This window comes from Lytechinus variegatus, chromosome 2 (assembly GCF_018143015.1).
Source record: "Lytechinus variegatus isolate NC3 chromosome 2, Lvar_3.0, whole genome shotgun sequence".
NCBI classification, from domain to species: Eukaryota; Metazoa; Echinodermata; class Echinoidea; order Temnopleuroida; family Toxopneustidae; genus Lytechinus; species Lytechinus variegatus.
In genome coordinates this window covers 21,491,479-21,563,567 of record NC_054741.1, presented here as the reverse complement: position 1 = coordinate 21,563,567, position 72,089 = coordinate 21,491,479, and the positions used below count along the sequence as shown (strand labels likewise).

Genomic DNA, 72,089 nt, shown 5'->3' with positions numbered 1-72,089 from the left:
AATCTGTGTTCAAGATTTTAAGAAAAAAAAAGATGTAAAGAATAATAATTCATGTACATGTATACTGCTACATCCTTTCACAAGGCCACTCTACATTAAATACAAAAAGGTATACGTGGACATATTTCCTTTCCTTTGACATTTCATTAGATCCATCTTTAAAGGTCAAGTCCATCTCAGAAAAATGTTGATTTGAATCAATAGAGAAAAATCAGACTAGCACAATGCTGAAAATTTCATCAAAATCGGATGTAAAATAAGAAAGTTATGTCATTTCAAAGTTTCGCTTATTGTCACTCAAAATAGTTATATGAACGAGCCAGTTACATCCAAATGAGAGAGTCGATGATGTCACTCACTCACTATTTCTTTTGTTTTTTATTGTTTGAATTATACAATATTTCAATTTTTATGAATTTGACGATTAGGACCTCCTTGCCTGAAGCACAAAATGTTAAAATAATGGAATTCCACGTGTTCAGGGAGGAATGAAACTTCATTCCACATGACAATGACGAGAAAATAAAAATATTTCATATTTCATATAATAAAATACAAAAGAAATAGTGAGTGAGTGATGTCATCAACTCTCTCATTTGGATGTAACTGGCTCGTTCATATAACTATTTTGTTGAAAATAAGCGAATCTTTAAAATGTCATAACTCTTATTTTACATCCGATTTTGATGAAATTTTCAGTGTTATGCTTGTTGAATTTTTCTCTTTTTATTCAAATCAAGTTTTTGTTGGGGTGGACTTGTCCTTTAAATAATCAAATGTTGTGATTTTTGTGGTAAATGCATGTCTATTCAGGTAACAAATATATTAACAATATTTTCATATAGTCAAATTTTAATCCGTCATTACATAAAATGTAAAGTTGATGCATACAATTATTAATTCAATATTTAAACTTCATTATCACTTTCTATTAGCTGTAGAACTATCTTTTTTTCTCTCTCACTTTTACCATTGTCTATTAATTTGAATAATTCTTCACTATTCTTATATTCCAACATTCATTTTCACTTAACGCTTTCATAGATCTACCGGTGTATTTTCTGCCATTGTCCTGAAATAATACTCTCTAGAAGTGGGATTTGATTCGAGTTAAGCTTTTTAAAGGTTGTGGTGTATGAATGCCTTGAAGGGTATTGGCTTATGCAAATACATGTATCACCTCCAGGTTTTGGGGGTTTTTTTTAAATTTCAATTCTGTATTCACTGAATATTACGTTTTGCCATTCTCTTAAAGGGGAAGTTCACCCTGACAAAAATTTTGATGTAAAAGTAGCAGAAAAAAATAATAAAAGTTATTAGAATTTCAATCATTTTATTTGTGACATCATACATGTATGCGAGCAGCATTCCTTCATGTACATAGCGACTGGTAAAAAATCAATGAAATATCCTTTTCTCAAAAAATTGAAAATGGGTTTTACTGTACCTTCAGTATATCAATAGACAAATCATTTCACATCCGATCATAAAGAGAAAACAAAAATAAGTCATCAGGAACCATTAAAAAATGAAATTCATGCATTTTATATTACATAACATATGGGGTAGCTGCTCGTTTATGATGTCACAAATCCAAAACTTAAATTCTCATAACTTTCTCCATTTTCAACAGATTTTTCTGCTATTTCTACAACAAACTTTTCTTCAGGTTGAACTTCCCCTTTAATCCTGCCAACAATCTGTGAGCAACAACTAGCAATAAAAAGACTGATACTCCATCCTGTTTCTGAGCAAGAGAACAATATTCATAATCACGGATTATCACATTCATTTACACCATTTCATATATAATATCAAAGACAAGCATAATTACAAGACAAAAGCAATAAGATTGAGTTCTTTGTTTAGATTGGAATATTTCATTGTATCAAGATGAAATATTTTTATCCGAACAAATGAAGAATTCGAGAAATCACAAGATCATAGTCCACGATGGTAATAATGCAAGCTTCTTAGAAAACCTGAACAAGAATCTATATTTTAGCTTTTGAAAGGGGAAAAATATAGAAAATTACTTGATCTTATTTTGTCTCGCAGCACACAATTACAGTATGTGAATATTTTGAATTGAGAAAAGGAACATATAAATGCAAATAATGTACTAGATTCACAGACTATTTGTTGGTTGTATTTTTATTTCAAATGTATTTTCTTCTATAGAAATTGAAAAGCTTCAAGGTAATGCATACATCCAGCTTCAAACCTGAGCAAGCATGAGCCTGATATTATAATGGATGGCTGAGAAGAGAATTGCAAATGATCAAGCTGAGTCACAATGCATGCCTGGGGTCAAATTTTGGACAATAATATGCAAACTATCTTTGAACCTATTCACATTGATCTGTTCTCACGGTACAACGTTTCAGCCCCTCCGCAACCGAATGCCTCATTCTTTTCAACAAGATCCCGTTTTCAGAATAAAATTGTTGGCAAAGCAAAGTACACGCCTTATTCGTTTGCTTTTTAAACTGTCCAGGAACATACATTGACAGGAAAATTCATCTTGATTTCTATTTGTTTTTATGACAAGATCAACATAATTATTTCTTTGACACACGATTTCCCAAATCTCAACAAATTTGCAGCTTCAGAAGTTAAATTGGAAACAAAATTGAAAGCAATCATTCTAATACTTGGTCTATTCTTCTTCAGAAAATATTAAGGGAAAGAGTAATTTCACATTTCAAAATTTGGCATATCACAGAACATCATCAACACACATTTCAAAATAAACAAGGACTAAAGAATCCTCGTAATTTTGATAAGTACCTCATAATGACAAATTGACAAGTATTTTGCCATGGCGCTGACAAAATAGTGAAAATCAGGTGGATATAAAAGCACCTAATCAGAGCAATAGACCTCAGGAGGCTATGGGTTTTACAAATGCTTTTCATTAGGTTTTATAAAATGGAAAGGATGTCTTGGGTTGTTTAATCCATGCAACTAACCTTCAGATGAAAACGTGTTTTTCTCAATAGCTTTAAGTCTAATTACTTCATGAATCCCTTCAAATGTATGATGAAGCTCTAATCAGGGATTTTGAGCGAGTTTCAAAACTCAAACACAAGATACATGTGTATATGGGGGGGAATCAAATATATAGCTGTACACATGCGTGACCAAAAAAACGTGTTTAAAGGTGTGTTTTTGTAAGTTTTGGAAGGGGCGGCGCATGCTTGTTTTTATTCTTAAAGATTAGCCAAACGTGTTTAGGGTATGTTTTTTCCCCAAGCATTTTCCGCGGGGTCATATTCTGGCGACAACTTGTTTAAGGGCCAAAATGTGTATTTTGCACACAGAGAAAAACTTGTTTAGGGGGTGTTTGGAAATAATTTGTGTGATTAAGCGCAGAAAATATACACTTTCTGTTTTAACGGTTCAACCACCTCCTTTCTCAAGCACCTTACGATGTTAAAAGCTTTGAGATTGAATTGAAAAATAGCAATGTGGTGATTAAAATTGCACACACCAATGATAATACACTGGATGGCATCAAACACGATGCAGAGACATCTCTACCCCAGTGTTTAAAGGGGAATCCAGCCTTGGCCATAGAATCTTGTGTTGGGAAGGAGAAAAATGAATGAAACAGAATGGTGAAAGTTTGAAAGAAATCGGACAAGCAATAAGAAAGTTATAGCTGCTTTAAAATTGAGATCACTAATACCATGTATAGATATCAAATTGGCAACTGGGTAAGTAAATTATGACAAGGGGCAAGGACAACTTTCCCATAGGCCATGTACTTTATTATCAGGGATTTGTGGTTTTCTCCTAATTACCCATTCCCCTGGGGCAGTAATCTAAATATAACCCAGGTAGTATATTGTTTTAATGTCCTCATGAAAGAAAAATACAATTTGAAATAAAACTTTTGGGGAAAATGACATTTTAGCCATAATATGTATTGAAGTACATGGAAGAGTAGTCCTTGCCTTACATCACTATGACATCACATAAGCGGCCAATTTGAAGTCTCCATAGGTATAGTGATTACCAATATTTACAACTTTTAAAAATTCATAACTTTCTTGTTATTTGTCCAATATTGTTCAAACTTTCACCTATCAACTTGTCTGATTTTTCTTTTTCTTATAAAAACAACTTTTTATTTGGGTTGGATTCCCCTTTAAATATGATTTTTGTATGTATGTTTTTATCTATCAGTTCTTATCTTGATGGTGCATGGCAGTGCCTCTTATATGCTTTTCACATTGCATTTCCTTAACCCCATACTATCCTTAACCCCGGACTATTCTTAACCCCATACTATCTTTTTTTCGATTCACTTTTACCATGTTTACCACGGCAATTTTATGCTGTGTAAACGCGATCAGTGTGATCCGCGAGCCGTGTTGAACACGGCTTTTTTGATCCGCCAAAATCGTAGGTTTCAACCCGTGAGCCGAGTCAGACTCGGCAATTTTTTCGTGTGTAAACAGAAAGCCGTGTCGAACTCTCTTGACCAGGTCACTGCGTGCGCTTTCACTTTTGGCATTGTTGTTGTTCGCACAGACAAGATTCGATTCCGGCGGTGAATTTCCCGCGTTTAATTTGCGACGTCATAATTCTTCTTCCGTTCGAGATCCGCGAGCCGTGTTGAACTCGCCTTTTTATATGTATGTATAAACGCGATCTCTGATCCCTTCTTCGCAGTGGTCAACCCGGCTCGCGGATTCAACACCCGATCCGAGTCAATGTGTAAACACGGTAACTGTCTTTCTTAACCCCATACTATCTGCTCAACCGTGATTTAACCTCGGACTATCCCTCAGCTCATGAATACTGATGATTTTACCATACAGAGCGTGATTAACGCACAATTCGACTTCTGTGATTGGTTAAAGGTCAAGTCCAACTCAGACAAATGTTGATTTGAATCAATAGAGAAAATCAGACAAGCACAATGCTGAAAATTTCATCAAAATCGGATGTAAAATAAGAAAGTTATGACATTTTAAAGTTTCGCTTATTTTCAACAAAATAGTTATATGAACAAGCCAGTTACATCCAAATGAGAGAGTCAATGATGTCACTCACTATTTCTTTTTTTTTTATTGTTTGAATTATACAATATTTCAATTTTTACGTATTTGACAATTAGGACCTCCTTGCCTGAAGCACAAAATGTTAAAATAATGGAATTCTACGTGTTAAGGGAGGAATGAAACTTCATTTTACATGACAATGACGAGAAAATCAAAATATTTCATATAATAAAATACAAAAGAAATAGTGAGTGAGTGATCATGTCATCAACTCTCTAATTTGGATGTAACTGGCTCGTTCATATAACTATTTTGTTGAAAATAAGCGAAACTTTAAAATGCCATAACTTTCTTATTTTTCATCCGATTTTGATGAAATTTTCAGTGTTGTGCTTGCTGAATTTTTCTCTTTTTATTCAAATCAAGTTTTTGTTGGGGTGGACTTGTCCTTTAATGTTTAGCCCCACTTTCCTTAGCCCTGTTTCGTTTTCAGTTTTCACACTGCATCTCTTAGCACCGCAATTGTGGTGCTAGCACCACAATAAGCCGGCTAACCCTGCTTTTTTGCAGGGCCAGATAGTACCGTACTATTTACCGTGCTAGCCCACTTTGCTAAAACGTAGTGTGAAAACGAAGTGGGCTAAGCTTAACCCCGGGAAATTGGTGGGGCTAAGACCCCCCCCCCTTAGCCCCACCAATTAAGGAAAAAAAGTACAGTGTGAAAAGCATATTATTGGATCTCATTATCTTTTGACATATTTCAATTTATATAACAACTATCTCATAACAGAGACCATTCACAGCAAACTCTATGCACAATTATGATGGGAGTATATAGGCCAGAAAACATGGAAAAGCACTTCTAGTCGCAGTCTAAACATAGACTTGACCTTCGTCTTGGAGCAGGTCAAGAGATCTGTTTCAAATAACTGGTAAATGCAGATAAGCATTCAAATTTGCTTTGAGGTAAAGGTAAAATCTACATGCACATTCCATACAGATTAACTCCTTTTCTAACTTCAATATGAAAAGCATATCAATCATGAACAGACTCATTTATTTATTTTTAAAGGGATTTGTTGAGCTTTGTACATATGAATAAGTATACATAGCTTATAAGTTATATTGTGATAAGCGTGATAGTGTACTAAATCATGATAAATGACAAGGACAACCCCCCCCCCCATGTTCCTACAGTATGTGCTTTCAATGGAGCATATCCTGATTTTATTTGAACAGCAAAAGTAACTGATCCTGCTTCGGGCACATAAGAACAGATCATGTGATAGCACTTGAGGTTATAGGATATCCACCACTTACACAATATATAACAGCAAAGTTCATATCTCTCCTTAAAGGGAAACACTACAATATAGATTGGAACTATAAGGAGGCAGTTTATTGTGAGTTTTAGACAAATGAAAAGCAACCCTTTGTAAAAGAAATATCTTTAAGGGGGTAGAAACAAAACTTTAATTTTGGTTTTGTCATTCATTAAAAAAAAACATGTACGTAGGCCTATCTGTATATGACCTTAGGTGGTCTTATATATACTTATATCATTATAGGTGGTTTCAGACCGCCTCGAAGTTCGCCAGTTCCAGGTATTCTCTGATCGGGAAATTTACCCCGATCAGAAAATACCAGGTATTTTGGTAATGTGAAAGCAAACTACGCGTAATTTCCCTGAAAGAAAATACCCGCTAAATAGTAGGTACTTGGCGAAATTACGAGAACTTTCGTGGGGATTTTTCCAAGGTCGCAGGTATTTAGGCGATGTGAAAGCAAATTACGGGAACTTTTATCCCAGCGTGTCGTTGGGCGCGGCGGCGTGGGTGGCTGCTGGGCAAGTGATTTTGAATCTCCCGCCTTGCCTGCTTATCAGACCACACTGCGCATGCTCGTAACTTCGGGAACTTATCCCGAAGGATGTATTTCGGGGCGGTGTGAATGCAGGAATAATTAACGGGTATTTTTTAGCCTTAAAAAGTTCTCGTAATTTAACGGGGATTCTTGTGATCGAGGCGGTTTGAAACCGCCTACTGTCATTATTACCCTGACCACAATGACATCAGTCAAGAAATTAGGGTAGATCTCGGGCATAAGATAGGAAAAGTGTTGTAGATGGTACACCAAGGTTGACACAATGTTGATACAGGTAAAGCTATTATAATTACCATCATCATCAAAGTCAGAAAGTATGAAGGTCTTTCTTGCCTGTTATGCATTGAGCTTTGTTTTTGCACTGGGGTACAATAGCATAATCGAACTGAACAAGCAAAGTTAATTGCTTTTTTGTAACCTTTGTAAAAAAAATACAAGTGTGCTCCCTCATGAATTAATGGAAGCATGGTTTGAGGAAATGGCAGAAGAATTATTGATACTATACCTACATCTATCTCAATGCTAAACTAAAGCAGTTTACATCCAAAGCTGCATCAAATCAAAGGACTCTGGGTTTGTTCAACATCAACTATTTTACAAATAAAAATTTTTTATCCTATTAAAAAAAAAATATTGGCATCCTACTCCTGTGTGACGTTCATTACAAGAATTTGACTTTCATCAATCAATTAAGTGCATTATTCATGTTTTCTAGGCATGAAGATACACTAAAGACTCTACATGTAATTAAACCTGGATGCTGATACAGAGAATAATTGATAGCAAAGCAAACTATATCTATTTGTACTGGGAAAAACAAGAGAATATCATAAATGAATTATTCAAACAGCAAGCTACTTCCAAATGTCAGCAATCTGCAATTTAATGTAAGTATAAGGGGCCCAGATATGCCAGCAACTGTGTGCAAATGCCAGCAAATACATCTAGGATTAGTTACAAAATTATAATGATACATGCATTGAATTTTTTTTTCTTGAGAGAGAAAGACTAAGAGTAAAGGCTAAAACTAGCTAGATTGAAGCTTGAAGCTTGATTAAAGGGAAACATTGAGTCCCGTATCACACATCATTAAAGTTGCCTGTAAGAATGACTAGACAATATGAAACATCCTTACAATGTTGAAAGCAAAATAAAGAAGGGGTCACTGAAAAAAATAAGGGGAAAAACTGAAATAGGATAGAATGAAAAGAAAGGGAATGAAAATTACTAATTGGCCTCTGGTCGTGAACAGGCCTCAACAGCCTGACCTGTTTTTCAACCCAATTTGACTCATCATTGTCTTGCACACCCACCCCCTCCCCCCCCCCTCTTTTCTCTTTCCCTCTCTCTTTCTCACATGCTTTTTCTTTCTCAGAAGGGTATTCATTCCTCCAATCCTCTCTGTACAGCCATCTAAACAGATGCATTATGAAATATGAATGGAAATATGGCAAGGTCATCTCAGCTCTTGTTTCTCCACCTCATTATTTCACGCTCTAACTACCTTGGAACATGTCAATCTCCAGTATATCTAAGAACAATTACGACAATGAAATTGATATAGTCTCTTCCTTTCTCTCTCCTGAATAATAGATAACTACAATGGTGCTTCAATAAAACAAAATTGCTTGGAAGGTTACTGAAATCCATATATCGGTAAAAAAAAATATCTGAGAATACATTGGTGAGAAGAAGATATTGTAAGATTGGCAAAATTCATGCAATGGAAAGTAAGACGTTCTTGTAGTTGGCCAGTAATCTTTAATATAATGGCGATTATCATCCCTTGTATTTCTGAATTTAATTACCATAGACATAATTATAGAGGAGACCACACCTAAGGCTATTAAAGCATGGAGTCTGTAATAGCTCCATGATTAACGGTAGTCAACCTTTGAGAATTCCTCTGTGAGGAAAATGGAATGATTGAAAATAAATATGACCAATACTCAAAAAACATTTTGCAAATGCATAGATAAATCAGGCATCAAGAATAGATGGAATACTAGAGAAATATCTCATTGCAGCTCACGTACGATCTCTTCTCTTCAGGCTGGCTTTATATTACTAGCATTGCAGTAAATTTATGCTTAATACTCCAGTAAAGTGTAAATTGTAATTATGCTGACAACCACAAGATGACTTCAAATGAATTAAAGGAAAATGACAATCCAATTGTCTGTATGCATGTATGAATATAGATCATGTGCAAATTAACACTGATATTCAAAGTTAAAACTAAAAATATTTTATTTAATCGATTCTACCACTTTGGATTCAATTCATATCTCCCTGTTCCCTTAAAAAATGATGGTGTATTTGTCTATATTCTCAACATTTCTTTTAGTCAAGACATTCAACAAAACTGCTGATTTCTTTTTCAAAATATCTCATTCATTTCGTATCAGACTTCAAAGCATTTTCCTGAAAAAATACATAAATTCCTTGTTCTTCCTGAATTCCACATCTCAGTAAACTGTGGAACACCTATACCCCTTTCATAAACCCAATTATGCGGCTAATAGCAGCATAATTTGGTCGTAAAATTGGAGGAGGACCAGAGTTATCCGCATTATTTTGATGCTGCTATTATCCGCATAATAGCAGCATCGGGACAAGATTTTGAGTTTATGAACACATTTCCAAATAATGCGGATAATTGCCATGGTGCGGTCACAAGGTCACCCTTTTCCAACACAACCGCAATGGAGGGGGCGTGTCCAGTTGTCATGACGATTATCCGCCTTTTTCAGGACGGGCGGTCGTAAAAATAATGCGGCTTATATTTTCGGAGTTTGTGAACGCAATTTTTATTGAATTATCCGCATTACTCTTAGGCGGCTAATTGGAGGATGGGTTTATGAAAAGGGTACTAGACTGTACATAACGTGTAGGTTACCAACATACATCACAGTCAATTCTGCTTTCATAAGAATACACCTGCAGTTTCAGGGAATAATTTTCCTGATATCGCATCACAATTTCCTCCACTTTTAAAGACTGCTATGTCTTTTGTATAGCATATTTTTACATAGGACTGTAATAGTTGAGAGCTTTTCTCTTGTGACCAAAAATGCTATTCAAATTTGTAAAGCAAAATCATTCCCCGAGTTTACAAAAAATATCTAAAAAACACCCCAAAGAACAGCTGTCACCAGAGAAAAACACTATCCACTATAATTTGGCATTTGACAATTACTATTTATTACTATACTGTATGTACCATATCACATTGGCCATATAATTTTCTAGGTACACTGGTTGATTACTGTCTATGTTCGTATTTTTCATCATGTGACAGGTTTCATTTTTCAACCGTATTGAACTGTGAAATCAAAATTTTCCATCAGCTAATATGCTTGGATCACACTGTGCAATAATCAGAGTAAAGACAGTGCTTTGAAACAAGTGAGCCCTCTGCTGTCCATCTCCATATAAGTTTCTGGAAAAAAAATCCATCCTCTCATGCAAGTATTCCTCATGACAATATCCTATAAAAGTGATTTTTTAATAATTTCTAAAATGCATACATGGACAGTGAAGGAGCAAGAACATATATCAAAGGTCAATTTGACTGTGACGTTTTACTATTACTACTATATACTATTTTGAGGGTTCTTTTGAAATATTATTAGGGGGGAGTAAGATACATCACCAACTGCCATAGAAATTATGTTGATAAAAGAAGATTAATGGGGGGAAATAACAATATTGAATTAAAAATCAAATCTAACCAGTATATTGCAATACCATAGAAATCTTAACAAGAGGAGAAATCTAATAACAAGACAGTCAATCGGCAAGCCCCTGTGTTAATGAGCAAATGGGCCAGATTTATCCAAGTCCTCTCGTGGCTGAATTCATGTCCCTGCAAAATCTCGTGAATTGTGAGACTTTCTTTCTCAAAGAATTTAACCACTTTCTCCTGGAGTAAAATTGATTATTTTTGTACCATTGGAAAGAGTAAATGTTACTCTTTCATATTGGTTATTTCTTTTGAATAAAATATTTTGATAAATAAGTGATTTTTTACGAGAAAAGATGCATCAAACAGAAATTTCTTCCTCTGTTTTCACTTGCAAATTGTGCAACATTTTGTGTTTTCGGTACCAACATTATTTATATCATCAAAAAGCTCAAACCATATACTTTCTTACAATGTCACTCTTGATATGTGGCATCTTTTAGATGGGTCAGCAGCCAGCTTTTTCCATCAAGATGCAAGACGAGATTTCTAAAATTTCTGAGTAACATAAAATCCAGAGTTCTGATTGGCTGAATAATGTTTTCACAACAACAGGCGCGGGTTATTTGAAGAGATTACCACATGGTGAGTGTGACCTTGCAGAGGCCCAGTGTGGGGAACATTGGAATTTGCCTGGGTGTGTGGTCTCTGTGACCAATCAGAGTGCAGTATCCTTGTTTTTGAGCTGCTAAATGTACTTGGCCTATGAAAAGCTGGCTGCTGACCCATCTAAGATGCATCTTCTTATACAAATTGTATCATATTAAAGCGTAGATCTTCAGCTTTATTATGATTTGAAAATCATTTGTACTCAAACAGAAATCAAGTGTGAAAACAATAACATTTGTTGCATGAAAACAATCATTTTGTTTCATGTTTTATATCAAAAGTTTTCCCTATACTACAACATTTTTTAAAGAATTCCAAACACATGACCTGAAAGAATGATTCTTCTTCTTTACAAAGATACCAAAAACATGAAATTTGGTTAATATTTAGAGCAGCAATGGCAGAATAAAAAGAGGTGTTTTGGTTCGCACCAAGCTCATTAACTATGCAAAAACCCTATAGTCATGAATATCACTTGGATAAAAGAAGCTACTTTTTCAGGGCTTGCCGACTGACTGAAGAGGGGAAACCAACTGTAGCTAATTTTCAATTTTTGCTCAAATCAGTATTTATTTCAAAATGCAAATTTAACTCTATTCGACATCAATAAAAACCAGGATAATAACCATTTCTAAAGGATTTTTCTTTTCACAAAAAAACCTTATTGTTCACACTTCTCCAAATTTTGTTCAACAGATGTAAAATCACTAAAAACATTGTAAATAAACCACTAAAACATACATGTATTTTGTTTTTATGCCATCAACATTAGTTTTCAGAGATATATTTTTATATCATGCAGTATAATTAACTGGAAGAGTATATAGAGATGGTAATTCAACAAATACCCCCAACATGGCCAAAGTTCATTGACCTTACATGACCTTTGACCTTGATCATGTGACCTGAAACTCGCACAGGCTGTTCAGTGATACTTGATTACTCTTATGTCCAAGTTTCACGAGTCAGATTCATAAACTTTCGAAGTCATGATGGTAATTCAACAGATACCACCATTATGGCCAAAGTTCATTGACCTCTGACCTTGGTAATGTGACCTAAAATGTGCACAGGATGTTCAGTGATACTTGATTACTCTTATGTCCAAGTTTTATGAACTAGACCAACACACTTTCCAAGATATGATGGTAATTCAACAAATACCCCAATTTGGCCAAATTTTATTGACCCTAAATGACCTTTGAACTAGGTCCATATATTTTCTAAGTTATGATAACATTTCAAAAACTTAACCTTGGGTTAAGATTTTGATGTTGATTCCCCCAACATGGTCTAAGTTCATTGACCCTAAATGACCTTTGACCTTGGTCATGTGACATGAAACTCAGGCAGGATGTTCAGTAATACTTGATTAACCTTATGACCAAGTTTCATGAACTAGGTCCATATACTTTCTAAGTTATGCTGTCATTTCAAAAACTTAACCTCAGGTTAAGATTTGGTGTTGACGCCGCCTTCGCCGTCGAAAAAGCGGCGCCTATAGTCTCCCTCTGCTATGCAGGTGAGACAAAAACTTTAGATGAATCAGGATGTAATATCCATTTTAATATTGTGTGAAAAATGGGAAATTATAATAGAAATATTCTGTTATCTATTTCTGAAATTTACTTAAAATAAACTGAATATCAAAATAAATTGGAATGGAAATTACTTGCTCCAATTTCATAGATAAATTGATACACCAGCAACAGATAATTTCAAGGACAAAATAATCCCAAACCACTTGTAACTAACATCTGGTGTACCGTATTCTTTTTGAATCCCCTCGCAGCCTCAGTGTAACGACTTTTTGCAGTGGCGCTTTACAAAAACATATACCTCTTTCTACCACAAGAGGGCAGTGTTTATATTTTTATTCTGTGTTCATTCAGTGATATACTTGGTGAGAGGGCTGGAGAAAAAATGTGGTAGAGAGGTTGCCAAATCATTTACTAGACCCTGATTCAGCCGACAACCTGATATGCAATGCCATGTTCAGTTTTAGTTTAAATGCATGAAAGGGAATTTTGAAATAAAGTTTGACATTGAATGATCAATACCCCTTTCTAATACCCTTTTCATAAACCTATCCTCCAATTAGCCGCCTAAGAGTAATGCGGATAATTCAAGAAAGAACACATGATCTACTGATGGATGTGATAAAAGACGCAATATAAGTGAAATATATACTAAAGAAGACGGACAGTCAACCTGTCCGAAACGTCGAGTCTCTCTACTACTCATCATCTCTACTCGCCGACTCAAGCCAGCATCTCCTCATCAGCTCTTCTACTCAAGCTGTTCTCACTCAACATTCCTTCTGGTTTACAGTCCTTTTCAGGACTATTTTCAAGAAAGAATACTCTATTCTCAAATCTCCACTTTCTCGCCTATCCACTTCTTATCTTCTTCTATCCACTGTTTCTATAACACTCCACATGGTGTACCGTAAACCACATCAGCAATTTGTTATTTTGATCCACTGAATTAATGAGATACATACATGTATGAATATTCATAAACATGGATACGGAATGACGTAAAACGGACATTCATAATTGAGGATAAAACATATTACTTAAACTCTGTGAATTTTGAATTGCTATCATAATTTGTATTTATTGATTGGATTCAATGATGTTCTAGCTGTAATATGCTGCATTACATTAAAAAATTGGTGTATTATTCTAAGCCTGAGTCATATCGATTATTTTGAAAACCGGTGTTCGACAGCTCTAATTCGATCGAACATCGATGCATCGAATATTGAAGGCGGGGAAAATTTAGTCTTTTGTTTTTGCGTCGATGCGATGCGCTTTGCATATGCACTACGCACTGACGGTATGCGCTGGCCGGGTGAGCGTTGCACAAGCAGATGACAGAGCAAAGTTTGTTTGTATTTTCTATGATCACAAAACACACAAAAAAGGCCGGGGACCAAAGCAGAATTCTTCCCAAAATATCTTCAACAATGATATTTGCAGATGACAACATATAAACTTAAAATGAAACAATAATAAGACATGAATCACGCAGAGTCGATCCGAATGATTTTCGGTCAGCTAGCATTCGCAGTCCATTCACCAGCCCCGTCCGCAGCTCCGTACACTCACTCTCCCGAAACGACAGGCGTGCTTGACGTCAGCGCCAGCAAACAATTGCAATCAACGGAGAGCGCTGTAACTTGCCTGAGATTGTGTAGTTGGATCCAAAATGAGCTCCAAATAAATTTATGGGTATAAAACTATAAATTCGTAATTTTCCCTGGATGGTCATTTGAATTGCTATTCAATGCTGATATAACGATTGTGAGGAAAGATTGTGGAATATGAGTTATGACGATGTTCGAGAATTAATCCTGATAATGACAATCCAGTTTTTTAGACGCAATTGAGCATGCGATCAAAATAAATACGAATGTTTCGAATCGAGCCCTAAATTCATCTAAATTATTACGATTTAACAAGATTTTATGGTCATACTAAGAATATTGACGATGTCAGCAAAGTATGTTATGTTCATATGGAAGAAATAATACTGGGATTATTTCTATTGTTGTTCCATCTCTGGACGTCTCCTCCAAGCTCCGAGAAAATAAGCACAATGCGCATGCGTGTTTGATGACGTATGACATATTTTCCCATTCATGAAATCAGAGCCCAAAGTTGGGCACAAACTAGCTTCAAATTGATGGGAAAAAATATCAAACGCAATTTTCTCTGTTTTGTCATGTAAAATGATATTATATGGTGATATCACGAACTTGAACAGAGTTTTAGCATGTAGACAATGTTCGAGAATCAATCCTGACGTGATGATTATTTTTTTTAGACAAGTGCACTAGCTCGACTCAAGAAGTCAAGTCGATCGTCATGAGATGTCCGCCATTGAAAATTGAAACGAAATACAAACGTTTCACATCAAGCTCTAAATTCATATTAATGATTATCATATGCAAATTATTGTTAAATATTACGATTAAATAATGTTCTATGGTCATGATTTTAATATTGTTCATGAAAGCAAGATTTATTTTACGTTGATCGCGTCAATTTCCGGCCATTTTCTGGTTTGATTAAAGAACAGTACTGCGCATGCACGATCGATGGCCATGACTACTTCCATTCATGAATTCATCGTGCATAAATTATCTCGGCACGAGCAGACGAGTAAGACTCGAACTATGATCGAAATAAACTTCAAATTAATGGTGAATAGCATCATAATTACTCATTCGGTTTCATTTTGGGGGCAATAGAAATCAAGTAAGTAGTAGTAAAGTTGGACATTACTGATATTTTGATGATTGATTGTGTAAACCAAACGAATCGGCCGGCCGACATATTTTTTTTTTTTTTTTTCGATGCACCGATTTTGCAAAATCTGCACCGGTGTTCGATGACATCGATCGAACACCGATTTTAAAATCGATTCGACTCAGGCTTAGTCATTTCTAGGGGTATTGAAAGTAATTTGCCTTAGAGGATCGCATCTGGTCAGGATAGTGTACATGCATCTTGAGGAGCTTTGCGGGTGCAGCTGCCAATTGATCATTATTATTTATACAGCCATAAAAATATTAAAATACCACAAAAAAATGCCAATTTAATAGAGGAAAACAAGACAGAGTGGCGTGTGGGCCAGGATTCACAAAAGGAAAGTGCTCTTTTCCATTTCTGAAAACCTGTATTGCATTCAACTTGATCTCAAACAATTTTTTTTGTCATACAATGTAGATAATAAAAATATACATAGCAAAAACAATGATTCCATTTTGCAAAGGTAATTTTACTTAATTTTCACATTAAAAGTAAAGAAAAAAATTGGATTTTCCATTTTGTACTGGTAAAGAGAAAATCACTCTATCCCAACACGTCTATTGTGCTGTCACACGATAGACTTTCATCCAGATAAAGTGCACAATTAATGTTTTCACATTTATCTTAGTGTTATAGTAAGTTATTGAGACTCCAATCTACCTCAGTCCCGTGTCTCTGTCTAATCTAAAAGTACATGTAAATGCAACATTGTGGGCCGGAACTCCCTGGGTTAAATCTAACCAAGTCCCGTGTCTCCCTCGTTTCGTGCGGTCGACTCCTGGGCTCCGACCTGCTTCGCTTGCCGAAATCCCCTGGGTTAATCTGTCCCAGACATGAGGCATAACATTAAGTAGACAGGAATAACCGTCGTTTCTGGGGGTTTATTCAACAATTTCTGACATTTTACTATAATCCCCATTCACCGATGGTAGTTAGTGCGAGCCTGCATGTACAAAAAACGATCAGGAATCGGGTTTCGGCTGAATGTTAGAACTTAACGTTACTTAGATCTAACGTTACTGCTAGTATGTTGTCTGTACACTGTACGTACTATATAGGTATGTGCGAATACGGGGCATAGCGGGCGCTGGTTTTGGCTGCACGGTTTTCGTGTGGGTTTTGCTGCAAGTGGCATCGCCTCACGCCTTTTTACACAGTTGAAGATGTGCACTTTCTGTACATATAAGTTTCAATGTGGATACTCGCCTTTAAAGTGTGGATATCGGAGCTTGAAAGTTCATCAAATTTTTAGGATGCGTATATGATCAAAAAAAATTTATGGTAAGTAGAAGTAAGTTCCAATTAGGTATATGAATTGTTTTAGAATATACATAAGTGCCAAAAATGTAAAAAATATAACATTCTATCAAGGAGCAGTCCAGATGTGAGGAGGGAGCTACCCTTGTCACAGCTGGTCTCTCAGCAGTCGAGCTGCCCGATGCGGTGGGCTCTCGTCGGTCTTTCAGCAGTCAAGCTACCAGTACCCGATGCTGAGGGCTTGGTGAGGGGAGCGGTCGATAGTGAGTCGTTCATGCTGGATTGAACTGGATCTGTAGGCCTATTGTTTTTACTTGATAATATTGTGCCATACCGTAGATTATTATGCTGATATTGATTTAAATATTTGTCACAAAAACATTCTTTCCTCCCAAGGTTATAGAGTCGAGATGTTTGATTGTTCAATCATGTTTCATCAAGTGGAAACTGGATTCTTTTGAAAGTGGAATATTAATGTTGACTTATTAAATTAAAATGCAAAATCTATAGTGTTTCTTTTTTTTATTTTGTAGAAAAAACAATATATTTTGAAACTTTTCAATCATGTTTCATTATTTTAAGACTGGATTTGCTTTTGAAAGGGGAATATCATAAATGTTGAGTTTCTAATTAAAATGCAAAAATTATGTTTATTTTTTTATTTTTTAGTTTCTTTTTTTTAATATATTTTTTTGGTTTCCTTTTTAAATTTTTGTATTGTTTATTTTTTCATTTTTTGGGGCATGTTTCATTATTTGGAGACTGGATTTGCTTTTGAAAGGAGAATATCTTGAATGTTGATTTTTCTATTAAAATGCACGAACTATGTTTTGTTTTTTTTGTGTAATTTTTTTCACTCTTGTAAGAAAATACATGAAAACTCAGAGGAAATAATTTCATTTCCAGATGGGTCCAAGTCCTGTATTTATGTTTTTTCATTATTAATTTTACTATCTATTTTTTCATTTATTTTTCTTTTTTTCATTAGGGGTGCAGTTGGGGTTGTGATTTGAATTGGAAAATGGGGATGGGATTGGTACAAGTTTTTGTGTCGCTTTTGTTTCTCTTGTTTTTAGAGTTTGTTTGGAGCTTTGGTGTCTGTTTTGTACTTTTGTTGTTGTTTAGAGCTTTGTTATATTTTTTTCCTGGTTGTTTTTTGTTTTGTTTTGAAAGAAATAGACCACTCTTTTCCTTTTATTTTGGCTTCAACTAACAATTTGAATTTCTTCATTTTTCTTTAAAAAAGAGAGCTCAAACAGGGCCTGACATACAAATCTAAGAAATACATTGACAACTGATAGAATATTAAAACTTAATTTTTATCCTTCTTGATACTTGAAATAAATTGCATACAATTCTACATACATATTTTACACTCAGCTTCTCATTCCTCCTAAAAAATGTAATCACATGTCCATTGTCTCTAAAATCAAAAGCTACATATTATACATGTTGTTAAAACAATAGAATACATAAGGAATTGGTGAAAAAATCAAATACATCATAAAAGAGCACACATATTTTTATTTGGTCATACAAAGTACAAAAGAATATTTCTTATACGTAAAAAAGTACCCCCGTACATACACATATACAAAATTACAATACTAAGTTGAAAAAAGCTTGTAATTTATATCAGAAAAACAAAGAAATACATTAGAAATTACAAAAACAATACTTTAGACAAATTCATTTAGGAAATTATTTACATGATGCTGTTTTGATGCCAACTAAATTATATAAATTATCTATCATGATCCCCTTCATTTGGCAAAAAAGAGGCGAGTAATTGTGATTTTGTGTTAATTGCATAATTAATATTAGAAGAAATCATTTTACACATAAGAAAAATTACAAGATGAATTGATACACATCAACTGAACCTTTTCTCACCTTTCCATTGATACCTAAATTACTTTATAGGGCTCAAAAACAAAGAAGTTAGAGCCTGTTGAAGACTTGGGTTCAAAATGGTCACAAAATGGTCACAAAAATTGATTCTGTACTCCTTGACCTTGACTTTACATTAAGACAATGACCACAAATTTGGATGAATATGCGCGACTTAAACTGGAATAACTTTATAATTTCTTGATGAAAATTAAAGTTCTTGGTATCATTTGAAAGGTCTTTTAATTCAAGAGATTTCAAGTGATAGTGATCAAATATGAATAAATTTGGTATCACTGCCCCTGATACCAAATTTATTCATATTTGATGATTTTCATCTTTTTGTCACATACGATACACAGACTTCTCTTCAGTCTATGTATTGGTGAGTAAGCCAACGCAGTTCAGCGGAACAACCAAAATACAGAGACTGAAGCTTTTGGTCTAAACATTAACATGCATGTCGACCTCGGCAGATAACACAAGTCAAGGATCCCCGCACCGCCAAGCAGCAGGGCCAAGGGCCAGGGAGTCGCGCCAGAATAGACCTTATCGCAAATAGATTCACGCAAAGGATCATGGGATCGCAAAGGGGGCAATACCGCCGCTGTTGTCCAGATGCGACCATGCGAGCGCAAGCAGCCGACAATAAAGTGTACGATTTCCATAGTGTATCAAAATACGATCGACGCCCGCAGCCAACATTTTGCTAACTTCCAGTAAACGCCTCGTCATATTTGTTCCAGAGTCTAACATCACTTTTCTTCTTAATCATGGGTGGCAGGGATAGATGTGCTGTCTATAGCTGCAAGAATTCCCACAGATTTTATGAAGAAAAGTATAATTTTCTTTCATTTTTTGAGCACTGTCTGTGCGTGTTTTGAGCTGCGCAGCTGCTGTGCAGTGTGCTTGCATGCACGGACAGTGGGCATGCACTCTCGGCCCTGGGGACAGTGTACGTACGTCGGCGAGGCAGTGGAGGAAATTGGTCCCTAATTCCAAGCAAAAATAAAATGATGATCAATAAAACAAACTCTGCAGTACATTTGATTACTTTATTCTAGTTATGTATGTTTGTAATATCAATCGATAGTCAAGAATACATGTTTCATAAATAATTATCTCAATCATGATTTTATTCAGTAGGCCTAAAAACCGAGCTGTGTTTTCTTTTTCTCTCCACAGAGTAGGCTACATAATAGTTGCATATTATTCAGGATCGTGGTCGGACATTCTGAAGTTTAATCATTGGCATGCTTAGACAAAATAATGAATGAAATAATGAGAAAAAAATAAAAAATGAGAATAGATGAAAATAATATTAAGAGAAAAATAAGACTACAAAAAGAAATTAAACGAAGGTGATCTGTAAGAGAAGTGACTGAATGCGATGAAATAAATTGAAGATGTAAATGTTGAAATAAGATTTTTTATCAAAAGAATGGAATATATATCATTTATATGAATTAAATATCCATCATCTACTAAGTTTCAGACAAAATAAAATTACAGAGAGTTGGAGGGATGTTTCAAATTCAGGGATTTATTTAATCTGCATGTCATTTGTATATGTCCTTCATTATGTATATGATATAAATAAATATATATACTGTATATATATATATATATATATATATATATATATATATGTATATATATATATATATATATATATATATATATATATATAGCTTATTTTTTATATACTTTAGATTTGTCTCACCCCCTATTTAGAGCTTGTATGATCAAACTAAAGAGCCCGAGTTGCAAAGGAGGACTATATTTGCCCCAAAATAACAAAACTATATTGCTAAATTATATGGAGAATATATGGTCTACATTATGATTCTCATGAATATTCTTTAATGGAAAAATTTGCTATCTAATTGGGATCGCCGACTTATTGCTCTTTTCTAAAGTGACCCGCAATCACCGTCTCACTTTTCCCACAAAATCTTCCCAAGTTTAGCCCCATAAAACTTCGAAAATATGGTGAGTATTGAGTTCATACTTTCACTGGGCAATCATGATACATAGATTGTTCTATAAATCCACATTCAAGTATCCAAAGTAATTTAAATACGAAGAAATCAGACTTTTTAAAAAGCCTGGATTTTGAGTGACACTGCACAAAACATATGGCGTTGTATGGCTTCCCAAAAGCCGATTCTGCGTTTGCCCCCTTTCGCATCCCGTGATCCTCTGCGATGACAGACGCCCTCACGCGACAGACGCTATTTGCGATAAGGTCTATTGCATGCAGTCCGGAGCTCGGAGCCAGCGCGGCACAATCGCGCAAGGCCAGGGACCAGGCCAGGGTGGAACAGTGCAGCCTTATTATATCATACTAAATTTGCGAATTGGGAAACATGAAACTGAAAGTTCCAATTGAACATTTAGTCATCGCCCGAAAAATATTTTGGACCAATATTTTACTAACTTACCTTCACAGATATTTAAATTTCAATAAATTCTCGAGTCTTCTCGACCTCTTTCCATCCAAAATTTGTCTCGATCTATAACAACAGCAGCAAAGTCGGCTATATCGGCAGTGTTTTTGACTGAATCTAGCGACTATTACCAAGGAGCTTCTAGCTATACCGTACCGTATCTGCGACAATACGGTACTAGACGTCGCGTCGTCTGCAGCTGATACCCCGCCAGGAACACCACCCCCCCCCCTTATGACCAGTGGCGTAGCTACGGGGGGTGGGGCCTGGGGGAACGAGCCCCCCCCCCCCCCGAAAAAATTGGTGTGCCTCCCCATGTGCCCCCCCCCCCGAAAAAAAATGGCAGAGCAAAAAAAAAAAGGGAGAAAGAACTGAAGAAGAAAGACAGGAGAGGAAAATAAGAGGAGGGAGACGAGTGAATTAAATTATGAGGGGAAGGTTTGCCCTCCCCCCAATTTTTTTTTAATATTACTATAAAATTTTTGCTTGAGCTTCGCGCCAAAATTGCCTGCGTGGTCACATTGTTTGATTTGCCAAGTTCCTATTGTCTACGTGTATTCCATAACGTTCCATTAAAGAAATGTCTTCAGAACGCCCAGATGCTAGGTCTAAATCTAAAATATGCGCGATAGCCTGCATGTTCTTTATTAAAATGTACGAATTATCCAGTTTCACATCAGAATATCAATAATTGTCTGTTCACGCTGTCCACATCAGAAAAATGTTGATTTGAATCAATAGAGAAAAATCAGACAATCACAATGCTGAAGATTTCATCAAAATCGGATGCAAAATAAGAAAGTTATGACATTTCAAAGTTTCGCTTATTTTTAACAAAATAGTTATATGACCGAGCCAGTTACATCCAAATGAGAGAGTTGATGATGTCACTCACTCACTATTTCTTTTGTTTTTTATTGTTTGAATTATACAATATTTCAATTTTTACGAATTTGACGATAAGGACCTCCTTGCCTGAAGCACAAAATGTTAAAATAATGGAATTCCACGTGTTCAGGGAGGAATGAAACTTCATTTCACATGACAATGACGAGAAAATCAAAATATTTCATATTTCAAACAATAAAAAACAAAAGAAATAGTGAGTGAATGACATCATCGACTCTCTCATTTGGATGTAGCTGGCTCGTTCATGTAACTGTTTCTTGTGAAATGAAGCGAAATTTTAAAATGTCATAACTTTCTTATTTTACATCCGACTTTGATGAAATTTTCAGTATTATGCTTGTTGAGTTTTTTCTCTTTTTATTCAAATCAAGTTTTTGTTGGGTGGACTTGTCCTTTAATGATACCCATACACAACAAAAAAAGTAAGTCCCCCCTAAATCAAATTCTTGTAACTTTTGAACGGAATTATTTTGAGATATTATATTTCGTAGGCAACTCCTGGGGAAATATGAGATTGATCAGTTGAGTCATGCATGAGTAATCAAAGAGTGAAATAAAAATGACCATTTTTAAAAGTCACAAGGGTCGTGTTTCAGACTGTGCAAATACAATGTTGGACAAAAGTTGTTTTTTAAGTGAATTTTATGGTGTTATAGTGGTTTACTATCCATCATTTAGCCACTCCACACACAATTTTGATATCGTATGTTCATGGTTGAGTAAGCACATTGTATTGCAGGGGCTGCGGAAGCGGGGGAGGGGGTTCAGCCCCCCCCTCCCCCACTTAAAAAAAAACATGTACAAAAATGTATAAATGACCATACGATTGTGATTTTTTGCATGGTCAGCCCCACCCTCCCACTTTTGGCTCAGCTCCCCCCCCCCCCCAATTTTGAAAACCGTTCCGCGGCCCCTGTATTATGACGTATCATCATAGGGGGTTATGGTAGTATCCCTTACAACTTGCTACATCATGTTAAAATATGAAAATGTTGGTGGCTCCCCCGATTATAGGCCCCTCCCCCATTTTAAAATTCTGGGTCCACCACTAATTTGCCCATGAATTAAACGGTTACACTTCGTAATTCCGAAGGTTCTTTATTCCGAAGGTTCGTAATTCCGAAACACGTAAATTGCCTATACCTCGATGTTCGTTAATCCGAAAACGAAAAAGGGTTCGTTAATCCGAACATTTGTGGCGTTATTCCGACGGTTCGTTATTCCGAAGGTTCGATAATCCGAAAACGAAATAAGGTTCGTTGTTCCGAAGGTTCGATAATCCGAAAACGAAATAAGGTTCGTTGTTCCGAAGGTTCGTTAATCCGAAAACGAAATAAGGTTCGTTGTTCCGAAGGTTCGTTAATCCGAAAACGAAATAAGGTTCGTTTTTCCGAAGGTTCGTTAATCCGAAAACGAAATAAGGTTCGTTAATCCGAAAACGAAATAAGGTTCGTTTTTCCGAAGGTTCGTTAATCCGAAAACGAAATAAGGTTCGTTAATCCGAAAACGAAATAAGGTTCGTTTATCCGAAAACAAAATAAGGTTCGTTAATCCGAAAAATGAAAACCGGGAAAGCAGAGGCAAGGGGGATGGGGGTGGGGGACACTGTTGCCGTTCAATTGTTATGAGGATGGGAAGGCAAGGGCGGCCGAACGAATTTTCGTTGGGGGGTAAAGCCAAAAAATGAAACTCATACGTCAAAATGGACACTTTGGTGATATTTTCCCCTTAAGATTATCATCTGCTTGAAGTCATTGTGTGTTTGATAGTGATTAAGTAGAGAAAAACCTCTTTTGAAGTGATTTCTTATTATGGCAAAACGTATATTTAGGCTTTTGGTAAAACAAATTCAAAGGTGAAGTTGTAAAACGTTTTTTGGGTCAATTATTCTTAAAATGGCATAATTGCGAGGTGTTGCGAGCGTGAATCACAAGCTAAAACTTTAGGGTATTTCAATAAAATAAAAATCCGAGCAGATTTCTGCTGTCATTAAAAAGATGTGCATCTAACTAAAAAATTAACACGAGCGCAAAACGCAGCTTAAACATACTGACAAGAAAAGGAACCTGTTAAAGAAAGCATTTAGTGACCTCTTTAGGATGCATATTTCAGCAATCGAATGAGAGTGCGAAGCGCAAGTTGAAAATGTGCAATATTACAGCCTGAAAACTTAACTTGTATACTTTAAAAAGAGTATTTTATTTCGATAAAAACACGAAAAACGGCATATTTATTTTTGAAAGAGGTACTTTCCCATTTTGGAAAATATTCATTTCCCTGTTTTTTATTTCATTTTGGGGGTGCAAGTACCCCCTGCCTCCCTCCCGGCGGGTCCTACTTTCGTCAAATAGGGGGGGGGGCAATATTTTTTTCAGCCACATTTTCCTCGATCGGCAGCTTAAAGTTGATTTTTGTTTGTTTCTTTGAAAGGGTAGTCCTAACAGTCAATAATTAGCTTTATACTTATAAAATAAAGTAAATATGTAATAACATGATAAACCCTTTTTAAATAATGCGAGCGCGAGCTATATATTTTTTATAATATGATGGGCAATATGTTTGTGATCTTCAAAACGAAATGCCTATGTAACTAACTTTAGATAATAACTGCGAGCAAGATCGCAAACAGAAATTTTATATAAGCTCTGACCTGATCTAAAGGGGACATTTAAAGAACTTTTTGCAGTTAGCCATGAAGAAGATGCGTGTTTCAACCAGTGGCGGCGGAATATATTTTCCTGGGGGGGGGGGGGGCAAAGCCAAAAAGGGGCCAATAGGGGCAATTTGGTGCAAAAGTATATTTTCACCATGAGATTATCATCTGTGTAAAGAGGTTGTGTGTTTTGTAGTAATTGAATTGAGCAAAAAAATTAAGTGATCACTGATTGATAAATTAAATATTTACGTTTCATTTCTGCGAGCAAGCGGTTTGGGGGGAAAGAAATCAAATCTGAAGATGTAAAATTCGCCTTTTTGGTCAATTACTGTTAAAAGGGCATCCTTGTGAGATGTTGCGAGCGAATCACGTGCTCAAACTTTTGGAAATTTCATGTAGGCCTAGAATGATAATAATGATATAGATATTATTTACCCAGGGAAGCCACTTCAGTTCTGAAAACTGTTCTCCCAGCTATTATTTTTTTACAAGAATGCTTAGAATGTCCAGTTTTCAGGTTGGAAATCGGAAAATTTTGGCTCACGTTTCTCGCTCGCATCAAGTATTGTTTATTGAGGAACTCATTCTATTCCTGGTTACAAAAAATATAAAATGTCCAGTTTTCAGGTGGAATATCACAAATTTTAAGCTTGCGGTTCGCGCTCTCATTATTTAGTTCGTGAGATATATATTCTATTCATGAGTCACTAAATGCAGTCCTTAAAACAGGTCAGTATATAAACAAATTACAGCTCACCCTCGAGTTAATAATTTCTTTAGAAAGATACACATCTTTCTCACGATTAAAAAAACTGTTCAGAATGTTTAAGTTCACGTCTTGTTACATGAAATGTCTACTAGTTTGAGCTTGCGATTCGCGCTTTCAACATATCACAAGGATCATTATTATAGTATTATTTTTATTACCAGCAGAAGCTGTTATTCAAAATGACATCCCCTCCAATACAAATCCTATTATCTAGAGGTTACTCGCACGCGACCAACACACTTGATCCCCTGCATCTTTAAACCATTAGCTTAGGCAGCAATTGCTCAGATAAAATCGAAATTAGCCTATGCTTGATCAGGGCGCCTATTCTTAATGAAATACATGCTTTTGGCCACAACACATTCATGTATCATCGATCGTCATTGCATAATATCGTGTAATCTTGTAATGACAACACCGTTTTTGTTACCAAAATGAATAATTTTTCATTTTCGGAAATACGAACCTTATTTAATTTTCGGATTAACGAACCTTATTTCGTTTTCGGATTAACGAACCTTCGGAATTACGAACCCTATTTCGTTTTCGGATTAACGAGCCTTATTTCGTTTTCGGATTAACGAACCTTATTTCGTTTTCGGATTGACGAACCTTCGGAAATACGAATGTATGCGGAATTGAACTGATCATGAGAAATTGTTACGAAAAGAATACATTTATGCCGTATAAAGAGTATTCATTCCTAAGTTTTCGAATGTGCTCGTCTCGGAAAGTGTGCGGTGATAGAAATGATGGATGATAAAACAAAAACATTTGAAACCGAATTTGCCCTCAATATTCACTTTATTAGCCTTTAAAATGAGTCTGTGACATTGAAAATACAAATTTTTCCACTTCGATGCGTGCTCACTCATCCATGAATAAACATATTGATTTCATTTTGCACAGAATTCTGCCCATAGGTTGATAAACATTACAGCCAAACGACATTGCTAAATACAGCCTTGAAAAAAAGTTCCACCATATTGAATGAGGGGTTACTTATTCTTAAACATATGCACCCATAATGTACACAAGTCCATGAGAGAAGAAGTCAAAATTTTCACAAATATGAAATAAGGGTTTTTTTTTTCATGGACGGTTTTTGCTACTTCTTCCAACAGTTATTTCATGAAACCTCGCACATGGCTTCAGAGTAACCCTATCCAAAAGGCGCGCACACCAAAATAACAATTTATCACGGCACAGAGTGGGGCCAAGGCTTTGAACTTTCTTCTCATTTGCATAATTTTAGAATATTGTGTGCTCACTGATGCATTAAACATCGGGATTTTCATAAAAATCAAATTTAGATTTAGATTTATTCATTTTCCGTTCACAAAGCAAGCACAACAAAATCAAACAATACATAGTCAAATTTAAAGTACAACATCAATCGAAATAAGGTATAAACAATGAGGACTAATGCAAATTAAAGTAACTTTGACTATAATAACTATATAAAACAGAACGGAGGGGCTTGCCAAGAAAAGCGAAGCTTGTATGGGAGGCAAGCCCCGACTTAGTTTCTATACGTATATTACAAAACTATATAAAGGAGAGACGGAAGACAGTTTTAAAGGAGGCTATACAAAATATCGAAGGTAACAACGAAAGAGTGAACCAAATTAGAATAAATGATACTAGTAATAACAATAAAAATAATAAAAAATAACAACAATAACATCAAATCAAATGAACTATGCAAGGATTCTTTAACAGATATCCATAGTTACGAATTGCATTTTTTCCAATAACGTAAAAAAGAGAGCATCACATTCCACATGTTCATTCAAGCGTGAATGTTTAATTAAACGCCTTTGAATCATTGAAGCATGTTAAATGGTCGTGAACATAACGAAAAAGTTGAGAAAAGATCATTTTCAGTTACCAAAATGAAACAATACTTGCCTATGATATTTGAAAATCGTATTTTTGGTTTTTGATAAATGTTCATTGAACCGTGAAACGATGAATACTGTTGAAGATAATCTTCCCAAAAATAACTGTCATCATATTCTTTCATTCTTACTGATATAAATGTGCAAAAATCCAATTATTGCAAATTTGGACTTGTGTTTATTCAACCGTGAAATTTAGCCAAAAAAGTTGTATCGTACTTTAGAAAGTACCTTTTACAAGCCTTCTGACTATTTTTCATGATAAGAATGTGGAATTAGTTCCAGTAAAATGGAATCGAAGTCATGATATTTGGCTTGTGACTTTTGAAAAGTGACATTTTTGCCTTCTGACGGTGCTCACTGAAGCATGACGCAAAATAAGTCCACAACAGAGGGTAATTTATAAAATTACCTACACGCTCATGTAAAAATATACTAAAAACTCGCATTGGTTCGGAAATTATTGATGTTTGTTTAAGGGGGGACTTACTTTTTTGTTGTGTATATATCCCATTTATGATTTACAAAATATGAATAGAGTGTCCCGCTTTTAGGTCTAAGATCTCAATTTTTTCCTCTCGCGCTTCGCGCTCGCATCAATTGTTTAGTTACATACCTATCCCATTTCTTAATACAAAAAGTGGTTAGAATTACTATTTTTTAGGTCGGAATTTCAAAAAAAAATTATCGCGCTTCGCGCTCGCATTATTGAACTATATACCGTCTTCGTGCATGCGGGTAACTGTAAGCAGTTTTCGAAAATGCTAGAACAGTTAATAAAAATTTCTGCTCGCTCTTGGCGTTCGCAGTATGACAATCTAGTTACATATAATTCTTGTTAAGGATCACACATAACATTGCCCAGAATATTACACCAAAGTAAAAAAAACCCCCCCCCCCCCCTTTATGACCAGTGCCGTAGCTACGGGGGGGGGGGGGGACTGGGAGCACGTGCCATCCCCCCCCCGAGCCGACAGGAGAGCCGACATTTTGTGTCAATGCAATTTTTTAAAAAATGTATTTTTCACACTCTTTACACCCATGTATAATTTATAACTTCTAGCAAGAATATACGATTCCCACAACTGGGAAGAAAAGGATGTGGGAAACAAAAGGGAACTGCGATTTTGATATTTTCCCGCACGGAGAGAGAAGATCAACGTTTCGTTTAGGTTTTTATTCTTTTGAAAAGAAAAGAAGGAAAAACAACACAGCATACCTTTCTTCTCTTTTCTCCTTTCACTTTTTCTTTTCCTCCCTTTCCTCTTTTTTTTTCTTTTTACGCGCCTGCCCTCATTTATCCTGCTCTCCTCCTCGGTACTTTTTTCTTTTCTTTTCTCAGAGACACTGTACTCGTGCAATTGTTTTGATTCTAATATAGCTAGCTCTTTGTTCAGTTCACGTCCCGCGCGAAAATTGATTGGCAGACGACTATTTAGCTTAGACTTGACTCAGAGTCCATAGACTGATAAAGATGTCAATAATATACATCTCGTACTCAGCTCAGCTTGACAGGTAAGAGTCTAAATCAATCATTTATGGAAATAAAATTTGAGCTTTTAACATGTGTAATGGTATACATCCCCATCGCTACCAAATTTTAGTGTATTTCATGATTTAAAAAAAATCCCGGCTAGTGGCCTTCGCTTCGTTCCGTATTTTGTAGTTGTAGAATTAGGCGCTAGTGCCAAGTCCGTGCCCGTGGACGTGGTACCGGTATGGTGCTTGGCCGCATCTTTCCCGATCGAGATCCAGCGTCCCTCCGCTAGCCGGTAATATACTCGGAGGCAGAGAGCTCCGGCCCGCGAAACTCGAACTTCGAAGCGGGTCGGAGCCTAACATAAACCAGGCAGGCCAGGGCCTCCATGACGAGATGAGCGATACGTAGGAATGTTCTTGGACCATTCTTCCAAGATTGGCGACAAATCAGCGCTTTCCATTTCACCAAGGCAATTTTGACTCCAACCAAGTCTGTGACATCGTTTGATAGCGATACCTATCGTCAGTAGAGGCGCTGGTCCAAAAATTGGGATTGTCCCAGAAAACAAGGATATCCTCATAAACCAAGACAAATCATGTCTTGATAAATTGAGACTGTCCTTGTTTATGAAATTATGGGGACGTTTTTTTTTTCACTTCCCCCTACGGGACAAAGACAGCAATTACGGAAATTGAGAGTGCTAAAAATAGATTCAGTGACCTCAATTCCCCCCAGTTCACCGTCTATTTTTCATGACTTACCGTCTTCCAATAATCTTGTTATCAAACCTGATATGTTTACATTGACTAGCACACTTGATTGGTGTCGGCACTTGACAGGTGAATGAACTTTCCTATATTTCTTGTGTGAAGAAATCCTTATAAACTGAGACAGTCCCTGTAAACTGGGACGCTCTCAATTTTCTGACCAGCGCCTCTACTGATCGTAAAAAATTTAGTCTTCACCTGGGGCCTGTTACATGACGAGATGAGTGATACGTAGAAACGTCCTTGGACCATTCTTCCGAGATAGGAAGATTGGCGACAAATCAGCGCTTCGCGCTTTCCGTTTCACGAAGGCAATTTTGTCTTCCAACCAAGTCTGTGACAATATCGATATTAATAATATTACTAAATAGGTTCATCACGAATTTCCTTGTTGACCATAGTAGATTGCGAGACAAATGAATACCCTCTAGCGATTAATAATATTGCCCAATTGAAAATAAATTTAGTCTTCATCTTCACCTGGGGCCTGTTGTATGACGAGATGAGCGATACGTAGGAACGTCCTAGGAGTAGGACCATTCTTCCGAGATAGGAAGATTGGCGACAAATCAGCGCTTTCCGTTTCACGACAGCAATTTTGTCTTCCAAGTCCGCAACATCATTTGATATCGATAGTATCGGGAAAATATTTAGTGTTCATCGTCACCTGAACCTTTTATTTCGAAATGACGGCTTTTCATTAAGTCATATATTTCAATAAAAGGAGATCAAATAATGTTTTATTTATTACTGATTGTAGAATTGATGTATGGAGCTTACTTTATGAGGTAAAAAGAGAAAAAAAAATCAAAGATTCAAAACATAACTGGATGAAATCGAAATTTTCATTATTTCACTTATTTAGAACACGATGTCCTTTTAGGGACACCTTTCATTGATATTTCAACGAAAGAGACCATTGTCCGACATAAAATTGAATTAATTAAGTAATTTCGACATTGGATTAGTTCAATATTCTGAATTTTTATAGAATACTTACATATAGTGATAATTTTGCAAATTATGCATTAATATATTAGTTGTTTAGGTAAAAATAGGGTTTGAATGGAGTAAACAAAATCAACAGTGTCTGATTGTATGAGACTAAAGAGGAAAATATGAGAGGCTGCATGTGGAAAATCTAATTATTTTATTTGTAAGATATAACGCAAGAAATACAAATGTGAGTGTTTAGAGTATAAACATACCTCAGTTGCATGATGAGTAACCGAAGACAAGGAAAATATGAAAATTGCTGCAAACATGTCCAAGTAAATAAAGCAGTGCTTTGCAATAATAATTAAAAGGTAGAAAAGGTGTGCAATCCGCAATGGAAAAAATACTATTTACAGAAATAATGCTAAATATTACAACAATCATAAACGTTGGTCATATTTAAAGTTGATCACTTAATTTATGGAAGTTTATAGAAGAATATAAGAAATATATATGTTCAACATTTTAAAGTTAAGGTGTAGAGACTACATCGCTTTAACATATGACATAGGGGCCGAAAGGGGCCTACCCTACGATTTAAAATGCGCCTCTTCATATGGACTTTCCATAATCTTTCTTTGAAGTTATTGTAGGACTGCTATTTTGACATTTTGTCTCTTTTAATAGTTTAGTTATTTACAGTTCAAGCTTTGGTATTTAGTTCAGCTTTGTTTACATTCCTGATGCTTCTGTTGTCATCCATTTACATTTGACTTTCAACCTACTTCTCCTGTCATTCCTTTCCTATTCAGATGTGTTCATTCATTACATTCCCACATCTGATTCTTTTGTTCAACATTCTTATTATGTAATCATCCCAACATCTTATTCATCTCCATCCTCTATCTCTTATTGGTTTTTTTTATGAATTAGACTTTTCCACTTTCAGTTGGCTCCTCCATTCTCTTAATTTTCATTGGTTGATTTTGTGTAATTTAAATATATGCTAATTTTGTATTGCCATTATGAGTTTAGCTGAGGCAAATTAGCCCAGCAAATAAACAGTGCACTACCAGACTTCATCGAGTTAGGTTCTATTTTTGTTCCCGTGTCTTTCGAGTTAAGTTCCCTCTTCTCTCCGTTTGCTTCTGTTTGATGTGTGATTGAGCTTCCGTTATTCCCATTTTCAGTTAAACATTTATTTTCCCCCCCATAAACTGTATCATTTTATTTTCAACCCCACAACTGGTGGCAGCGTCGGTCGAATTTCGCCACGCCCTTCTCCAAGCATTCTTCAAGCCTTCCGTTCCTGCCTTCTGTTCCTGTTTGCTCCAGTCTACCATCTACAATTTTTGCAATCCGGAGATTCAACTTCTTCTGTAATTACAGACTATTTATTTAACGTCAGCTAGAATCTACTTTACTTCGGTGAGTGTAATCTGCTACAAGGACGTATAAATACTCCTGTTTACAGCACTAAGTTATTTTGTGAACTTCAGTTTATAACTGTTTATCAACACATTTGAACTTCTCATTTTCGTCTGCTACTGCCTCATCTAGAGACTCTATCAATTTTAGAGACTCTCCCATTTTGCCCAGATTATTATTTTCAGTCTTCAGCCAATATTGTTCATTTTCATCATGCCACTTCATCCGTATACGCCAGATTCTCCCAGCTTACCTGGCTATCGTGAAGGACAACATAACTTACCTACAAATTTCATTGATATGAACAGTAATGTCCTTCAGTTATTTGATCGTGTGGACTGCCTAGAAAAGCTTGTTTGCAGCCTACAAGAACAACTCCACACGCAAGAATTCAAGTCTTCAGCACAACGAACCTGTCAGTTTGTCAATGCCACCACACAAACGGACAGTCATGACTTCTCCAACCCAACCATGGACTTTGAAACTCTCTCTGAAAAGATTCGACATTGCCAATGCAAAGATAGAGACATTTCTACGCTAAAATATTTCATCGTTAACAACATCATCCCTGAGAGTAAAGAGATCTCGAACTTTCAACCGAAGATGCGCCGATACCTCTGGCAGCTTCCTCGATTTGTAGTACAAGACAACATCGTGTTCCGCAAAAAGATGGACTCTGATCGTATCACCGAAACTCTTCAGCTCCTTGTTCCTTCCAGCCTCGTGTCTGATGTTCTTCAAACTCTACACCCATCAGTAGGTCATGTCAGCTCGCAAAGAACACTTGAAATTACGTCTCAGAATCTGTTTTGGCCATTCATGCTCAGAGACATTCACAACTTCACAAGCACCTGCCAGCTCTGCCAAAATTCCACCAACGTCAGCCCCAATTCCTCCATAGCTCAGCAAACACCATCTTCTGTCATCCAGAAAGCAGTATGTGCAATAACCGAACTCACCAAGGACTTCATTAATTGCACAAAGTCACAGAACTTTGAACCATCTGCTAAACGCAAAAGAAGCAGGAGGTCCCGTCAACGAGTTCATCGTACTCCTCAGCCAACACCACAAAGCAGCAGTATGAATAGCTTTTCATCTCCAGAAGACCAGCTACACCATTCACCACCAAGATGCCAACCTTGCCCATCGCTACAGAAACGCCATCCCCACTCGCCTCCAAAGGACACTTCCAACCACTCTCCCCAAAGTCACTATTTCAACCAGCAAATCCAGCCATCTCCACATCACTATCACAACCGATCTCAACCAACAAACTATCGCAACCACCCACCACCAAGCGAATCGTCAAGACATCATCGCTACCATGCAAGAGCACTCCTAGTACCAATGAGGTCCAACATTACGTGAAAGAGACCTTAGCAGCCATTCACCACCTTCAGACATCCGCGATGCTATCTACGAGCCTCTAATGGACCTTCATCATCATTCACCAAGAGGATACAGCGAACACTCACCTCCAAGAGACAGTCACAGTTACCATGATATTCCAAGACATCATTCACCTTACAGAGACGATAGATATTTCTAGGTCAAGAATATTGTTTCATAATGGACATTAACTCTGCCAAATAGGTTTTGAGACTCTAATACATATACTTTGAATTTGTGAACATCTTCTGATGCAAATAATTGAGAAACTGAAATCTCAAAGTTCTTTTAAATAAAAGAAAGTTGTTCTATAATTGTATACTGACCAGATTTCCAAATCGTCATCAAGAATTTTGATAGCTATGGACAAACTTTTCAGTGTGAAAATTTTGGAATCGATAAGGTCCTTTTATGATTACAGTTTAAATTGGAAGTCATGGTTCAACCATTTTTATGATACAAAATTTGTGAAGTATGAAGATTTAAAAAAAAAAAATATACTGGAAATCAAAAATCTATAATCCAACTTGATTTCATGAAACAGGTTGACTATATTCCATGTTCTTTATAAAATCAAAATGTAAAAGAAAAGTGATTGAATTGAAAACACCTTATTTTTATATTTTTACAATCTTTCATTCTAACCTAAACCAAAAATCATAATTCCAAAATAAACATTAAAAAAAAAAAGAATTTTGCTCATCATTTCAACAAACAAAATTTGGTAACCACCTATCAAATCGCAAGGTGTATTCCAGACTAAGTCACTTTTCAAAAATATTACCATCTTTTGACTTACGTACACCATTATCTTTATCGTATTATCATATGTCATGAATTGTATTATTTCATAACTCTTGATCTTGTGATCTACAATTTTTTTAAATCATGTGTACTCACACTTTTAAAATACATGGTTAGTGTTCCATATGATCATGGATATGCCATCTATGAATTTCACTTTTGTTGCAATTAATTTTAATGTTTTCGTATTTCATATAAATTTATTGCAGAAATACTGTTTTGTCGTCTGAAAATATATTTGATCTTTATGTTAAAAAAAAAAGAAACCATACAATCTGTCACTTTTTCCTGAATTAACTAAATTTTGGAGAGGAAAAAATCCATCTTCAGAAATAGCCAAATACTAAATATCTTATAAAAAAAAATGATCAAATGCATTTTAGACATTTCACCAAAACATTTTTGTTTTAACTAAAAGATCAAATGTATATTTTTAACCTCATTTTTAATAGTTAATAATTATATCATATTTGTCTAGGTAGTGCTCTCATTTAAGTTTTGTATTGTATTGTATATAAACACTGAGTATATTGGTTCATATAATTCAATTTGTTCAAAAGTCAAAATCAAATTCTTCAAACTTATTTTTCAGAGTTATACTAAATTGAAAATTCAAAATTAAAGTTCTTCAAACCATCAAGAATTGACAATTTTTTTTAAAATCTCCAATTCAATTCAGAGACAAGCAAACTGAAGAATTCATACTTTGAATTATCTTTCAATTGAATTTTTTTTTGTTTTGACATAAAAGGGACTAATATCGCACAAGATCCATTTCAAGGTTTTATTTGATAATACTCTTTAACCTAATTGCTTATCAAATTTTTGATTTGACTGTTAAAAAAATCTCAGTACCTAGCCGTTTTATAAAATTGTTTTTTTACTTTGTTATGGCTTGTAAAATAATTCTACACAACACCAAAAAAGTAGGATACAGATGTCAGATTTGATTTATCATCTAAATGAGTTTAGTTTTGTCTTGTAAGATAATTATATGTATACATGTTACAAAAACTCTGGTAGGACACAAGTCTTTATTATTTTTCTTAGATTCATTCTTAAAATTGAGGACAATTTTTTTGAAAGAAGGATGTTTATGTAGGACTGCTATTTTGACATTTTGTCTCCTTTAATAGTTTAGTTATTCACAGTTCAAGCTTTGGTATTTAGTTCAGCTTTGTTTACATTCCTGATGCTTCTGTTGTCATCCATTTACATTTGACTTTCAACCTACTTCTCCTGTCATTCCTTTCCTATTCAGATGTGTTCATTCATTACATTCCCACATCTGATTTTGTTCAACATTCTTATTATGTAATCATCCCAACATCTTATTCATCTCCATCCTCTATCTCTTATTGGTTTTTTTTTATGAATTAGACTTTTCCACTTTCAGTTGGCTCCTCCATTCTCTTAATTTTCATTGGTTGATTTTGTGTAATTTAAATATATGCTAATTTTGTATTGCCATTATGAGTTTAGCTGAGGCAAATTAGCCCAGCAAATAAACAGTGCAGACTTCATCGAGTTAGGTTCTATTTTGTTTGCGTGTCTTTCGAGTTAAGTTCCCTCTTCTCTCCGTTTGCTTCTGTTTGATGTGTGATTGAGCTTCCGTTATTCCCATTTTCAGTTAAACATTTATTTTCCCCCATAAACTGTATCATTTTATTTTCAACCCCACATTATCTTCATTTGTAATGATTGTGAGCGATTCGTAAGCTATAGGCCTAATATGTAGGCCCTATCTTAAATTCAATTAGCTATTTTGTTACTGCAGATTTTTTTTTTGTTAGTCCAAATCCAACAATTAATTTTCATTGATTAAAATTAATCTCAGCAAAAAATTATAATTAGAATGAAAATGAAATAAAAATAAATAAATGGTTTAGCATGTTTAACATAGATCTTAGTTTTGTATCATGTTTGTTTTTTTGCTGAACGTTATATAAACACATTTTTTACCTTGCATCATTTCTTTTTAAGAAATTTGGTGAAATATGTTTAATTATCTATAATGAGAAAGCATGAGGGGTCAGAGAGATAGTACTGCCTATCTCGATATTTCAAGTTTAATCCTTTTTTAATGGAAAAGGGGTGGGGACAGGTTGGAGTGAGAATAAAAGAAAAAAATTTTAAAAAATATTTGGACCTACATTACCCCTGGACATAATCCCCCGAAGAAGTTGAAATGACATCCGTGTTTGGTTGTCTTGCCGTGCAAAAAGATGACCTGAAATTTATGACAACTAGCCCCCATATAAAAAATAAAAAATAACCTGGTGCCATCCCAGATAAAATGCATCAGTTTGCAACCCCAAAAAATGTTTAAAGGTGATATGTCAGTGTGGCTTTTTCTCTCAATGCCGACGGTGGCGGGCGGTGTGCAAAGAAGACCATGCATTCGTAGGACATGTCTGGAGGTGTCTTTCCAAGGACCATTATTCGTATCGCCCAAATAGGCTTTGTGAAGCAGTTGAGCGATATCTCGTTCTTACGTAGAGCGATTCTACTAAATGCCTCTTTTGATTTTTTTTGCTTCCTTCTGATAGAGCTTGAACATGAGGTTCACCAAACTTCTATACAGAATTTTGAAATTTTGACTAGAAAAATTTGTATGCTAATTTTTGCATATTTTTTAAATTGTCGTAAAATGCTTCTTCTTTAACTCTTCATGCGTTACGTTCGCATTATTGCACATCCGTAGGCGTGTTTCGTTCGCATTTTTGCACAACCACACATTTCCCATAGACGTCCCCTGTCCCATTGTTTTTCGAACAATTGCATGCCCCAGTGCGTGCCTAGCTACAATGTATAGCCTGGCGTTTTTGTATACCATACATGTGTACCGATTGCGCGTGCGACATTAGTTTAGCGTTTGACAGATTATCGCAGTTTACAAATTACAGAATCGTTGAGTTATCCCCAAAAATCAATACATCCTGATCACAGCCAGGAAGTTCATTAAAAAAAGGAGAGGAGAAAATCAATAAAACCCCCTCACAAACAATACCATGGCCAGGTTTATTGTTAGAAATCTGTGATTCATGGCACGAATGTGAATGAGAGGGGATCACTGCTAACATAATGCAACACACAGGGGGTTTACAGGTGAACGCATTAAGAGTTAATCGTTGACTGATTTTTATATTTTTTTCTTCCATCCAGTAGAACTTCACGTGAGGTTCACTAAACCTCTACACAGAATTTTGACATTTTGAGTAGAAAATTATGCTAATTTATGCAAAATTTATTAATAAATCACAGAAAAATGCCTAGATTCTTCTTTATTTGTTGATCTTTTTTTTCTGGTAGAGCTGTATGAGGATCACCGAACTTGTACACAGAAATTTGAATTTTGACTAGAAAATTATTTATGCTAATTTATGTGAAATTTATTCATAATATTTTGACCAAATTTCAAAATGCTTCTTCGTCATTTCTAGTCTGATTTCAATTCAGTTTGCTATAAAGCATTAGGTGGAGGATTCAAAACTTCTACACAGAATTTGAAACTCATTAAATATGCTAATTTATGCACATTTTTCAAAATTCCCCCCAAAATGCTTCTCCTTCTTTATTTGTTGACCAATTTTGATTTTTTATTTCATCCATCTGGTAGAGCTACATGAGGGTCACCAGATTTCCACACAGAATTTTCAAAATTTTTACTAGAAAATTATTTATGCTAATTTATGCAAAATTTATTCCTAAATCACAAAAAATGCCCTTTCTCCTTCATTTTTTGATCAATTTCAAATTTGTTTGCTTTATATGATAGCTCTAGGTGTGGATACAAAATTTCAACACAGAATTTTGAAACTCATCAAATATGCTAATTTATGCATATATTTCAAGAGAGTCTTCCCCAGTTTATCACACGATATTTCATGCATTAGGTCTACTTTAATATGCATCATTTAATGTTCTTCCCACAGATTGGATCAGATTCATTCAAAAGACAAAAGAAAAAGTGCCCTAAATTTGTCACCGGGTCAATAGATTACCATTACTATGACTTCATCCAGTGATGGCTGTGAGATTTTTGAAATCAAGAAGGCTCTGAAAGTCTGGGAGAATGGCTTCAAAGAGAGTCACAACCGCAAACCAGGCCGAGATGACATGGTGTCAGCTCCACAGAATATTCAAGGTAAATTCAAAGTATAATCTAAATTGGGGAAGTATTCCCTTTGTCCAAAGAATAATGTTAATATATTTTGGGCAAATTGTAATGCTGTCTTCTTATTGCGCCCAAAATTTTGTTCATATATGATCGTTTTTTGTTGGTAAAAAAAATGATGGAAATGATGGAAGTGCAAGAAGAAAGACTAGAGTTTTATTCAAGAAAATATTAAGAAATTATAACAAAGCAAAAAAAGAAGAAGACGAACTGTCAATGCTTTTATTCAATTTGTAAAGTATTTTATAGATTACTGGATTACAATTTGCAGCTCTCCAGCTCCACAATTCAAAATTACATTTAATTATTTTCAAATGTAAAATGTTAGACAAATTAACTGTCATTCTATTTAGGTTATTTTTCCTCTGACTACCTGAGTGGTTTAAAGGTTTGAAATTTAATGCAGTTTAGGGTTAATAATACTGTTTGATACCATACCACATTTGACATAAGTTCATGTCTCTGAAATGAATCATTTGATATGAATACCCAATTTTATTTCCATTTTATAGAGTACCGAAGTGATGACGTCACTAAAAACCTTTTTTAGCATTTCAGCATTTTTGATACCATATTTTGGTAGAGCATGGTGAAAAACACCCTCTACCAAAATTTGGTGGGAATCGGTCCATGGGGGCCTTAGATATTAACCAGATGAATACATAATTAGTGCCATTGAAGTCAGTGTATTATTGGCCTGGTTCTAAATGTTAGGAACCAGGGGGCCGTTTCATAAAGCTGTTTGTAAGTTAAGAGCGACTTTAAGAACGACTGGTGATCCTTTATTGTGATAAATGGTATATTCACTAGCGTTGGTTACGCACGTAAGAAAGGATCACCAGTCGTTCTTAACTTATGAACAGCTTTATGAAACACCATGCAGGCCATATAAATTGACTTCAATGGGGCTGATTATGTATTCATGAGGTCATATCTTGGGGTCCCATGGACCGATTCCCACCAAATTTGGGTTGTGGGTTTTTTCATCATGCTCTACCAAAATTTGGTATAAAAAAAAACGCTGATCTACATGTATGTGCAAAAAGTGAAAATTGATGATGTCACACTATATAGGTATGAAATCAATTATCCTTCAGTGATTACATTCTCTTGTATTTCTAGATTTGTATAGCAAGTATAACAAGTTGAAGAAACTTCAAAAGTGTGGCAGCAGTATCAGTCAGGATGATGGGAAAAGATCCAGCCATGATACAAGTCACACTCGCGTAAGTTCATTGAGTCTTTTTTCATGAAAATTATCATCACTCTTAGATTACAGACATCCCATAGCAGTGTGTGGTGATTATATATTATAAACAAATGTTAACTAACAGGCCTGTATCCTGAAGTCAGGTTTAACTTAAACTTGGGTTTAAAGTTGTGGTTTAAGTATGAATAGCCAATTGTTACATAATTCACTAACGGTAGAGATATCATATTTCAGCTCATTTGGCTCTCAAATCATTCATAATTGTCTAGGAAGTATATATAGATGATTGTCTTCACCATCGATGAATCAGGAAAGAGCACAGTAAACATAAGAAACATACAATTTAATAAAAATTCTGACACTTCTGGCTTCCCATAATTTTAGCACAGAGTTAGACCATGGTCTAAGTTAAACCTGACATTAGAATACGGGCCATAGGGTTTAAGTTCCCCAATGTGACCTCAAAATTTGATAAACCATCCCTTGATGTGAATAAAAGATGTTGTACTTATTTTCAGCATGGTCTGGGGAGGGGGGTAGGTTTGCATTAGTAGGTGGTTTCAAACCGCCTCGATCACATGAATCCCCGTTAAATTACGAGAACTTTTTAAGGCTAGAAAATACCCGTTAATTATTCCTGCATTCACACCGCCCCGAAACACATCCTTCGGGATAAGTTCCCGAAGTTACGAGCATGCGCAGTATGGTCTGATAAGAAGGCAAGGCGCGAGATTCAAAATCACTAGCCCAGCAGCCACCCACGCCGCCGCGCCCAACGACACGCTGGGCTAAAAGTTCCCGTAATTTGCTTTCACATCGCCAAAATACCTGCGACCTTGGAAAAATCCCCATGAAAGTTCTCGTAATTTCGCCAAGTACCTACTATTTAGCGGGTATTTTCTTTCGGGGAAATTACGCGTAGTTTGCTTTCACATTACCAAAATACCTGGTATTTTCTGATCGGGGTAAATTTCCCGATCAGAGAATACCTGGAACTGGCGAACTTCGAGGCGGTCTGAAACCACCTAATGTCTGTAATGTACATGTAGTTCCTCTTGTCTAAATTGTAGTGATTAAAGGGGAAGTTCACCCTGAAAAGTTTATTGTACAAATAGCAGAATAAAATAATGAAAAATATTGCTGAAGGTGGAGGTAAATTCAAAGTTTTAAAAGTTTTTAGAATTGTAATATTTTTATTTGTGATATCATATGCAAGCAACTTTCCCTGTATCATTAATTAAAAAAGAAATCAAGGAAATGCCATTTTCTCAAAACATTGTAAATGTTTATATTGTACCTTCAGTATTTCAAAAGACAAATCATTTCGCACCCGCTCCTGAAAGAAGAAAATATTTAGTCATCGTGAGCCATTGAACAATTGAAATCTCTGCATTTTATATTGTATAAGATATGGGGTGGCGGCTCGTGTATGATGTCACAAATCAAAAACTTCAAATTCTAATAACTTTTTAATCTTTGATGGATTTTCCTCAAACCTTCACCAATATTTTTATAATTTTTTTTTCTGGTATTTCCACAACAAACTTTTCATCAGGTAATCAGGGTAAACTTCCCTTTTAATGACTCCATTCCAACCAACACAATGTTTCAGCTATGTAATGTTTTGATAATGTTAGTGACAGTGAATTAACCTTCCATGCCCCCATCAAACTCATTCTGAATTTTATGCAGCTTGTGCTCTTTGAAACCATTGATCTTGAATGTGTTTGATTAAGCACCTGGGACCCGCTTCATAAAGGACTTGCAACTGTTTGTAACTTAGCCATTACAGTAACTACCATGGAAACCTTGATTCTGATTGGCTGCTGAGTCCTGTTACCATGGTAGTTGCCATTATGGCAAAGTTACAACAGTTGCAAGTCCTTTATGAAATGGGCCCCTCTTCCATATTCCTCACAATGATTGCACTTCATACAACACTAATCCTATTATATGTCCAGGACACCTCCATGAACAACAAAAAGGACAAGTCGGGAGAGAATCTGGACAGTAGTGCAGATTCTACATGTGAAGATGTTTGGGGAGCGCACCTGAATAAAACCAAAAAGAATCAACCGGAAGAGGATAATAAGGGAACTGAAAAGAAGGTGGAAAACTCAGATGCGGCCCTGAAGATGTACAGTAAGAAACTCTTCAATAATAGCAACTCATACAGTCAGGTGAGTGGTCATGTGACCAAGTCAACATGGTTCTTGGCTGCCTATGCAGAAGTTTGTAGGCTTGATTTGTGGATCTGTAGGGAGTGTTGCAGGAAACCTATAAATGATTGCAAGTCAGATATATCTGAAGAAATCAATCTTAATACTTAATACAATATATTACTTCTCTTCATCGGGAAAAAAAGAAAAATATGTTGTTTTGATTGAGTAAGCTCATGAGAAGATGTTTAATTTATTCACCCTTTGGATGGTTCTCATAATGGCTGTCAAGCTAAAACATAGAATTTTGGACAGAATCATTGTTTTTGTTTTCTCCAGAGGACACGGTGTGCTTAATCATAACTTGTAGCATTCTAAATTTACAGATTATTCTCCGTATCGGCACCTGTCCATGTAAGAATGTCAATACCAGTTATGCAGATGAACCAAAGGATTTTATTCTCTCCTTATAAATTATTATGATACTATAGCTATTTTATACCAACATGATGACTACTAGTGCTATAAACCCCCCCCCTCTCTCTCATCAGTATATCACCATGCAATTGTCTGTCTAGAAAGAATAGTAGAATGAATTTATCTAATACATTGGTAATGATGATGAGATACCCTTGCTTGATTTAGAATGAAATTCAACATGACATCTGGAATTTACTTAGTACTTTCAAACACTCACCAAAAACCTGGCTATAGGGACAGATTTTTCGAAAAAAAACTCTCATCAACTATCTTCCTAATATATGGCTCTACACTGCACCATGAGCATATACTTGTGATGGATACTAACATAGCGCAAATATTTATATATGTTTATTATTGCTATTATTCATATTACTACTACACAGCTGTCGTGTGGTCCAAGACAAGGAAAGATCAATGCCAAAAAGCAAAGCTTCTGGTCAAAAGATGAGACGTCTGATCCAAAAGAATTTGATTCCTCCAAGCAAGCATCTTCCATTCATAACCAGTCTGGAGACCATGGAGGACCTGCACCGGTCTTGGAATTCTTTGGAACCAAACTCAGTTCAAAATCCATCAGGCTTGGATCTTGCATGGCAGGAAGGACTACGGTACACACGGCTCGGGCGGTTGGACCAAGACTTCCGAAGACCAGGAACCACTCGTTACAGGAAGACTGGCTCAAGAAATGTGAGAAGGAGAATGAGATTGTGCCATTGCAAGATGACATGGATATGAGTGAGAAGTCTAAGCTAAATGATAACATGGAAGTGACTGGGAACCCAGTATCTAATGGTAAAAGATGTCCCAGGAAAACCAGGACTAGTGTAAGGGAACGTGCTGATGATCTTGAGGCAGATATCATCAGATGTAGTCCAGAGAAGCAGAACCAACCTTCACAAAATATGCATCCAGCATCAGATAGGACTGATGGATTCACATGTATTGTAAAGAAGAAGGATGTTTCAAGTTGTTCATCTCTAGCTGAACACAGCTCATCAAAGGAGACATCAGATACAATATCAGATCAATTCATGGAAAGTGTGTCAAGGAAAGAAAGAGCTACAGGGGAGTCTGGGAGTAGTAATGATGCTTCAGATGTGAATGATAGAATCTCCAAAGATGAATCATCCAATCAAGAATCCCATGTCAAATTGCACCAAAAGGTAGATAGCTTAGATGATATAGGCAAGAGCGAAGGACAGAAGAAGAGAGTCAATGTTTCTCCATCAGCCCCACCGTCCAAGAGAAGGAAAACTGGTAGGAAGGAGATGTTGATTGATGATGGAGAAGAGAAAGAAGAACAGAAGATGGATGAGGGTAATGATGGCGAGGAAGATTCTCCGGTGAGTGTGAAGAGAGCGAAAGCATCAGGAGGTGCCATCTCCTCATCCAAACGGAATCTAAACGAGAACTTTGTGCGCCTGAACATGCTCACCAAGAGCTACCGGAGGAAAGGGAAAGGGATGCGAGGAGAGGCTTACAAAAGAATGATGTGGAAGCAGAAGACTGGTGCAGGTGGTTCATACAGGGGCGGTGGAGGAAGAGGGAGGAAGGGATTCAAACCCAGAGGAATGAGTGAAGGAACGGATAAGTGTTTCAAGTGCGGAGGGACTGGTCACTGGGCAAGTAAATGTACAGGTATGTTTATTTCAATCTTTTGTCCATTATCAGAGAAAAAAATTACAATCTATGTAGAAAGACCTTATTTAAATGTTTTACAAGTTTACTTTGTTATGTTGAAGATTTTGGCCAGTAAAAAATTCAGTAGAACCTGGCATCAGTGAGTCAACTAAACCAGGGCATAGATTAATCCAAGGCCACAAAGGCCTTGGATGCCCTTCTGATTGACCTGTGTCCCTCTCATGACCTAAAGTTTTTATTTTTCCTGTTTGTACTGTAATATGGAAATGTGCGTAAGATCAAAGCAGCCTTGCTCGTAAAACATTGAATTAAGGCTTGGTAAACTCATTTACAACTTAGCATGTATTTATATGACCTTCACTTTTGAGGAGTAACATGTATAGTTGATTTTCTTTAATCACTTATCAACAGACCTAATTCCAAAACCATATAATTTTATGCCATTTGAATCCTGGTACATAGGACAAGGCTCTATGAAGAAGAAGCAATGTGAGGATGAACCTGAGGATCCAGAGGCCGTGATGGGTCCTCTACCTACCCTTGAGGAAGCTGCTCTTGCTGCAGTTGGTGCCAAGCCTCAACCAGGTGGGTTACCAAAGGAGATGATGGTGGTGACGTAGTCTAATCAAGGGTGCCATCCTTTTTAGTGTCTTTGATAAGGTCTTACATTTCAGAACATAACTATTTTAAATATAAGAAAGATTTTTCCCATTTTTACTGTTGTATTTGTGCATCAAAAGTTTATTACAAATTGTGGCTTATTTTGTATTGAGAGGATCATATGTATATTGTATTTAATTGATTTATGAATTCCATCAATATGCGTCATTGTAGATGAAGATCATGATAAAAGGATTAACAATATTGTATTTTGAAATTTATTTGAAGGGACAGTTAACAATGTTGTTATAGAACTGTTGAAGCTTTCAATGAAGCAAGCCTTTTGAAGCAAGAACTGAACTTCATATTTGTAAGCCTTCACACTCATACACACAAACAGTACAAAGTATTATTTTAATGCAAGTAGACAGAGGCATAGTATATCTGCCTCTACTGCCTTGTAGGCTACTGTAACATTGAACAGAGAAGTGTTCAAGTGATCAGTGATGAAAGTCCAACGTTGGTAAATGTAAATTGCTTCACTTTGTACATTTAACACTTAGACATAAGAAGAGGAGATAAGTTTGAACCTCCGAGCCACGCCGCACCTATCTATGAGAATCATACGGCTTCATGTTCTATCACTTTTCCTCTTACAGGAAACCTCTCGGATGAAGGAAGAGGAGATACGTTTGAACCTCTGAGCATCGCCACACCTATCTATGAGAATCCTACTGCTTCACGTTCTATTGATCCATTGTTTGAGCCAACAGAAGAAGGCATTCCAGATGGTAAGGAGTAGGAGACACCAGGGAGGGTTTCACAAAATAATTTTGCCATTGGTTTTTCACTTGCATCTTTTGTAAACTATTCAAATCCTTGTATTCCATTGGCCGAGGGAGAATTGTCAATGGAAATAACTTAAAATGTGCTTCATAAAAATAGTCTCCTCATTTAAGGAATGAACATTATCTCATCTTGCAACAACATGGATATGTTATCATGAATGTTCAGTTTCACTTCTATCAATTTTTTTTATATTTGCGATTTTCTGAATGTTTTTATACATTATGGAGGAAAAAAAATATAAATAAATGCCCATGTGGTTTTTCTGCCAATTATCTAATAAAAAGGTATGTTTTTTATCTTAATTACTTCCATTGAAGTATGGTTCATGTTGAATTTTTTAGTTTATTTTTTAAGCATATTTGTATTGATAATGTATAAATATTCTCTTTTCAATCTCCAGCAACTCCAAAGGCTGTGTTTACCGCATTGAATAAGATGGGTTATGAGACGTTTAGACCTGGTCAGGAAGAAGCTATCATGAGAATATTATCAGGTAAGATGGCTCGATTTTTTAGTGAGAGCAATTTAAGGCAACAGAGGCATTTTACAGTACTTGCGATTTCAGTCAGTAATCTTTAATATTCAGCAACAGGAACATGAACTTAACCTGGATGTCAACCCAAATTAGTTTTTTTTCCCTTTTTGTCTCGCCCACCAGAGGTGAAGGCGAGACTTAGGAATCCAAATGTCGTCCGGCGTCCGTCCGTCACAAACCTGTAATGACACATAACTCCACAACCGTATGTCGCTTTTCAACCAAACTTGGATGGTAGATGGACTTGGGAGACCTGAATGTTATGCTGCAGTCAGAGTTCACATGGTAAGGTCAAAGGTCATTTTCAGGTCAACGTTAAAGTTTACATGCAAGACTCTTATGACACCTAACTCCGCAACCATAAGTCACTTTTCAACCAAACTTGGATGGTAGATAGACCTGCATCTTATGCTGCAGTCTGAGGTCACATGGTAAGGTCAAAGGTCATTTTCAGGTCAACGTTAAGTTTTACATGCAAGACTCTTCTGACACCTAACTCCGCAACCGTAAGTCACTTTTCAACCAAACTCGGATGGTAGATGGACTTTGGGGACCTGCATGTTATGCTGCAGTCGGAGGTCACATGGTAAGGTCAAAGGTCATTTTCAGGTCAACGTTACAGTTTACATCCAAGACTCTCTTATGACACCTAACTTCGCAACCGTAAGTCGCTTATCAACCAAACTTGGATGGTAGATAGACTTGGGGGACCTGCATATTATGCTACAGTCTGAGGTCACATGGTAAGGTCAAATGTCATTTTCGGGTCAAAGTTAAAGTTTACATCCAAGACTCTTATGACACCTAACTCCACAATTGTAAGTCACTTTTCAACAAAACAATATTAGAAGGTGAAGTGAAGATGCCTATCATATTTGATGGGGGGTCTTAGGGTTAGGTTTACAAAATATATCCAGATTACTCTATAATTTTATTCCCCAACAGGTGATACTGGACAATACTTTAGGTTCTGCAGTCACGCTGCTATGTCATATTATTGTCATCAAATTTGGTACCCACAGGCAAAATGTGGCCAGGGTCATTGTCGCCAGTATTTATTTGTCAAATTTTTGTGTGAGCTCTATCGGGGTTCGGGGGATACATGTGCTCAGCTGCGCGACCCGCCGAGCATCTCTAGTTATGAATGAACTTGGGCAGTTTAGCCCCTAAAATTGGTAAATTGTTTTCCTCAGTATGAGGTGTCAGGGTGTAGTGGTCATGTCTCCTGATTTTAGATTACAAAGTTTGGGGTTTAATTAATCCTCTGACTCTTCTGTCCTTTCACAAAAAGTTGCTTTGCATTTGCCATTCCTGACCAATCTGTGAAGTAAATGGGTATCCGGCAGGAACTTATTTTTTGAAATACTCTAGTGGCTTATTGGCAGTTGGGCTAAAAGCTATGGTAATACCAAGAATCCCATATTTGATGGATATGAGTTCTTTGTAAGCACCCAAATGTTATGTTCATGATTATTATTAAAATATATTTGCAGCTGCTCCATTGCATTGTATCCTTAGACAAAAAAATCACTATATAAATCTAACTATTGTTATTATTAATTATTGTTATTATTTTTAGTGTTATTACTGTTATTACCATTATCATAATTCCTGGTATTATCATCATCCTCATCATCATCATTTACTGGGGCTCTTTTGAAAGTATTAGGATTAATATTATGATTCCCTCATTTCGATATAACAAATCTTTTATTAGGGCTTTCCACACTGGTAGTACTATCAACGGGAGCAGGGAAGTCTTTATGCTACCAGTTACCAGCCTACATGTACAACCAACGAAAACCAGCCATCTGCCTTGTCATCTCTCCTCTCGTTTCACTTATGGAAGATCAAGTACTGGGGCTCCCTCGCTGTCTCAAGGGTGCTAGACTGCATAGTCACATGACCAAACCACAGAGAGACAAGGTAAATATTATTTGGAACTGTAGTTATATTGACAATGTGCTGAATAATTTTACATGACAATGATATTGGTTGATTGTATTTCAATAAGCATACTATAGAGTACAGAAGCGATGACTTCAGTTGCCATGGTGTCATGGCGGCCTGTTTCTAAACAAAAGAACCTGGAATGAAAGTGCATGTTTCTCATAGGAGATAGTGGCTGCTATGGGAATGTTTTTTTTCAGTTGAACCAAAATTTGTACAGAAGATCGTCAGGTGCGACTCTGTTTAGAACCAGCCCGTCATGACACCATGGCCACTGACGTCACACTTTGGTACTCTATTGCATGGCAATGGACAAAACTGGAGACCGTTTTGCTTGGTTGTGCCGACATAAGAAACTTGTATATATCATCACTATTTGAGGTGCTTTGATAGTACCTGAATACAAAACTTTTATACATCATCAGTATTCAATTTCACTTTGACAAAGATCAGGTAACTTTGATGGAGTTAAATTCTGTCCTTTTTCCTAGGTCCATGCTGAGATTGAGGCAGGGAAGGTGCAGATCTTACTGGTATCACCTGAAGCAGTGGTAGGAGGGGGTACAAACTGCCTCCCTCACCCCTCCAAAATGCCACCTGTTGCATTTGCATGTGTAGATGAAGCCCATTGCATCTCAGAATGGAGTCACAACTTCAGACCATCTTATCTAATGCTCTGCAAGGTAAAAACAATAGATATTTTTATTTTTAGATTTTAAACAGTTTCTGTTTTGCTTGCAAAGATTCTCTCAGAAGGAATCAAACCTTTGTTATAAGGCTTCATGTATATTTACTACAGTTGTGACACCATTATACTTTTCATCCTAGTCATGCACAAAGTGCTTTTTTCTTAAACATTTATACTTATTCTCATTGGAAAAATTATTGAAGAGGTATAATCACTCATTAGATAGAGCAGTGGTCTCATAATTTTGATCTTCTAATGTGCTTTTATAAATCACTACTTCTCATTGCCAGGTTACATAGAAAGAACTTGGAGTCATCATTTCCCTGGAACTCTCATGATACCCCCAGTCCATCAAAATGAACTAACTCTTCTAACATTGTTTATTTCAATCTAACTGGTAAGGAGAGACTTGGTGTCCATTGCATTTTGACTGACTACTGCTGCCACTATGACTACCTCTGATAGTCTGGCCCACCAGCAGTCATTAAAACAACAAACCACTCAACAATATCTGTTTTAATCTAACTGGTAGGTTTTAAAGGACAGACTTGGTGTCCACTGCATCTTGGCACTGACTGCTACTGCCACTAAGACTACCTCTGACAGTGTCGCCCACCACCTTGGCATCGCTGAACAACCTGGAGCAGTCATCAGGGGATGTTCAGTGCCTAACAACCTACAGCTCTCGGCCTCTAAGGATCTTGACAGAGAAAGGGTAAAACTGATTGTTAAAGATCAAATTAGTACTTACTTGCTTACTTACTGCTCGTTATGCATTTATGGCAACAGCAAAAGCCCTCCTCTCCCGTCTGTCTTAGGGTCAGTCTCCGAAAGTGAACCCAGTTCTGTTTGCAGTTCAAATTAAAGAAATACCTATTTACATTATCTGAGTCCTTGTGAAATGATGGCCCAGCACTTTCTATCTTATATATTATCTTCCATATTTCCTCCATCTCAATTCTTGTGTCATCCAACAAAAACTATTTTTTGTGGTCAACCTATGCTTCTTGATCTCATGATAGTGTCCATAGGCAATTCTCAGACAGAAAAATTATCATTCCTACATAACAACTTAACTCCCTTGCTTTATGATTTCTTTATTCTCGGTATCTACCTGATAAACCATTTATTTTACATACAGATATTGTAGGAATTTAGAAAAAAGATGTGACTCTTAAGGGCTTAATCTTAGTGGAGGTACTAGTCTGTTCAGACACTATTTCTCCTCATTTTATTCATTACATGTCAAGTTAATTTTGTTTTGAAGCCAATTACAGTGTATTGGGGTTATTGGGGTTCTTTTTTGCAGCTTGGAAGTGCTATATTTATTTCTAGTGGTAATTGTAAAAGCCCACTTTATATATATTTCCCTTGGTATCCTTTGAATATTTTGTATGATGCTAAATGATGTTTATGTCAATGTTGTGGTTTAAATACAAACAGCCATATTATTGTGAAGAATATTGTCGAGCAAATGAATACAAACTTTTCTACCCATGACTGTTAATCCACAGGCTTTGATCGAGTTGTTGAAAGGTGAGAGATTCCGCAAACTGAAGTCTATCATAGTATACTGTATTAGACGAGAAGAGACAGAGAGGATTGCATCTCTCATCAGAACTTGTCTGCAGAGTGAACCCTTCTACTCCGATGATGACGATGATGGTGGTGAGGAGAAGATGGAAATTGGAGGGGAGGAAGAGGAGAAGAAAGCTGAAAAGAAGGAATGCAAGAAGAGCAGCTATCAGAAGAAAATCAGAAAGTCAAAGAAGAATAGGAAACCAGGTAAAACTAATGTTTGAATTTTCTCTATTATGCTCAGATATGCCCAGGGACCACTTTGGACATTTTGGGGGCTAAATCGCCCTTTTACTACTTGAATGCAACACGCCCAGATATTGTATGTGTGGACATATTACACATCAATCTGAAGAAATTTACCTAAAAATTTGTTTTTACATATTTGCTTGAGACTACATTCATTGATATAATAGGACTTAAATATTTGTGATGATTTGGTGTTATTGAATGGGAATCTTTCGATCATCCCAGAAATAAAGTATCCAGACATTGACCCTCATTACGCTGATAACTTTTTAAAACAACATTTATAAATACAGATGATAAACTGGACTTTGTAATAGTTCTCTGTATGGATGAATGACTTCCTGTGCTGATGTTTCTGTTCATGGTTTTGATTTGACTTTGTATGTAGAAGATATTTTTGTTGTTGTTTTTTGGGGGGCTTGAAAATATGTACCAATATTAGCTCATAGAGTAAAAAATTCGATAAAAATATTTCTAAGTTGAATATGCTTGAAAGATAAAATTGAATCACATAGAAAATAGCTACAATCTTGATGCTCTCTTTCAGCCAAACTTGAAGTGAACAGTTGCGAGGCCTACCATGCTGGAAAGTCCCCCGCAGAGCGCAGGAGAGTTCAGAACTGCTTCATGTCCGGCAACCTACGCATAGTGGTTGCTACTGTGGCGTTCGGTATGGGGCTGGACAAAGCCGATGTGAGAGCCGTGATTCATTTCAATCTGCCGAGGACATTCGAGAGCTTTGTTCAAGAGATAGGAAGAGCTGGGAGAGATGGGCTGCCGGCACATTGCCATGTCTTCCTTGATAAGACTGTGAGTGAACGCTATGAAAAAGAATTTGTTATTGACAATAATATTGATAATATTCCACCTCTATATGCTTTTAAAGACAGTATTATTGCTGAATTCAAAACCTTCTTAGGTTGTGACATATAGGGCGTATAAAGCTGTGAGATACAATGTATGAAGTCTTGAAAACTGACCAGACACAGGGATATGGCTACTTTGGTTTTTCTGATAAGATTTAAGAAGTTCTAGGGCAATTCCTCCAACCCCAAAGTTGTCTTGGAGATGATTCGACAGAACCGTGTGGTCAGCTGTACAAAATGCAGCTGATAAGTCAAGTAGGACCATCATCATCCCATTCTGGTTGTCAATAGACTGGAGAATGTCAGTCTAAATCTTGAGTATTTCTATTTCTGTGCTGCGCTATTCCTTGTAATCTGACTGTAGAGGCTCAGCCAGGCCATTGTCCTGAATATGCTCAGTCATATTCAATGACATTTGCTAAATTGATGCTCGAAGCCAAGTAAATCAACAGCTTTCTTTGTTGGTTTGATTTAGTCTTTCTTATTCTTATGTTCTTGATGGGTGTATCACAACGATTTAATTGTGACTAAAAGTCAGACTGAAATTCCTAAAGGCTTGTACTAAGTCACACTTCACTATTTTTTATACATCCCCCTGATCTGTAGAGACCATTGTTTTTTTATTCTGTAGGGGAGTGATGTATGGGAGCTGAAGAGACATACCTTTGGAAATTCTGTGGATCGTTTCACTGTCAAGAAATTAGTCAAGAGGATCTTCAAACCCTGTAAATGCAACCAGATTCATCAGCTAAAACAGGTATGTCTTTGTTCCTGTAGAACTGAACACCACATATTTAAAATTCCATTCTTGCAGAATAGATTAAATTGTTTCATATGCAATCTTTTTGTAATCCATTTTCAATTTAATTATTTTTACTTTTATCATCAACCTGAAGACACTGTATTGGGTGATCATTCTCAGGTTTACAACTCCTTACTTTCAACCTTCTACATTAAAAAAAGAGGATTGATTATGTTATGAAATATCCTCCATAGACAACAACATGTTGATTTCATTTTGTTTGATTTTCTAAGACCACTTTCTGTATGTAGCATTATAAATCTTCAGCACCAACATTATTACTACGATATATAAAATATAAATGAGATGAGCTCAAATCATTATTTTGCACAGGCCAATGAAGAAAACCCTACAGATGAGCCATCCCAAAATATCTGTCCAGGACATGCGTCTTCCATGCCAGTTGAGACAACAGTACAGGATCTGGATATAAAAGAAGAAGGTACATGTTTTATCATGATTATCTTTGAAGGTCTGAATGATGGTACCGATAACATGGAAGTCTATTTAGTTTACCTTGTAGTGAATGCTGGGATTCTTCTCAACTTGTCTGAGCCCCATTCAATAAAAGTTACCATAATGGTCACTTGCTTTGAATCCTTGATTCTGATTGGTTATTGATCAGAGTTACCATCGGATGGCAAACTTACCATGATAGTATACAAATAACGAATGTTTATGAGTGCAATGGACAGAATACTTCATGAGATTAAAGATGAAATGGTCCATCCAACGAGGTGTAGCCGAGATGAATGGGTCATTCTGTCTATTGAACGAATGAAAAGAACATTCATTATTTGTTTTACATGACACCTAAAATAGATTCTTTTTCATATGAAATTTATGAATTTTGATGCAAAATACGCTTATGCAATGCAAGCTTGATCTGTTGATTATCACGTACATACAACATGCATCATTGGCTCGGTGCGCGTGTGCAATGGACAAAATCGTATGGATCCAAAATTGCACGGTTGATGACATCATTGTAAAATGGGCTAAATGATCGATATAGAACAACCAATCAAATGACAAGGATCTATCTAGGTGTCATATAATAGCTTCTATGCAATGGGCCCAGGTATATAGTCCTTCTCAGGACTATTAATTTCAAGAACAATTAGTTTGCTCTCTCTATATTTTCCCTTTTTTTTGTTGTATTTCAACAAGAGATATTGTCTGCACTAAAGCTTGTATAACTCACAGTTGTCATCTGTACACCTTTCAATGCCCTTTGAAAACTTATTTACCATATCCAATTTTTCTTCTGTTCCTTCTAACAGTTCGTGCATTCATTCTATCAAAAATGGGGGAAAATACCTGTTCTCTAAATAGCAAAGTGAAAGATTATATAATTCATGTACAACTAATTTACATATTAAATTTTGGTAATTGTTCATTTTTTTATTGCAATGCGGAACATACAAGTGCAAAAATCTGTTAATGCTCAGAAGTCATGCTAGACCCAAACTAACTACAAAGGCATATTGGTCTATTCCCCAATGCTAGGTATAGCAACCTTGATGTGTTACCTAGAGCTCCACCCGGACCGCTGGTTAGTGACACGCCCACACACCTACACCACTTGCATGCTCAACTTCTACGGGGGCCCGCGAGAGCTGAGAGCGTGCGCCCTCAAGAGTCCAGCCGTGGCCGCGGCGCTCGCGAGGGAGCGGATCAACGGGAAGAAGAGTTCGAAGGATACGGGCAGGACCACGCTGGAGTTTGATGTGGTTGAATTGGCAAGTGCCATGGGATGGGAACTTACGCCCGTGAAGAGAGAACTTAGGCAGTTGCAGTGGAAGCATGATAAAATAAAAGGTATGCAGGAGGTACACTAATGGCAGTGGACATGAGGGTGATGATGCACAAATTTGCATTAGTCATTCAACTTTTCAATGTAGAGTTGATGAAAGGGCACTTAAAGGAATCAGAAACATAAAGAAATGATAATACATTTTATCAAGATATTGTCAAAAACAAATAGGAAGAGGTTAAACTGTAATTATTTAACAGGGAATCCAACCCAAACGAAAACTTGTTTTTAAGAGGAAATTGAAAAATCAGACAAGTTGATTGGTGAAAGTTTGAACAATATGGGACAACAATAAGAAAGTTATAAATTTTCAAAAGTTGTACCAATTTGTAATCACTATATCCATGGAGACTTCAAATTGGCCGAATATGTGATGTCATAGTGATGAGAGGCGAGGACTTCTCTTCCATGTAGTCCAATACATAAATGGCTAAAGTGTCATTTTTTCACCAAAAAGTTTTTCTTCAAATTATATTTTTCTTTCATGAGGACATAAAACAATATACTACCTGGATTATAGTTAGATTACTGCCCCAGGGGAAACCACAAATCCCTGTCCTTGCCCCTTTCATAATTTACTTACCCAGTTGCCAATTTGAAATCTAATAGGGATCTCAATTTTAAAGCAGCCATAACTTTCTTATTGCTTGTCCAATTTCTTTCAACTTTCACCATTCTTTTCTAACTATTTTTCTCTTTACCAACAGTGAACACAACATTTTATGGATTCCCCTTTAACTTGTGTAGCACATGCAATAGATCTAAACAAATGACATCTCGCAGGCTATTGCTTCAAACAGCATAGTTGTGTAATTAACATGCAATTGTGCTAATGTAATTTAATGTTGTGATTGGTCTTAAACATTTTATCAGATTTACTGTGATCTCTCAGAATATGTAGCCAAAGATGAACTAAAGGCTTGGTCCCACTGAACTTACAGATGCAGAGAGGATGTAAAATGGAAAAGAATCTTGCCATCTGTTGGAAAACGCTATGTATCCGATGTGTACTCTTTGCATACGTGTTTCATACGCTTTATATCCATCGAGCATTCGTCCACTGCGATTTCATTGCTCGCCCATTTTGTCCATTGTCTGGAGCGGATGAAAACGGATGGAGCCACCCCAAAATTTTGCTTGTATGCTGTATCGGTTATGAATATGTTTTGTGTCTGTCGGCCAGTGGGACCAGGCCTTTACACCTGAAAATTGCGCTTGCATCTCTTTTTTTTTCATGAGGTTAGTTGATACAAATTTGTTTTTACAGTTTTAATTTCATCTCCTTTGCTCATCTGATGCAGGTTGGGTGAGGACTGGTGTGATGGTGGAGTTCTCAAACCTTGCATTCTCATTCCGTTGCCGTGGTAACCTGAGTGATGCGGAGCTAGACGGTGTGGTAGATTTCCTTTATGGGAGAGTAATGCACCTAGAGAAGAGAGAGCTAGGGCAACTTGATACTATCTACTCAACTCTGGAGAGGTAATATTTATATTATATGGTGATTCAGAATCTTAAGCCAGGAATATTGGCCCTAATGATTTGAATTTTTGTGAAATCACATGGCAAAGAGCCATTCAATTTGCTTTTCTTCATTTATTTCCCTGAAATTTTAGTTTCGATAATTTCCAATGTAGATCTACGTGATAATATGAATAACAAATTTCATTTATCCTTAGTTTCTGGCGCGTATCGTTAGAAATGGATTCAAACGTTTTTTTTTACAGTGTCTTCAAGAAATCCTACAAAGATTGTTGTGATGATGTAGTTGTAGCACGCAGGGATCACCTTATTATTTCATTTATCTCATTGGTGTATTTTATACAAGCCATACCTTGGCTTTTCGCATACACCATTTTCCATTCAAATACTCTGCATTTTTTTTCTGTTAAAGGGGAATGAAACCTTTGAAATAAGTAGGCTTGTGTCGAAACAGAAAAATAAATAAATAAGAACAAAGAAAGTTTGAGAAAAATCGGACAAATAATGATAAAGTTATAAGCATTTGAATATTGCAATCACTAATGCTATGGAGATCCTCCCATTGGCAATGCGACAAGGATGTGTGATGTCACATGTGAACAACTTTCTTTTTGGTAGACTATAAAATACCCTCAAAATGTCTCTTCCTGCTTTTTCTTGTGATACAAACACTTTATCCATGATGTATTCTTTAAAAATCTGCATTACATTCCCTCCTGTTCATAATGTGGATATTTGGTTTTGACCTATAGGCTAAAGTAAGTTGAATACTTCCAATCGATTACTCCCAATGTCAATCAAAATAGTGATATATAAAAAAGTACAATCTTACTTTTTTGTAATGATGCCACATGGTGAATTTCTCAACCCTTTTGTATTGAAAGGACAACATGTTTCATTTATTAAACTACAAAGTAATTCAAAATATGTAAAGGCTAAACAAATTGAATACTTACAATCGATTGCTGGAATTCCCCCCTGAGAATGTAACTTTCATGATTAATGGCTTGCTATTCGAATACCAGCAGTCGATTGCTAAAGTCAATTGAACTTGTACAATCGATTACAGGTCCTTTATTTTGTTATGTATCTTACCAAGCTATACTCATGAAGCACCATCAGACAAGTATAATCAAGACTGACTAAAATTTCAGCAATTAGTGTATTGGTTACAATGCTCATCAATTCCGTTAAAAACTTACCTCAATGGATTTATATATGTAAAGGAAAATTGATCATTTTCTGTATGCGATTTGACTTATTGTGAATCAAATCTATCATAAATTTATATCAACATAGAATATGTGTCGAGGTAAAAGTACCAACTTACCTGTTGTGATGTTGCCATGTGTGCCTTTCGAATGATGGTGAATTTCTCAATCTTTTTTACGAAATGGTCTATATGTTTTCATACACCAAAAGAAAAGAAATGATCCAGAATGTGTGCCTGTACATGTTTTGGATTGTTTTTGTTTTAGCCTGTTTGCCGAAGTAAGTCGAATACTTCCAATCGATTACTAGCACCTGTAAATTTACATCAATATAGTGATAAAAAAGTACCAACTTACTTTTTGTAATGTTGCCATGTGTGAGTTTCGACTTATGGTGAATTTCTCAACCCTTTTGTATTGAATGGACACACTTTTTTTTCATTTATTAAACTACTTAATGATTCAAAACAGCAAAGGCTAAACAAATCAAATATTTACAATCGATTGTTGGAACTCCTACTTGAGAAAGTAACTTTCAAGATTAATGGCTTGCTATTCGATTACCGGCAATCGATTGCTGCCAAGTTCACCATTTCATACACTTATTGCATTCTAGATGGCTTGATGCCTGCTTTATTTTCGCCTTTGGTGATATTGCAATCTTCGAAGTCAATGCGTAGCAAAATTTAGTATAACAATGCAGGTAAAGTCAATTGAACTTGTACAATCGATTACAGGTAGTTACTTTGTTTTGTCAAGATATGTAAAGGCTAAACAAATCGATTACTTACAATCGATTGCTGAAACTTCCACTTGAAAAATAACCTTCAAGATTAATGACTTGCTATTTGATTACCGGCAATCGATTGCTGCCAAGTTCACCATTCCATACACTTTTTGCATTCTAGATGGTTTGATGCCTTCTTTATTTTCGCCTTTTGGCGATCTTGCAATCTTAGACGTCAATGCGTAGTAAAATCTAACATTACAATGCAGGTAGACTCGGTTGAACTTGTACAATCGATTATAGGTCGTTTCATTATTTTGCCTCTAATAATGGATACTAAATATAAGTGACGACATTTTCTAATGAGTTGTGTTATATTAATCAATCCGCTTTATTATATAATCATGTTAATGCAGAATGGATTGTTCTAAAAATATATATCTTACCAAGCTACCATCATGAAGCACCATCAGACAAGTTTAATCGATACTGACCAAAATTTCAGCATTTAGTGTATTGATTATATTGCTCATCATTTCCGTTGAAAACATACCTCAATAAATTTATATCTGTAAAGGAAATTGGTCTTAACCATGTAGGCGATTCGACTTATTTTCAATCAATTCTATTCTAAATTTATATCAATATAGAATATGTGTAAAGTGAAAAGTATCAACTTACCTGTTGTGATGTTGCCATGTGTGCTTTTCGTATGATGGTGAATTTCTCAATCTTTTTTACGAAATGGTCTATATGTTTTCATACACCAAAAGAAAAAAAAATATCCAGGATGTGTGCCTGTACATGTTTTGGATTGTTTTGGTTTTAGCCTGTTTGCCGAAGTAAGTTTAATACTTCCAATCGATTACTAGCACTTATAAATTTACCAACGAAATTTACATCAATATAGTGATAAAAAAGTACCAAGTTATTTTTGTAATGTTGCCATGTATGGGTTTCGACTTATGGTGAATTTCTCAACCATTTTGTATTGAATGGACAACATTTTTTCATTCATTAAAGTACATAATGATTCAAAATATGTAATGGCTGAAGAAATACTTACAATCGATTGCTGGAATTCACTCTTGAGAAAATAACTTTCATGATTAATGGCTTACTATTTGATTTCCAGCAATCGATTGCTGCCAAGTTCACCATTATGTACACTCTTTGCATTCTGGACGGCTTGATGCCTGATTTATTTTTTGCCTTTTGTGATATTGCAATCTTTTAAATTAATACATAACAAAATTTAACATTACAACACAGGTAAAGTCAGTCGAACTTGTGCAACCGATTACAGGTAGTTACATGTACTTTGCTTTGTTTATAATAATGGATACTAAATTTAAGAAAAAGAAAAAAAAAATCAATGTTAAAGTGTCAGTGACCTTACTCATTATGATATTTTTGTGTACGTAATCGTTGAATGATCTATGTAGCTATACTTGTTAGGTACTGTATATAGCTAATTATTGTAATGTTGTAGGAAAAAACAATTTGTCTAATTTATTTTCAATATACGAAAGAACCTTTGAATACTTTTTGCTGTCAATATTCTTGCATGTACATGCTTAGTGGTATTTATTTTAAATCACTTTAGTATATAACTGTCTCTGTATCCATTTTTCTCAAAGGCATTGTACTAGCCTTGCCTCGCACCACATGTTTGCTTAATTTCGTTAATTGTAATCCAACAAGAAATACTCTTTAATACCTGTACTGAATTTAATCGATCTGTTACCCGCAATTTTACACTGCATGTATTCCGATTTTTACTATTCTTTTTAATTTATGTTTGGTTCTTTGACTAAGGTTTATCGATAGATTTTTATAGAATTATTTAGACAGGTTTCATTTCTTTATTCACTTTTGTGATTACAACAATTCTGGTTCTACTTTCTGTTAACGTTAAGGTGGCCAGATGCTCGCAGGTTAGGACTTCATTGACCTCCCGTATGATTTGCTATCATTGTCATCATCATCATTACCACCACCACCACCATCATCATCATCATCATCACCACCACCATCATCATCATCATCATCATCATCATCATCATCATCATCATCATCATCACCACCACCATCATCATCATCATCATACTGTTCCGGCACAGAAAATTTACATACAAATCAGTTATCATATCTTCGATCTTAAAATCTTGGTAATATCATTTTTTCTTCACGAGTAATGACATAGACATTTTTTCTATTTTCAATACAAACAATGCATCATGTAATAAATATTACTCAACTGAAGATTTTACTTCTAAATTTAGAGACACAGAACACAAATTCAGTTTGCTTCACGTTAATGCCAGAAGTTTGAACAAAAACTTTGAATCATTGGAATCATTACTCTTTACTCTAAATAATTTCAAATTCTCCATTATCGGTGTCACGGAAACATGGCTTCATAATAATTCACCTAACATATTCAACTTGCAAAACTATAATCTTATAAGGCGAGATCGTGAAGATCAAAGAGGAGGTGGTGTAGCATTTTACATCAATGAACATTTGCAGTTTAAAATAAGAAAAGAAATATCATTAAAACAAAGTGAAACTCTATTCTTAGAAATCATGAAGCCGAAAGGCAAAAATATAATTATTGGATTAGTTTACAGACCCCCTCATGGCAATGCAAATTTATTTTGCGAAGAGCTTGAAATATGCCTTCATACCATAACAAAAGAAGATAAACAAATATATCTAATGGGTGATTTTAACATTGACCTGTTATCCCAAAATAATGACAACGATTTATTCCTACATACTATGCATTCATTTGGTTATTATCCCCACATAGATCAACCGACCAGAATTGATAGCCATTCATCAACACTTATCGACAACATATTTTCAAACATACTAAACAGAGATACTTCCAGCGGACTAATAATATCTGATATAGCTGATCATTTACCGGTTTTCTTATTATGTGATAATGATATTTCAAAAGAAAATTCACCTAAATCTACAATGTATAGTAAAGAATCCCCAATAAATATTGAATCGTTTAAAAGTGATCTTGCGATTGAGGAATGGTTAGATGTATTTAATGAGTCAAATTCAGATATTGCTTACACAAATTTTAACCAAAAATTGCAGAAATATTACGATAAAAATTTTCCTCTATCACCTATCAAAAAAAGAAAAGCAAAAATGCCATGGATTACTAAAGCTATTCTACGATCCATACATACCAGAAATAAACTATACAAGACATTTTTAAAGAACCCTTCTATTCAAAACAAAAATAAATATAAAACTTATAGAAATAGACTAACCAATATAATTCGGGCTTCTCGCAAATTGTTTTATTCCGAGAAACTTAACAAAGTTAAATCAAACATGAAAGCCACATGGGAGATCATCAATGATTTGATTGGCAAGAAACCCAAAGTATTACCTAAAGACAATTTCACAGTTCATGCTGCTGCAATAAATTCAGATGATGTAGCTGATACCTTTAATTCCTTTTTCGTTAACATAGGACCCTCTTTGGCAAACAACCTTGCCAGACCAAACCAAAGTTTTGCAAAATTTCTTCCCACACCCATCAATTCTTCCCTATTCTTTAACCCCACAAATGTTCAGGAAATAATTGAAATAACAAAAAATCTCAAATCCAGCAAATCAAAGGGATATGATAGAATTAGTACTTTCCTCCTTAAGCAGATCATACATTATATTGTCACTCCATTGTGTCATATTTTTAATCTGTCGATCAGCACCGGTAAATGTCCAGATCCCCTTAAAATTGCAAAGGTAAATCCTGTTTTAAAAAAAGACAATCCACATGAAATAACAAATTATAGGCCTATTTCTATTCTCCCCAGCATATCCAAAATATTAGAGAAGATTATTTACAAAAGACTTTATAAGTTCCTAGATACTTTTCAGTTTCTAAATTCAAACCAATATGGATTCAGGAAAGGGCATTCAACTGATCAGGCTTTAATACAAATATACGATAAAATTACAAATGCAATGACAAATAAAGAACACATAATAGGAGTATTCATGGACCTAAGCAAAGCATTCGACACTCTTGACCACCAGATTTTACTTAAAAAACTTGAAAATTATGGAATTCGGGGAATCACACTATCATGGTTTGAGAGTTATTTGACTGATAGAAAACAATATGTCACTCACAATAATATTTCTTCTAATTTTCAGACAATAAAATGCGGAGTTCCACAAGGATCGATCCTTGGCCCCCTACTTTTCCTTATATATATTAATGATTTGACTACTGTAACGCCTTTATTGTCATTTGTATTATTTGCCGATGACACAAACATTTTTTGTTCACACACTAGCTTAGAAACTTTAGTAGATACATTTAATCGTGAATTACCTAAACTATCTTTATGGTTTAAATGTAATAGGCTATCACTTAATATAGACAAAACAAACTTTATGTATTTTAAGCATACAAGTTCACATATTACTGAGTTTCCATACGACATAAGCATAGATAATATTCCACTCAAAAGGAAAAAAGAAACAAAGTTTTTAGGTGTCACAATAGATGAAAATTTAAATTGGAATGAACATATACGTTGTATAACTACTAACATCTCCAGAAACGTAGGTGTACTTTACAAAATGAAAAACATAATTCCTCATACTACACTCGTTTTACTCTACAATTCATTGATATTGCCGTATATATCGTACTGCAATATAGTTTGGGCAACGTGTGCAAAAACTAAAATCAATACAATATATTTATTACAGAAAAAAGCAATTCGAATTTGTACTAATTCGCAATATTTATCACACACAAATCCATTATTCCATAAACTAAAGACTCTAACTATTTTTGACATAAATTCATTTAAAAGCTTACTGATTATGTTCAAATACGTAAATAACATGCTCCCACCTTCATTTCACAATTTTTATACTATGAACACATCTATCCATTCATACCCTACGCGGAACTCTTCTAATTTCCATTTAATCAACCCCAAATTGCTTATTGCGCAGAGATCCATAAGACACCATGGTCCTGATTTGTGGAACTCTCTACCAGAATCTATAAAAAGATCCACGTCCCTTTACTCATTTAAAGCAAACGTTAAATCCATGTTGATATCAGAATATTTGAAGTAAAATTTCTGTTTCGTTGTGTCATTAAAGCATCATCACCATCATCATCCTCTCCATCACCTTCATCTTCACCATTTCACCGTCATCTTCATCCTTATCATCTCCATCTTCAATGCTCAAATTAGATTACTGCTGTTTTTCATAAAATGTACTGTGTATCGATTCTGCTGTATTAATGTATTATATTAATCAATGAGTTTTAACCTGGGGTTGTCATTTTTTCAAGCAATCTGCTTATGATGACAATCCTTCTCCTGCAAATTGTAAATGTTAACTAATTTGGTATGAGATCAATTTTGTTTGTAATGATAATTTTAGTACATTTAGTTATGATTCATGCCAAAAAAATTATCAATATACTATGTTTGTTATGTTATGGAAAATGTATTCTATACGAATGATGTAATTGCAGAAGTAAACAATAAAATCAAATCAAGAACACATGATCTACTGATAGATGTGATAAAAGTGGCAATTTAAGTGAAATATAAACTAAAGTAGTGGGGAGAGTTGTTCACAAGTGACATCACACATCTTTGTCGCATTGCCAATTTGAGGATCTCCATAGCATTAGTGATCGCAATATTCAAATGCTCATAACTTTCCCATTATTTGTCCGATTTTTCTCAAACTTTCCTTGATCTGCTTCTTTGATTTTTCTGTTTTCACACAAGCTACCTTGTTCCAAGGTTTCATTCTCCTTTAAATTGTATTTTTTGCTGTGTTTTGTTTAACCTATTATTATAAACAACTATTGTTTTTCATTTTTTTGTGTTTTGAATTGATTTGGAAATAAAGTCTACCTTGCAAGAGTTTTATGGTGGCTCATTGAGTATTTCACTGAAAAACTGGCTTATATTTTACCTCTCCTTTTATAACAAATTTTAGTTTTACTTAGTTACTGTAACAAAAGTAACAGATTTAAATTCCTTTGTTTACAGTATCTCCAAGAAATCTTACATGGACTGTTGTGATGAGGTAGATATAGAGCGCAGTGATCACCTCCGACAAGAGCTGATCAAGTACTTCACAGAGGAACTTGATCTAACCAAGATACAGCGCAGTCAAAAGGACACATCTAAGGTTAGATATGGCAGCCAATAATCAGATTTTAAAAAGCATGTAATATGTTGGAATGTTTATAAGTGCTTTACAGACGTAGTATTTAATTATTTTATTCAAATTAATGTATGAAGGCAAATGGTATAATAGTTCTGCAGACTTTTGTTTAGTTGACCCTGTTTTTATATTATTTTTGCCTATTACAGAACTGAAAAACTACTCTTAAATCTCCATAATTCACCCTTCTACAATTCAAATAATTTCCAAAGTCAAAGCGATTTTCTGACCAGAATTTTCAAAGCATGAGTTTTTTCGATTGAATTTCTCTATAAAGAGAAAATGATTTCCAGAGATTTGACTTAGACAGATTCATCTAAATGTAGAATCGGTGGTCTGGATGTAAAATGTTTCCTAGGTAAAAGGTTATATACCAGCTTGGCGTTTACCAGCAAATAGTTGTCCTGCGGAGTTTATACGGGAGTTACTATAAACAGAAACAGAAAAAAAAGCACAATAACATGATTTTATTTTACCAAATCAAATAATTTTAGTAAAAACATATTCCATCAAACCCCTGTGTTCACCATTCCATCTCCACCAAAAACAAAAAGGGAATAATATCTAATTGACTTGATTTGTTTATGTTCCCTGCACAGATGGAAGGTTCTGAGGAGGGGCGCATCCGTTTGACCATCCGTCAGTTCATCAGCGTCAATCACGATAGGACGTTCACCGGCCGTGCCATTGCGCGCATCCTCCAGGGGATAGCCAGCCCCTGCTACCCAGCCCAAGTCTGGGGCCGGGATAGACGATTCTGGAGGAACCATGTGGAGGCTGATTTCAGGGCTGTTATTAGGATCGCTAATGAGGAGGTCATGAGGATGAGATGATGAACGGCTTGAGGCTTGTCATCAGACACATAGGATTCACAAAGGTGGTTTTGAAAACTATCGGTTGAACCCATGTTTTATGCAGATTTCATATATAAATTTTGCCTGATTTACTGAGTATACTAAAAAATGACCAATTCTGATGTTCTCTTTTGTCACAGTGCACCAAATTCAGGCCTGTTGCCATTGTAATCCATGCTATTTTATTCATGAGCCCATTGTTTTGAATTAATGAGTCCATTCTTCATAAAATTGGACTCATGAGCAAAATAGCATGGCAACAGGCATCAGTGTTGCACACTGACAAAATTTCAATATACCTGGTAGATAAGCGTAATTTATACAGGAAATCCACATAAACCATGGGTTCAACTGATGGATTTCAAAACCACTTTTGAGAATTCGGGCAGTAACTTTGCAATTGATTGTACAACAAATTTGCACGATTGATTGTATCGATCACAATGTACAATCATCAATCGGTCACTATGCTTTGTGCTAAGAGGGTCCTGGGTGGTGTTTCATAAAGCTGTTCGTAAAGTTACACATAACTTTACGCACGACTGGAACCAGTTACATAGGGATATCATGTAGCATAAGAAAGGGTCACAAGTCTTGTGTAAAGTCATTCGTAACTTAAGAACAGCTTTATGAAACAGGCCCCTGGGTCCCGTAACACAAAGGTTAGCGATTGATCGCTAATTTGAAAGAGCAATTCTGATTGGTTCCTAGTCAGTCTACTGAGTAAAATGCACATGCAACGATGATCTTGATAGGCCATTTCATTTAGCGATTAATCGCTAACCTTTGTGTTACGGAGCCCAGGTCTTGAAATTTTCATGATTGATTGCATTAACCACAATGTACAATCTTTAATCAAAATCAACTTAATGATCAATATTTTTAAGTTTGTGTCACAGGACTCCTGTCTTGAAACCTGTCAAGGAGAGACATCATGTCAGTATTAGTATATTGTATACCAATTATAGTGTGTTATTCATTTTCTTATAAGAAAGTCCAAACCACTTAGCAGCGCCATATCGACATAGCTCTATCCCTTGAATGATTGAATGCCAAACAGGGTAGCAGCAATTCCCATCTTTAACGTCTTTTGGTGTGATACCGACAGGGTTTGTTGATGTCATAGAATGAGTTAAAGTGATTGGTTAACATTAGTTTGACTTTTAAAAAATCTGAGCTGGAAGGTCACACTTGTCACCTGTGTCTGTGATATGTTACAAAAATGAAGCCCAGAAAAAATTGCGTTCGAAAATGATTATTTAGTGCTTCAAAAATTGAAATATAAAGTGACCGGAAACACCATCTTAATTTCATCCCATACACTTATGTGTACTATTTAGGTGTCTATAAGACGCCTATTTACAAAATCGGGGTTTGCCTTGTAGTTTTAGCTTTTCATTCTCAATAATGGTTGTTTTCAGGGTTTATTAGTTCTAATACATGCACCTGTACACATGTTTCATCTTGGTTTGAGAATTTTTTAAATCAGCTGCTCACAAAGTTAAACAATACCTTTAAACAGTTTGGCAATTGAATTTACTAATGGTAATATTCCTATCAACCGTAATAATGATGAGATATCTTGCTGTCATGGGCATAATCGCAGAGGATTGTCTTTTGTTTTTGAGGGGGACATCTATTGTTGTGTCCTCCAATAAAACAAAGGTAATCCTCTGCGCTGATGCCCATGCTTGCTGTTGTTTAGTGGTGTATATTTCTTTTTTACAAATGTGTCATTGTACAAACCAAACATCATGTATGCACTCCATCCACTCTTGGGGAAGTATTCCAGGAACATCTTGGGACACCCTTCATTATCATTGTTGCTGTTGACCGATATACATGTATTTTTTTTTAATCACAAAGGTATGATCCACACACCAACAAAAGACCATGTGTCTTCAGTTATCTGTTTGTTGACTCTATGTAGCTATTAAACAGTGTTTGACAACATAAGTCTAATACAAAAATTTGATAAATTAACACAAAGAATCATCCGGGTCTCATCTTTTTTTCCCAAAGGGCTCATTTGATTATTGATATCAAAGAAAAGAGCTCCCTCTTGTGTTTGCCTGCAATGATGGCCTTGTAGTTTTCTTGATAAGCCACACTGATCAGATTCTTACATAGATTATGAAATAGAGAAATTCATGATAGAGTCAATTTTTTCTTCAGGAATGCTATTTTTTATTTGAATATTAGAATTGAGTTCTGTGTGCTATTCTTCCTTCAATTACAAATAGAATTGGGGAAAAACTCCTCTAAAAAGATTTTTCTTTGTATTGAAATTGTAATTAATGCAACAAGGGCGATTGCTGAGAGTTCCAGGTAAACTTCAGCCATTGCTATTCAGATTGCAGATATACCTTAAGTGCCCTATCTTTCACAATAATCCCAAATTATTTTGAAATCATTGCAGATGAAAATGTGCTTTATTTGAAAATGTGTTGTCATAATCAAACGTACTGTATTCGACATGTTCTCATATATCAATGACCATGTGTATGTTGCAGTTCTTATCAGTTGATATTTAGTCTATTATTCTAAGTGCTTATCACATTCATGTCCTCTTAACAGTATTTGCATTGACAAGCAGTCTGAATCAAACATCAAAGTGAAAGAATCAGTCTGATATGTGGCAGTGTGATGTAATCCTATTCCTTTAGATTCTTAAAGGGAAAATCCAGTCCAGGAAGTTTGATGGTGTAATGGTTATGTCCCCATCATTTATTGAATTAGAAAGTTGTAGGTTCATATCTGTCTATCTATCCATCTATCCATCCATCCATCCATCTCTGTCTGTCTGTCTGTCTATCATCTATCCATCCATCTATCTATATATCTATCTAATCTATCATGTATGTCTGTCTATCATCTATCCATCCATCTATCCAATCTATCATGTCTGTCTATCTATCATCTATCTATCCATCCATCTATCTATATATATATCTATCTAATCTATCATGTCTGTCTGTCTATCATCTATCCATCCATCTATCTATCTATCATGTCTGTCTATCATCTATCCATCCATCTATCCATCCATCTATCTATCCATTTATCTATCCATCTATCTATCTAATCTATCATGTCTGTCTATCATCTATCCATCCATCTATCTATCTATCTCTGTCTGTCTAATATGCACATAAATCCACCAAGAATGTTCCTGATATTATATTTTTGCTGTCAAATCGATCAAGTAGTCAATAACACAGTTTCTGTAGTAAAGTTGTTTTTTATTAACAAAAAATATTTATCACGTATTGTGTTATATGTTACAACATCCATGTGGATATGAAGAGCGAATACTTGCATAATCTGACTAAATTTCTCATAATAAACCACCTCAGTAATAATTTCAGGTGCAACGAGTTCCAGCATAGAATATCTAAATTCCATGAATCGAAACTCATCATCTAGTTTATTCAAATACACATGGACTATTAAAGATAGAGAAGTATGATTGCGTGCAGTATGTATTTGCACAGAACCGATTTTTAATCTCATTGTGTGATAAAAAGATGTGCTAATGCTTCTAAAAAGGGTAATAAAATATTTGAATTCTTGCTTATCAGCGTTTCAATGTCAAAGTAAGGCCTCGTTCACACTTAGCCTAACATTGTTCAGCAGTAAAACATTATGTTTTGTGTGTAAGTTTAAATAGGATATGAGACATCAAACAAAATTTTGAAGAGTGAGATGACAGTTATTTGTCATTGTGCTGCAATATCAAATTCTTGAAATGTTAGCACTTTTTGGTTTGTTTTGGTTTTATGTACCGTATAAAAATCACAACAAAATACATTGTACAAAATATTAAAATTAAATATGTAAACACTTAAAAAGATATGGATGGATCACTCTATTCAGAGCCATTGATATAATGGCACTGTTCTTCCTAGAGGTCCAATTTTCTAAATCTGGTGTCTTGATATTGTCCATGTACTGTGGATAAACACTCATGTGATTAAAACTTGATGTCTACAATTCAGGTTTATCAGGTTTATAAACACAAGTTTATTTCCCTTGGCATATAAGGCCCCTCATCTGTCTACCATCTACTGTGAACTATACATATAGTACTAAATTTTTGGCTGGAATTGCTTCTCTATTATTTATTTTGTATTTTCTTAAGCACTTAAATATGGACATGATTTGTGATATTTGCTATACAAATACTGTTTATTATTATTGTTTTAAGTGGACTAATTTGTCTAAAGGCCTGCTCCCACTGGCCAATGGACACAAAACGTATTCATAATGGATATAGCGAACAAGCAAAATTTCGGGGTGGCTCTATCCGTTTTCATCCGCTCCAGACAATGGACAAAATGGGCGAACAATGAAATCACAGTGGACGGATGCTCGATGGATATAGAGCGTATGAAACACGTATACAAAGAGTACACAACCGATACTCAACGTTTTCCATTGGATGGCAAGATTATTTTCTGTCTTACATCCTTTCTGCATCCGTAAGTGTAGTGGGACCAAGCCTTAAATTTGAGTGAATACTAAAGTATTGTTTTGAGTTTTACTGCTGAGCACTTTTGTATCACGTCTGAACAAGGTGTTATTTAACGTTTCTTATCACGTCTCCGATAATGCCCCATCATGACCCAGTACAATCCCATAAAAATGCTTTGTCTTTTATTTGCATGTCATTATTATTATATTTTTTTTCTCATTTATTACTCCTTCATTTTTATTTGTACTAAATATGACAATACATAAAGTTTATAAGATGGTTTCAATTTATTATAGCAAAGGGGTTCACTTAAGACCTTTTGAATAACACTTTAAAAGGTGTATTCTTGAGGACATTCTATTTATTTCACATATATATTTACCAATCTGCATTGAGGATTTTACACTGAAAATGACATTACAAAAATCATTTCAAAGTTAAGGAGTTCCTTCTCTTATTTGATAGAGACCAGTTTGCACTCCTGTCCTTTGAATACTCACCCTATGACTAGAAGGATTATTTGATAGATCAAAGGGGGCTTCTGAGATTCACCAACCCTCAGTGTCTCGGCCATCAACATGCATGCCAGCTATGGCATACTCTACGAATTTACATACATGTTTATGGTTAATTTTGGGGTGGGGTGGGGAGTTGTGTGATTTCATTGATCTTGCTTATTTATACATAATTTAGGCAGGAAATCATAATTCTGCTCTAATTCAAGAAATGATTATCCAAACACTCTTCATTGCCACCTTAACATATCTACTACTTTGTATGAAAGAACTATGTCCTAAAGATTGATTACCTATGTATTTTTTCTACTTTTTTTTGTTCTTTTATTCTAATGAAAATTGTCAATGATACTACTCTGATCTGAAAAAAAACCCCCAAAATATGAAGTTAATTTATTTTAATCAGTAAAAATATGTATAATAATGTGTGAATTTTGCCCATGAATAGAATAAGCATTGGGTACATCAAATCCTATTTTGAGCAATTTTGGTTCTAACATGCACCAAAAAAATGTTGCGAAACTTCAGAAACTGTGGACATGAGTATTGCAAGTATGTCTCAAAAATTCCATGTAAAATGTGAAATCTTTTTTGCATTTTGACTTATCGCATAGAGAGTTGAGGGGCGGGGGTCTAGTAGGCGGCCCCATGCTTGTTAGGGTCAATCAAATTTGCCTATATTCCATCAAATGTACTGAAGCAAGATTGATTTAATGCACTTGTTGGAAAGAGGAAAATAGTAAACAATTTTAAAGATACCCTTTCTGATCCATTTCAGACTGTATTACTTAATATGGACTGCAGATAGTGTCATGCAGTTCAGATTTTTGAAAGATCTTTCCATATGGATTTTTTGAGGCTACCATACTGAATTGCTTCATGAGAAAAAAAATGCTAAGCTCCTGTAAGCAATAAATCAACATCCCTATCATAACACTGTTTACTTTGTAAGAGGCTGGATACCTAAATGAAAACCTTGTGTTTACTTTTTAGATATTATTTCGTTAATCATTGATTATTTCCAAAGAGAGAGCGGGCTTCCAGGTCTTTTCCCTCTACATGATGGTTAATATTCAAGAAATTAAGATATTTCTGCCTAGTAATTGAAGAATTTTTGCTTGAAAGCCTCCTTCGAAAATATGTTATTGAAGTACTTTCGCTGGACACATCGACAAACAGGCTTTTAATATCTGAATCTATGAAAAGTATTGAAAAGCATGGGCCACAGTCATGCTATACTCATCTGAAATTTAGATTTTATTTTTAAAAAATATAAAATGGCAAGTTTGAGACAATAAAATCACATTATGTTGCTAAATTGCTTTATTTAAAGGTCAAGTCCACCTCAGAAAAATGTTGATTTGAACCAATAGAGAAAAATTAGACAAGCACAATGCTGAAGATTTCATCAAAATCGGATGAAAAATAAGTTATGACATTTCAAAATTTCGCTCATTTTTAACAAAATAGTTGTATGAACGAGCCAGTTACATCCAAATGAGAGAGTTGATGATGTCACTATTTCTTTTGTTTTTTTATTGTTTGAATTATGCAATATTTCAATTTTTACGAATTTGACGATTAGGACCTCCTTGCCTGAAGCACAAAATGTTAAAATAATGTAATTCCACGTGTTCAGGGAGGAATGAAACTTCATTTCACATGACAATGACAAGAAAATCAAAATATTTCATATTTCAAACAATAAAAAACAAAAGAAATAATGAGTGAATGACATCATCAAATCTCTCATTTGGATGTAGCTGGCTCGTTGATATAACTGTTTTTGTGAAATGAAGCAAAATTTGAATTGTCATAACTTTCTTATTTTACATCCGATTTTGATGAAATTTTCAGTGTTATGCTTGTTGAATTTTTCTCTTTTTATTCAAATCAAGTTTTTGTTGGGGTGGACTTGTCCTTTAATGATCATTTCATTGGGAAATGTACTACAATGATTTTGTTATATTTGTTTTGCGCTTCACAGATGTGCACTGCTCACCTAACAAAATTAAGCACTATTTACTTATTTGGTATGATTAACACATTGATGGGATTTTGAATTCAGCTGTTGTGTGTCAGTTCTACAAGTCAGCATCGTTTTATCATATTGTCGATAGTTAATTAATACCCTGTAATTGCATATATGCTACTTATTTGTAAATCTCACAAATTATTTATATTTTGTATATAATGAAATTTGTATATTTTGAATAAATGCCTCTTCATTGTTTTTAATCATACCTTGTCAGTTTTCAAAGATGTGCTTAGATTTAGGTGTCAATTTTATATTTTCATATCATGAAATTGACATAAATTACCTGAGGTAATTAAAAATTCAATTGAGATAAATTAGTCTAAGTTAAATCAATAAACTAATCAATAGTGATATGTTGTACATTCAAGTAGAAGTTAATGAATTATTGATTGGTGAATTGCATGAATAAAGGAAATAAAAAAATGAATGAATTAACATATCACCAAAAGACATGAAAATATGAATACCCAGTTGAATAAATTAATGTATGAAGACAGACAAGAGTAAGTATAGAAATAAACTATCAAGTAACAATTATTTTACAGGAAAGGAGAAAGACAAAGAGTCCCACAATATTTTGTCATTCCATTGGGATATTTATACATTTGGCAATTCAAATAATTTTGATGAGGCAACAATTAAAGTAGGTTTACTGGACACAGATTTTAACAGATTAATTGGGCACGGCTGTACATAAAGTTGAAAGGGACACTTTAGTGTCCCTTTTCATCTTT

The 72,089-nt window shown here is 35.4% G+C and overlaps 1 protein-coding gene across 1 annotated transcript; it reads left to right on the top strand.

Annotated features, from left to right (window-relative positions):
- The first annotated feature begins 28,812 nt into the window (after positions 1 to 28,812).
- On the top strand, positions 28,813 to 64,375 carry LOC121409687 (ATP-dependent DNA helicase Q4-like). The gene is made up of 19 exons (XM_041601595.1): positions 28,813 to 28,916; positions 38,141 to 38,352; positions 39,505 to 39,608; positions 41,554 to 41,772; positions 42,618 to 43,872; positions 44,338 to 44,460; positions 45,039 to 45,266; positions 45,725 to 45,817; positions 47,577 to 47,785; positions 48,301 to 48,492; positions 49,030 to 49,212; positions 50,012 to 50,282; positions 50,872 to 51,134; positions 51,822 to 51,947; positions 52,326 to 52,434; positions 53,502 to 53,813; positions 55,110 to 55,287; positions 63,297 to 63,438; positions 64,074 to 64,375. Exons 2-19 carry the CDS (start codon positions 38,217 to 38,219, stop codon positions 64,305 to 64,307), a joined length of 4,377 nt encoding a protein of 1,458 aa, XP_041457529.1. The 5' UTR covers positions 28,813 to 28,916; positions 38,141 to 38,216; the 3' UTR covers positions 64,308 to 64,375.
- Positions 64,376 to 72,089: the final 7,714 nt, after the last annotated feature.

Bases quoted from the DNA above. Each gene is read 5' to 3' on its own strand.
- LOC121409687 (XM_041601595.1), top strand. From the start codon at position 38,217: ATGACTTCATCCAGTGATGGCTGTGAGATTTTTGAAATCAAGAAGGCT. The intron at 44,461-45,038 runs GTGGGTTACCAA...TTTAACACTTAG, and splicing joins TGGTGCCAAGCCTCAACCAG to ACATAAGAAGAGGAGATAAG. The intron at 63,439-64,073 runs GTTAGATATGGC...TTCCCTGCACAG, and splicing joins GTCAAAAGGACACATCTAAG to ATGGAAGGTTCTGAGGAGGG.